The 72,089-nt window shown below is 39.9% G+C and overlaps 1 protein-coding gene across 1 annotated transcript; it reads left to right on the top strand.

The window, feature by feature from the left end:
- The first annotated feature begins 26,830 nt into the window (after window positions 1–26,830).
- SYBU (syntabulin) lies at window positions 26,831–68,155 on the top strand. Its single transcript, XM_027656951.1, has 7 exons — window positions 26,831–26,975; window positions 27,173–27,359; window positions 41,279–41,476; window positions 61,041–61,143; window positions 63,598–63,801; window positions 64,770–64,919; window positions 66,068–68,155. The coding sequence occupies exons 1-7, from the start codon at window positions 26,949–26,951 to the stop codon at window positions 67,167–67,169; spliced, it is 1,971 nt and encodes a 656-aa protein (XP_027512752.1). The 5' UTR covers window positions 26,831–26,948; the 3' UTR covers window positions 67,170–68,155.
- The last annotated feature ends 3,934 nt before the right edge of the window (window positions 68,156–72,089 follow it).

Below are 72,089 nucleotides of genomic sequence, written 5' to 3'. Positions count from 1 at the left end.
AGAGACTTATTAAGAAGATAAATGGGACATGGGAAGCTGTTCCCTGGCTGGCAAGTGGCCAGAAAGGAAGGACATGAATAAGAAGTACATAAACAAAGGTAGTAAAGCAGTCATGCACATAAGCACTGTAGAAAAGCACTCCTGAGACAAAGAAAACATGATGGAAATCCCCAAAAAAGGGGGCTGCAGGCATGGAAAATCCCCAGGGAACTGGGATAAAATAAGAATGTCTCTAGTGAGTACGATTAACGCCATTGCTATCCTATGATTTGATCAACTGTTACTTTTTATACCTTTTTTTTTCCTTACTTAGGAGTTCGTGAATATTTACTAAAGAGTAAAAAATGATGAATGTTCATGTAACCAACCTTCTTTCAACTTACAGTATTCAAAGCATGTGAGTACATTCTTTAAAAATATAGATTTTTTTTTTTCTAGTACTAGCTGTGACACTTGATATGGGACAGATGGCACTGCCCAGACCAGAATCCACTGTTTCATGCCACAGGAACTAATTACTCAAACACTATCATGGACTTCATTAAAAAAAAAAAATGTTCCTAATTTTACACTGTATTTTCCTTTCTTCAGTTCATCTCTTTACTGCTGTTTATACATCTTTTTTCATTTTAAACAATACATGTCCTTCACTTCACCTTTCCAGAAAAGTACTGACATGTCTGATTCACACTGTCTTTGAGATAGGCTAACTGTAGTAGATAGGAGATTGTTAAGAAAGGGGAAGAATCAGTCAACAACCAAATCTTATTTTCATTGCTTGAATATGCTTGTAGAAGAATTTCTTGAAAGGGTAACAAACACTATGCAGTTTCATTTATTCATGCCTTTAACTGTTGCTGGTTTCTGCTCACATTCACTCTGAAAGGGTGCAGCACAGTGGGTCTGGTTTTATTAACTGGATGTTTGGCTGGAAGCTCTTTGTCAGATCAAATCATTGCTCTACAAAGTAGCAGGAGCAGTGTGAAGTAGCAGGTTTTCCATTAGCATTCTGCCTAGAACAAAGGTGCAGTTCTGCAAATAAGGACTCAGTGCATGTCTCTCTATTTTCTGTTTTGGAAGGAGCACAGCAGCCGCATGCTAAGTGTATTTAAACAGCTTTATTCTTTGGATTCAGATCAAAAAGGAAGATATCTTTTACCAGTGTGTCCAAGACAGGGTTCTCTAAGAAGAACACAGCTGTTTCTGTGTTATCTCATCTCTTCTTCTCAAAAGGCAAGTCTTTTCTTGTTTAAAGTGTGAAGGAAATTTATTGTTCCTATTGTACTGACACTGCTGGTCAAGCTCTACTTGCTTCCCTGAATCAAATCAACAGGACTTGTTCCAGGGAAGCAGTAGTAAAAAGATTAAGACAATAACGCTGTGAGAGGCAAATAATTTTGGAAATTCTTCACATTTATAGCTCAAAATAATACAGCAATCAAGAAATCAGCATGTTTCATCTCAGACAGTAACAAAGAAATCTTAATCTCTGACTGTTATAATAATCCTTAAAATATTATTTTAGATACTTTTTGGCCTTTCAGAGAGCATTTTATATATATATATATACACATATATATATATATACACACACATATTCACATATATTAAAATAGCTGATTTTAATCGTCTTTATCAATGTAGGCAGCATTTTGACATGCTTGAAAACCAGCCCAGATCTGCTGTACAATCCAGCATAACTATTGTCTGACAGACAAGCAGTAGTTATCAATCTGATTGCAAATCCCTTATATATATATATACAGTTTTATATATATATATATGTATATATATAAAGGCTTATTACTTAGCCTTATATTATTTAGCCTTACAATTTTTCAGGAAGTGAAAACTGTATTGGAAAGGTCCTATATAGGAAAAAATTATTTTTAATTTTGCTGAGTTTGGAACTGTGTAAAGAAAACAGTTCTTTACCAAGACGGTATTCAGACAGTGGAACAGGTTTTTTAGAGAGGTTGTCATACCTTTCAGTGTTCAAGAGGCATTTGGACAATGCCTTTAATAACATGCTTTAACTTTTGGTCAGCTCTGAAGTGGTCAGGTAGTTGGATAGATGATTATCGTAGGTCCCCTTGAACTGAAAAAGTTTAGTCTGGTCTAATCTGGTCTAGTCTGCATAGATATTTGATTTGATGTAAATAATTTTTATCCTTTTCTTTTTATAAAATCTTGACATTTAACATCAAAGTACCTTAGAAGGTCAAAATGTGTAAACGTGAACATTAACTGTGCTCAACTCATTAGGATCAACATTGCCTAACTGACAAGGCAGCATGTTTTTCTCTAGAAATGTGGGCTCACAAGCAGTGGCATATCATTTTGCATTAAATTATGAGGTCTTCATGGTTCTTAGTGTGCAGTTCAGCAGAGCAGCATGTGGTATGTGCTGTTCTTTCTGACTTGATCTGTTGGAAGTATATATTGAAGCTCATTATTATTTTCTTCCTTGATGTTAAGTAGTAAATATATTACAGAGAGGAAAGGATAGCAGTGAATTTTTATGGGTAGAGCCTATGACTTTGAACAAAATGTAAGCAACACCATCACACACAGGTGCCCTAGTTTTTGCTGCCATAAGCTTGCACACAGAAATAGCTGGGTTTCCTTTTCTGTGCTATCTTCATAGGAAAATGAAAGCTGAAATTCTCATTTATATTTTAAGTTCCCCATGCCAAGGATGCCCACGGCCATGTGCACCACTGAGCCACGCTCAAATTCTGCTGCACTCCACAGTTAGCACTACTGAAGTCAGCATAAATAAAGTACATGACCTTGAATGCCAGCTTTTACTCCAATATAGATACACATAGTCTCATTTGACATTTACTGGAATTATCTGAATCATATAAGGAGTTCATATGGACTTTCTCTATGAATAATTTTTTGGTTCTGGGTGCTATAAAGGATGGATACCTTAATATATCTAGCATCTGGGAAATCAAATATCCTCTCAGTTCGTTATTGTTTTCAGTTTTGTCACAAAACCACATGTAATCTTTGCTGTTCAAAAGACCTAAGAAAAGGTTCTCTGTAGATTCCTTTTACTTACACTGAAATTATATAAAATGAGTTTATTGAATCCTTATTTGATGAAACTCATGATTCTCAGAATCAGTTCAGAATAAAATGCTTCTAGCAATAACCAGGCTAGGGCTTTAAGGAGGAAAAGATGCTCCATCTGCTCTGCCATGCTTATTTACTTTAAGGTCCCCTAATAATTTACAGTAATTTTCTCTTTCCCCATCAGTACTCCACAGGGAAGGCTGTGATACTGCTTAGCTCTACCGGGAACTGGAGTTTGAATGCACAGAATAAGGAACTACACAACATTTTTTCCACAGTAATTGTCTATGTGCCATCTTATCCCCTTAAAATTATGAGGTAATTTAAGAAATCTTACCCTTTATAGATTGAAAGGCTACTCCCCATTCATTTTAGAGAAGCAAACAATTCCAAAGCCAGTTGCTGAAAAGCTATTATGTGCAGTAGCACGTTGATGTATTGGTTCAGCTTAGAACCATCTTGTGCATGGGGAGACTTATGATTAGCAGTATAATCTGGGATATTCTGAATCACTGGTCATACTTATCAAATTTTATATATTTCAGAATTTTTATATCCTCAAGATCATGATTAGATTTTAAATCTCTACAGGTAGGAAATAAATAAAGCAGTGTGCGTAAGTGTATAAGCACAAATTAGTCTTCAGAAAGGTTAAATTTAATACAGAGATTCTAAAGTATCTTAATTTATTCAAGTAAAATACAAACAAAATATTGTATACAAAAGGGCAACTGAAACAAGTGTTCAAATTTTTCAGCTGAATTAGAGGTTGAACTTTCCTGGTCTGGTAGAAGGGTGATGTAATTAAAGACATTTTAGGCTGCATTGAAAAATAGCTGAATTAACTCAAGTGACTTTGCATCTCTAATAAAAATAAGCATGAAGCTCATCACTGTAGCTCAATTAATGCAACATAATTTGCTACATTATAGAAGCTTTGTGCCTGACTTCTTTCTTTTATTAGGATCATTTAAAGACCAATTTTAGTATATGGATAATTTGCTTCATCACTTGTGAGGAAGGAATATGACAGTAATTTTGTACAGCTCTCAGCTGTGCACACACACAGGTTTGACAGTAAGAAGACTCTATTCCCTGCTTCGCAGCCCGTGCTGACTATGGAAAAGAACAAGATGTCAGGCTGTGAAATTGTAACTTTCCATTGCACCTGGCACAACCTTAGAAATGTGCCTAGAACAGAACCATGGTGACTTCACTGGAGTCAGTTTTTTGTGCTTTTACAAGTTAAGATAGCATTGGGTTTGAGGTTTATGGAGTTTTACAGAAATTCACTAATTTCTGATCCGTCCATACCAAAGACATTAACTGTAATAAAAACAAATTATAGGAGTTGCAGAACAACTGTGAGAGACATATTTTATTTACTTTGTTAAAATTTATATGTTACAAAAATGAATTAATTGCATTTGTCACATAAAATGTGTAAGGGAACAGAAGAGGAATTTATTATGAACTCAATTAAATTGCTTTGTACAATGACAAGGAAGATCACTGGCAACATAATATATCCTCTTGGACAAAAGGTGGTTAAAGAGATAATTCACCTGACGATAATGAGCTTTGAGATTATAGATATTGGTTATTTGCTTCGGAGCTGCTATTTCTCGTAGAATTACCATACTAAAGTTATCAGTTTTGTGAAAGAATTAATTATAATTTCCTTTCTCTAGGATGTGCTGAATACATGTAAATCTGAGCAATTAATAAATACCATGTGTCATTTGTATGCCATGGATTTTGAAAATGGCAAAAGAAATTTTTTCCTTTCCTTTCTATGTTTGAAGACTTTGAGTATTCACAATGAATGCAGCAAAATTACATCAATAAACATTAGCATAGAAGAGGTAAATTGACTCAGATTGCACTAACTGCCCATCAGGAGACCCTAAGTGCCTCTGAAAAATTGTTAGGTAGTGTGGCAAATTTTTTCAGTTCTCTCCTCACAGAAAGAATTTGACACTTAGTTTTTAATGTTCTTCAAGAAAATAACTTGGAAAATAATTTTGGAAATTAATGTTGAGTTGTTTAGACAGGCATCTTTTTTTCTGGCTTCCATGAGTATTTTGCAACTGATTAAACGGCTATAGCAAATGGGCTGGGAGATTATCAAAGCCCTCAGGTGTTGTCCTTTCCTTGGCAATGAGATAACTCCTAAGCTAAGGTAAAGGAAGTACTACAAGATCCAAGACAATGTACTCAATCATTTGAGCCATCAGCTATATGTGTGGGGACATGTGGAGGATGTATTTCAGTAAACTTGTCCTCAGAGCCAGTGACCCAGACTATGGGCTGCAAAACAGTCCTAGACGTTGATTACCTGTGCACTGTGAAATCTCAGGTGGTTGTGCATCTGCCAGTCAAGAGAAGTGAAGAATCCATGAATGCTTTCTTACTAAATATTTCAGAATATTGGGAGAGAGAGCTGATAGTTGAGGGTCTGAGGAGTTAGATTTTGGTCATGTCACATTAAATGGGGCAGAAAAGAAGAATTTTCTGTCCAACCTGTTGTAGTGGGTTGACCCTGGCCAGATGCCAGGTATCCACTAAAGCCACTCTCTCACTCTCCCTCTGCAACTGGACAGAGGAGAGAGGAAAAAAAAAACAGCTAAGGATTCATGAGCTGAGATAAGAGCTGGGAGAGGTCAGTTACTGATTGCCTTCAGGGGCAAAACAGACTCAAAGTGGGGATATTAATTAAATTTATTACTAACAGGATAAGAGTCAAAGAGTGAGAAATAAAGCAGTCCTAAAAAACACCTTCCCCCCACTCCTCCTTCCTTCCATATTCTCCCTCCTCCCCCCCAGCGGTGCAGAGGGACAGGAATGGAGGTTGCAGTCAGTTGTTGTTTCTACCACTGCTCAGAGAGAGGAGTCCTTCCCCTGCTCCTGTGGGGTCCCTCCCACTGGAGACAGTCCTTGATGGACCTCTCCGGTGTGAATCCATCCCTCAGGCAGCAGTTCTTCCCAAACTGCTGTCCCGTGGGTCTCTGCATCCTGATGGTCCTCCATGGGCTGCAGGGGCACAGCTGCCCCATCATGGTCTGCACCACGGGCAGCAGGGGCCTCAGCTCTGGCATCTGGAGCACTCCTGCCCCTCCTTCTGCACTGACCTTGGTGTCTACCTTATTGTTCCCATGTTCTCACTCCATTCCTCCCTGCCTGGAGTTCTTCCTGTGCAACAACCTTCTGTTCTTAAATATGTTATCACAGAGGCATTACTATCACTCCTGATTGGCTTGGCCTTGGCCAGCAGTAGAAAGTCCGTCCTGGAGCCAACTGGCATTGGCTGCACGGGACAGTGGAAGCTTCTAGCACCTTCTAGCAGAAGCCACTCCTCCTGCTACCAAAACCCAGCCACAGAAAACCACTACACCTGTATTAATTTATTTTTTGTCTATCAGTGTCTCCCCCAGGAGATCAAAGCCTTTTAATGTCCAAAACAGTCTGTTAGCGTCTCATTAAGAGGAGACCCCTTGCTTAACAGACTCACTGAGATGGACAGGACATTTGACAGCTTTATACAGGGACTGTACTTAATAGAGATAAGGAAACCCCTCAGCAAGTTTCTCCTGTGAGTTATTTTGCCGTCAATGAAACTGCCAGCACCTGAAAACAGACTCACTCTAACAGTTCATGAAATAACATGTTTATTAATACAAATTTGTGACAATTTATGGGGTTTGTTGTGTCTGGAATAGGATCTAACTGCAAAAATTACACTTAGGTATGTAGTAATAATAATAAAGCAAGATCTAAGCACACATTCTAAAGCAATGCACTAAAACCACTATGAAGAAACATAAGGAAAAACTTTAAATACAGTAACTTACTAAGAATGCTATGAAGAAAAAGTAAGCTCTAGTGATTTAGAAGCAAGTAATTAGCATGCGTTAGATACATCTCACCTTCCAAGCATCCCCAGAAGTGGAAGGGGAAAAGGCAGCCCCCTCAGTTCCCTCCACAGTTGATGTAATTTCTCCCCATTTTTGCTTAGGTCCAATCTCTTTTGATACCTTTTCTCCTTAGGCAGTTTGAGTGGCTATAGTCAATAAACTAATTTTGTGGTGATAGACAGGTGACAGAGGCTCAAGGGTCGTTTTCCTGTGTTCCAATCTCGCAGGATGTTTTTAAAAAAAGTCCATGTTATCTCCTTATCACTTCTTTCTTCATTTAATCCTCTTATTAGTTTCTGGGAATGTCCACCCAGGTGCTAGGGTCCTCTAGGAAACCATCAGGAGTTTTTTTCTCCTTTCGTGTAGCCTTACAGGTCATCTCCCCAAATAGGCAATCAATTATCCAAGGTGCTCTTCACAACACTGTAAGTAATACAGTTGTGTGAGAGAATCTAAATCTGAAGCATAGACAAAGAAGCAAGAGGCATCCCATTTTTGTATTCATGTGTCACTTTCCATACTTCCACTGTCCCTTCTCCCATTCATGCAGACAAGTCTTAAGGCCAGCCGGTGTCTTACATTAGATACTGAAGAAGCATTCATTCAGATACATGGATATGAAATGCTACTTCTTTTATGAGATTCTTTCTTCCTAAGCCAAAAGTTTAAAGCGTTTTGGATCAGGATCTCCCTTGGATTTTTAAATAAATACTCCTTGATTAGTAATTGCAAATGATGCCCATATCTAACCCACTATCTAATTGTTAGCAGAGCACCACTCCTAGTACATAGTCACCAAAAACTGCATGTTATTCTTTCCTCAGAAAACAGTAAATTCCTTTATATGCATTTCAAAGGTTGCATGGCTTGTGTCGCCTTCTTCTTTGCCTAAAGGAAGAGTGGCTGAATAGTAAACTAGTTGTAAATCCTTTAAAATTATTTATAAAGTTAAAAGAATTTAGCATGCTGATAAGGCATAAAAATCAATTGAGTTTTTACTACAGATTTGTTAAATACTAAGATTTGGAAGATAATCTATCATTAAATCTCAATAAGAATAGAATTGAAAATTATTCATTAGATTTCTATGAGCCTAAATAATAAGTTAATTCAAGTTGCATGAGCTACAGTGGTGCTGTGGTGACTGGGTCACTCAAATAGTGCTAATTCAGTGAATTGATATAAAAATTGATAGTCTGAAAACTTCTGTACTACCATTAAATTCTGTAAAACTGAAAGTAGCACTGTATTTTTTCCTGACCTACTTTTCTGCAGTATTTCTGAAAGGTGATAGTGCAAGTGGTTTAAATGCAGATGAGGGATTTAAAAGGGAAGTGTAACAGATCTGATTATTATTTTTTTAAAAAACTTAAAATCTGATATCTATATTTATATTAATTCAATTATATTACTTCAATTTTTATTTAAATGTCAGGTGGGAGGAAAGTAGTTACCCTCCCTCTCAGTACTGAAGGCTTTGTAAAATGAATGTTAACTACTGCAGGAATTTTTGCAGCACCCTAAATTATCAAGTTAATTGGAATTATCTATACTTTATTCTTCGTGTAGGTGTAATTATTACATTTATTTTGATCAGCAGAAATTTCTAGCACAATTCATAAGAAATTTCAGAGTCTATTAAGAGAATGAAAAGTGCTTTTGCCCAACAAAAATCATCAGTTCAGATAGGTCAGGATCTGTGATGAAGCCCATGAAGGCAGATACGTTGGGCAGCTCTGGTCAGAGCAAGATTCTTTCTGTTCTCTGAGCTTTCCAGTTTAAAAGCCTCTGTCACACTTATGCAGAAGTTTGTTACTACCAGTTTAGTCCTGTGAGACTGCTCTGTGATTAAAAGGTTTGACAGTTGCATTTGTTCCCCCAACATCTAAGTAAATCTTCAAGGGATTTTCTCTTCTCCTGCACAATTAACAAAAATGTGATTTGTCTAAAACCGTAAAAATAGCTGGCAAAGGAAAAGAATATTGATTAATGAGTTCCAACTGATTTTTGTTCTTATTCAGATAGTAATAGCTCTCTAACAGTAGAAATAGATGTGCATTAGAAAAAAACCCTCTTCTTTCCCATTGTTCATACAGCACAAGGGGTGTGATTTTGTGTCAAATTCATGTCTATGGAGACATTGGTGTGTGACTACCATTACTCTGAGTGAAAGACTGATTTAATGATTATGAAAATGTTGTTGGAATGAGGTGAGTGTCAGTCTCTTTTCCCCAGTAACAAGATGAAAGGAAATGGCCTCAAATTGCACCAGGAGAGGTTTAGATTAGATATCAGGAAAAATTTCTTCGTGAAAAGGGTTGCCAGGCATTGAAACAGGCTGCCCAGCGAAGTGATGGAGTCACCATCTCTGGAAACATTCACAAAAAGTGGACATGTTTCACTTGAGGACATGGTTTAATGTTGAAAATGATGGTAGTGCAAGGCTGATGAACGGACTTGGTGATCTTAGAGGTCTTTTACCAAGCTTAGGGATTCCATGACTCTATGATTCTAACATCCTGACTGGTAACTGGCACACCAATCCTATAGCCTGCAAATTCTCACTGCAGTGTCATTGTGGTTACCCTCGTGTGCTACTTTTGGCCTTTGGCTTTGATTGTGAATTAAAATGTGGCTAAGTTAGTTATCAGCGTAAAGTTGTTTTTGTGTACCTTTGTGACATACCTGTGGACCAAAGATAGCAAATCTCTGCTGAACTACGGCCTTGCGTTTAGCTTATTCATGCTGGTATGAGAAAATGGCTGTCAAAAGCCCTGAAAATCACTCACATCTTCAAAGTAATTTAAACACATATTTTCTTTGTTTTAGGTGCAAAGTTTTCTATATGTATTTATTTACATATATATGATTCATTGACTCATGTATTTCATACACCTTAAGTATAAACATCCTTACAAAATCTCTCAAAGTCACGAAAAACATATAATTTTCATTTATCTGATACATTTTTACAATATAGAATTTGTCAACATTTTCATAAAGCAGCCTGATCTTAAGAGTCCTGCTTTTCATTTCATGACATGAATGCATTCATATGCACCAAGTGAAATTAAAGACTAATGCAATTACTGCATTTTACGACTATATCTACAACTAAGTGGTTTCCCGATTAGAAAGTGTTCTTTCTGTTGTGCACACTTTGTTGAAATTATTCATGTTAGGCAGGAAAACAAATTTTGCAGTACATGGATTTTGTTTTATTGCTCTCCTCCTTACAGAACTACAGCTAAAAGCCCTCTACTGTGATCCCTGAGGTACATTGTGGTTAATGACTAAAAGCCACAGCTGCACTGCTGGGGAAGGCAGAAGGGAAGTGGACATCGTTGGGTTTAATTCTCTGTAGTGCCAGCTCTGTGCCTTTTCTGGGTCTGTTTCTGAGCATGCGAAGATGCAATCGTATGATTTCATTTCCTTCACAACCTTATCAAGTGACTATGAATAATAATTTATGACAAATGTAACCCCTCTTCAATCCTGTAGATAGGCTCATGGTACCTACAGGAAAGAGGAAAATAATTTTGTTTCTCTCATCCACTTCATTTCCACTTTGAATTTCCATTAAAAATGTAGGTCCCGTCTGCCATCCTCTCCTTCCCCGAAAGGCCTGACACTTTCCAAGCTGTAGTGCCACTCGAGCCAGCCAGGAGAGGGTGCAGGAGAACACAGTCTGCCAAACAGTTCCCTGGGTAATTCCACTCCTAAAAACGCAAACAGAAGTCCATTCCAGTTATTATGCTTTTCTGTTATCTCATCTCTAATTTTTTGCCTTGCTAATTCAAGCTTCTTTCTACCTACTGTATCCTTTTTAAACAGCGTATTACAAGTGCAGAGAAATAATATACCCAGATGACTTAGGATCTGGAATTTTTGTTGAGATGGATTCGCCTGCTTTTTCAAAAAGATTTAACATCTTTAGTGTTAAATACAAACACATGTCTCACCCATGTACCTGTTTAAAGGTCAAATATAAAATCATAGAACAATCTAGCACTCCTTCCATGGGCAGGGACGTTGTTCCCCAGACCAGGTTGCTCAAAGCTGCATCCAGCCTGGCCTTGAACACTTCCAGGAATGAGTCATCCACAGCTTCTCTGTGCAACCTGTTCCAGGACCTCACCACCCTCACAGTGAACAATTTCTTCCTTATACCAGTCTAAACCTACTCTCTTGTAATTCAAAACTGCGGTCATCCAGCAAATTCCCTGTCCATCAAATAGTCTGTCCAAGTTCCAAAAAGCAAATTTATTAATTTTATTACTTTATTCATTTTCTTAGCCTGTAGCCTAGAATTAGGAAATAGAAGTCTTCTGGAATGGGAAGTATTTAGATAAAGTACATTATCTCACCTTTTAAATTAGAAAGTTTCTGATATTTTTAGATACATGTAAACTAGTACAGTGTTCCTACTTTTATAAATGTTACTATGATCCCTTAACCTCCTAAAGTGATAAACATCAGTAACAATTAAAGAACAAACCCAAGAAAGATGGCTTTGCATTCAGGCAGACAAAAGATCCAGGCTAATAACTATTTATGACAAACACAGAGTGTTTATGAGCTCCCTTCTCCCATACTGTAATTATTTGCAGAAGCTACCACATTTACAGTCACCTGTAAATGTCTCCCATCTTAATAGCAGAAACACCTTTGTGTGATCCATCAAAGCAAATAAGAGAGCTCTTTGACATATTGTTAAAATTAACTGCATAATGACTTTTTGTGGAACAAATAATTTATCACATATGGAAAACTTTTTTCCAAAGTTCACCTGATTTTTTTGTTTGTTTTGTCTTGTTTTGCTTTTGAAATTATCATTAATTATTTTTAAATGTGTGTGAGTTTTCAAACAGAGGAACTCAGCTCACCTGGTCTGTGTCACATTGGCAGAGCAAACTTCTAACTGGAGGCAACGCATATAAATCATCACTTGAATCATCTGAGGACAGAACAAGAGACAGCAAAGTCACCTTTTTGGTATATGGCTCTGGGAATGGAATAACAGCTAAAACCTTCCCAAGGTAACTTTTCCACCAGTCAGGCCTGAGTCTATAAGACATGCAATCCATCCCCCAGAACTGCCTTGGCTGGCAGTACTGCAACTTGTTTCCAGGGAGCATTCAGGGAATGTCTCAGCAACAACCAGAGGTTGTGCCAATGCATGTCCCATCTTTTCTGTGCTGGAGATATTGGGAGAAGCAGTAGGTAAGGGAAGGGAGAGATTAAGGATGGGAGAAAATTCTCTTCCATCCTAGACCAGCTTGTTCAATTGAGGAATGAGCAACTGGTCATAGGGAAAAGCAGTGACCAGAGAGGAAATACAAGCAAAAAACGGTATTGTGACCCCACATCTAACTAAGCTACAGAATGCTGCTCTGCAGAAGGTAGTGGACTTTAAAACTGTAGAGATTGCTACAGGACAACTGGGTGAATTAATGGATTAAAATCCAGCTAGACCTATAAAATACAGAAATTTCATCTCTGCTGTGGAAAGCCTTTGACCTATAAATTGCCCCAGGCTGAGAAAATATTTTGAAAGCATAGCACTGTATGCATAACCCCGTCCTTCTCTCCTGTTGCATGCATGCAGTGCTGGTCAGTGGCAGGAGGACAGTCCCACAGCCTTTAGCCTGAGCTCCTATGGCCTTTCTTTGGTTTTTATTTGCTTAAGTGTTTGCAACATAATAAATGTGAATTTAAAAACCAAGAGGAAAATTTTGATTTATCCTCAAAATTTTTCAAGTAAATTTTGACAGTACAGTGTCTCTTTTATGACTGTTTAATTCTGAAAGCTTCCTTTCAGTATCATATTTTAGCATATAGCTTTTACCCTTATATTCAAGACATATATTCAACTTTACCATTATTATTGCATTTCTCACGAATACCTACCAGAAGGCATCCCTTCTAAAGGCAGATTTTTTTTTTCTGGTTTTGATATGGAGGAAGGATTTCTATTCATTTAATAAAAATTTTGTTTAGCTGGAGTAATATTAGCAGACGTATTTTATAATACTCTGTAGGGAGATGATAATTTCATTACTTTGGCTTTTTAAATATTTCTATATTTACTACCTAACACAAAAATCAATTTTATTTCTTTTAAGGAGTAAAATAAGTATATAATTAAATAGCTTCATTAAATTGAACTTGATGAATTTATTTTTTAAACTTTATTCTTTGATAAATTATTTATTATATATACATAATAAATATAAATATATTTAGTTTTATATTATATGTTCTCATCTTTGAGATGTTCACTTTCTGAAAAAAATATATCATACATTATGCTTTAAAATGTAGTTACATGAATATACTTATTAAGCTGTCACATGTTGTATTGAAAATAAGCACTTTGGCCAGCACTTCAATGGAAATTCACTCTAAAAGGACTATCAAATAACAGATTTTAATTGCAAGACAAAACTATTGCTCTGATACAAGTGAAAAAGAAAAGTGATGCAACAGACATTTGGAGGACTTTAATCATAAGAGAAAAACCTGAACTGTTAGTCTAGCATGCAGTGGGTATGAACGAATCATGCTGCCAAGTTTCATTTCACTGAAAACATCACTTGCCAATCAAGTGAGAACATTGGTGAGAACTGTGAAAGATCTCAGCTTTGAAAAGGGATGCAAGAGGTTAAGAAGACTGAAGCTGCATCCCAAGGAGTCAAACAAATGCACCAGGAACCAGTCCCTGGCACAAGGTCTGACTGGCACAAACACAGCCCTGTTACTGACCTCCCAGGCAGCAAGGATTCCTGCTGCAGTCTGAAGGGCAACTGGGGTGAAGAACCTAGAGAGGTAGAATTTATTCTGGTAATATATACCAACATTCAGTTGGCAGCTACCCATAGTGCTGGGCTCATCTCAGTTCCCTCCCCCAGTCCTAACCAAAATGATCATTTTTGTACAAACTGTAAGCATCCAGAGGAAAAGGAGGTGACTAAGAGTCAATGTGGATTAGTTAATAATAAATCATGTCAAGCCAATATAAATTCCTTTGTGAGAGGGTCACAGGCCCGTGGGTAAGAGAGGAAGAGCTGTATATTTTGATTTTAGTACTTCTTGTGACACTGCATTGACAGTGCATTCTCAAAGCAAACTATGGGCACATGACAGAGGTGAAAATATCATTGACTGGGTGTGAAACCAGTTACAAAATCATACTGGGAGGACTGTTATCAATGGTTCATTGTAAAAGTGGTAGCTCATATTTCACTGGGGTCCTCACGGATTTGTCCTGGTCTGGCAAACAGTTCCATTAATAGCCTGCATGACGAAATAAGGAGTATATTATTAATGTGCAGACAACTCCAAGCTGAACAGGACTGTCAGTGCTTTGAAGAATGGCTAGAATTTAAAATAATCCTAACAAGTTATATCATCTTACTATAATAGGATGATTGTTTTAAACAGAATAAATGAAAATTAATGAAGGAATCAAAAGCTGAACAGAATGAGGAAGAACTGAGATAAGCAGGAGGAAATATTCATGTGCATAAAACATTGCTACAACGAAAGAGTGCACTCTGTTCTTCATAGCTGTAGAGGACAGAACAAGAAGTAATGACTTTAACACTTTAGCACAGAAAGGTCAAATACCAAGTAAAGATAATTAAGAGTGGAAGAATAATGTAGTTGGGGACATAATGGAAACCATTGCTGGAGACTTCTAAGAGGAAGCTAGACGTGTCTACCATAATTGACATAGGTATAGTTGAAACTCTTACTCCTTGAATAATTTTTATTACCATTTACAGAGAACATATTTATTATTTGATATATTGAGGAAGGAGAAAACCAAGTCACACACATACTGATGACTTGGGAAGGAACATGATTTGTTACATGCAGCAACAAAAAATCTGAGTGTCTCCAGATAAGCACATGCCTGTGCCTCTACACAGCCCTGGGGGATGCAAATGCACATCACTGTGACTGCAGAATCAAGGCTTCTCTCATGCTTTTCCAACACCCTTGTAGTAAGCAACAGAACAAGATGCCATCTTGCTACTTAGAACATTTCAAATTCATTTATGATTATAACAAAAACAATAATATTTACCAAGATCCAGAACCTGCAGGAGTATGATAAAAAGTCCTGGTTTTAGAAACATGAAATCAACTCCCATGCAAACTTCCTAATTACTCTGCAGATTAAAGTGCCATTTAACTTCTTTACGCCATAGAACAGAGTGAATTCAGGTTTATTTAATATTGCCATTATTTTAAATATCAAATGAGGTCACATTCTTTAATCTAAAAGCATTTTCTAAGTGGGAAGAATTCCAACTATGATTTCATACTGTTCATATTTTTCTCTAGTCCTATTTGGAACTGAATAGTGGCTTCTGACAAGAAGCTGGAGAAAGTTTATAATGTCCTCAATAAAAGGAAAATTAAGTGACCATTAAGAAAAATTAGAGAAGGCATCATATCATCAAAGAACTGTGAAAAAGCCAGGGAGGATGAACAGCATTTGTGACACATTACAATACAAATCCAGTAACAGATGTAATTACTTTCTCTATATCTACAGAACATGAGATTCTAACTGGAGAAGAAAGAAGTAACACCACCTCTACTGATGCTATTAGTTGCCTGTTATTGAAAGTGGACCTTGTCAGTACATGTTTCTACCTTACAAAACACAAAAAACCTACTTGCTTCTAAAACCCCCAAATGATCTTATCTTAGATTAAAACAAATTTCAGATTCCTGAACTAATATTTCTTACAGACTGAAGTAGACAGAAGATGGAATGTGAAATTGTACATACTTAGGCGAAGATGAATTGGGGAACCCTGAAAATATACTGAATGATTTGCTAAATGGTACAAAAAAATGGCCAAATTCAGTAACTTTTGATGAGATTAGACTATGGGATTAGTGACATGTAGATAATTTTGGCTCATGATGAACTGTGAAAAACTAATTTAGTGAGGTACAAGGGAAAGATGCATTCCAGCACATATTTGGGGCAACAAACAAATCAATATACAAAATTTTGAAAAATACAGATATAAACCCCTTGAAATATATTGTGTTCCTGTTGAAGCATTGCTAAACCTATTTGTGAAGATTCCTAGTTGGTAAAAACAAAGGGTTCCTTGAAAAAAAAAATTTGAACTCATCTCTGACATCAAAACTGTTGCCAGTGTGTTCTGACAAACTCTAAAGATAAAATGCCCCCTTGTTATCAAGCCCTGTATTGTCCAGTCACATCCAGTTTCATCTGCTGCAGTGGAGAAGGGAGTTTCTCTGGAGGTTGAGGTCAGGTCACAGATACAGACTGTTTGCAAAAGCACTGGAGCATCTGATGAGAATTTGTATCATGTCCCTGAGCCAGGAGCATGAGATCCCAGATCAGGTGACTGCCTGTTTTTCTTATACAAGCAGATAAAACCTAGTATTTTTGGGCAAGAGTGCATCAGAAGTTGTTGGTTTTTACACATGTATTCCACAGCTCCTGTTTTAAGTAGATATAACCTCACCACTTCAGTGGGGTCCGCCAAAATTCATTTTTAAAGTTACAAGTGTTACAATATACTAGGCATGAACTAAACACTAATCCCATATTTCCTGCTTTGTTGAAAAGAGCAGATGCATTACACCATAACATTTCTAAATGAAAAGTATCAAAATAGTCTGGATGTATATAGGATCAGAGGAGCCAACCAGTATTTAAACTGTAATTAAAATTAAATTCTGAAATAACAAAAGTGTTTCTAATATTACTAAATGGTATTAGAAAGCAGTTCTAATATTTGGATCCATTTTTCCTTATTAAAAAACCAAGTCTTTAAAACTCCTATCTGTATTGGATATTTGTATAAACAGATCATGGTTTATTGACTTTTTTGCCAGATGACTGCTAGCCTTGTTCATGGGTATACCATTTAAAAACAATGGTGACAGGAATATGCAAGTCCTTTCTATTTGGTTTTACTTTTAATGTGAAAGTAACATAATTGTTTGGCACAGCTTGTGGTATTTGCTTACAGTAGGTTTCAGCAGGCTATATTTCATTTTGTCACAAGTCTCTTGAGTTCAGGCTCAAAGCATGTTTCTTTTAACTCTATTGATACCATAAAAAATAACACCGGGTGTTATTTAATTATTGTTTATGTAGATTTTAAGTTATCTTCCAGCAGTGATACAATTTTAATACTGATCTGAGGTCAGATCCTGCAGACTTACCAGTTCATAACTGCTGATGAACAAAATGACAGTCCTTCTTGCATTAAGTTCATGCATTTTTGGAATCATACTGATGTGGGTTAAATCTACATTCCATGAAAATTCAAGACTAATATTTTCAGTGGGTTGAGTGGGTGCACTTGACTGCTTAAAATCAATTCAAGCCCACAGTAAACAGTAATAATACTCTCATAATGACTTACAAAATATCTATATTAAATAGAAAATGTCCATGAAAATGACAAAAAAAAATAAAACATGTATGGAATAATAAAGGGAATATACCATTTAATATACTTAAACACATTTGATACAATTTCCCAAAGGAAAAATGAACAATTTTGAAACTGAGACTGAACCTGCATTTGTTACCCCAAAGTCAGTTGCAAGGCCCACTGATCTCTTGACATCTAGATTAAGAGAACAAAGTACAAGGAAATCAGGAAAACAAATCCATAAAATAGGTAATTTTTAATAACAGATTTTTTACTAACAAGGATTTTGAATCTTCTGAAATTTGCACCATCAGTGTGTGCACAATAATTGTATTCATTTAAGTCACTCAGTATCTGGAGGAATTTCTCAGTAAACGATTTTCAAAGCTTAGCCTTTATTTTAGGTAGGAACTGCAGGGCAGGACACAGCCTTTCAGATATGCTGGTAATTATGGATATACAAGGACTGTGGGATTGAATCATATTTCAGAAATATTTGAGCCCAATCCTACAGTCTTTGCTGTACTAAAGCTTGCCCAGAACTGGTTTGTGCTGCAGGAGGGAATGCTGAAATCCATTGGTGCCAGGTGGCACTGTACCCAGGGTGCCTCCCACGGGGAATGGGATATGAAATCAGCTCTGACAGGATTCTTTCCTGTCCCTGCACTTACACAGATCCCTCTGCGTTCAAATTCTAGGAGGCATTTGTTGCAATTAGCAGTTAAACTGAGTCAAGGGACTGGGTGTCAGACATGTGCAGCTGGGGATTGCTGGCTGGGCGCCTTCAGCCACTTTGGAACAACAGAGCATGAGCCAACACATATCTCAGCAGGAGTTTTGCCATCGTGCCTGGCTACAGCCAAAGGCCTTGTCCAGAGAGAAGGGCAATGCCTGCAAAACACAGCTGAGTCCCAATAAATAGGTAAGGGAGGCTGATGCAGCCTTTCACTGTTGCCCATAATTCATGGTTCAGACTGCAACCATTTCTTTCAGCTAAATAAACAGACTATAAATCAACAACATACTTGACATGATGGACAATTCAGGATCAGTAGGAAATATTTTCTTGTTTATCTTGTCTTCTTTCAGAGAAAAATGAAATAAAATTACAAACTTACATTGTAAATAAAATTGTCAAATCGGATGCAAAATTAAGATTAAAAAAAATCATTTCCTCTTCTCGACATTTATAAACATTAAAATTTTTCAGCAACCCTACAAACACACATCTTTTCTTGAAAGTGGAGCACTCTAATTTCTGTATTATATATATACAGTGTTCTCAGAAACTTCACAAGCCTTTGTATCAAAGCAGTGTTACTGTTATTCACTGACAGTTGTGGAAAATGTGATACTGCCATTGTCTAAAGTAGATACCTACATTAAAAAAAAAAAAAATTAAAAAAAAAAATGTGGCATTTGCCCTAGATAGCATAATTACCTTGTTGAAAGGGAACAAGACGATGGTAATAATATAACTCATTCACGTGGGGGATGTTATCAAGCAGAAATGTACCTGTCAAGAATCATATACACAAACTACACAAGATCCTTATGCCAGTGATTTAGAAACCATCCAGGATTACACAATCTGCTTGATTACTGGAAGAATTTGTAGCCCAACTGGCATCCCAACCATATTTTTAATGTTGAAGGCATTAAGCTGCATTATTAATCCTATTAATATTACCATCTATTGTTTAAATGAAGTAGCGTTTCAGGGCCCTTTTCAAGACCATGTTGCAATAGATACTGAAAAAATAGATCAAAAGACCTTGTCCTTGTTCATAATCAATCCTCTAAACCTTCCCAGAGATTGTCTATGGGAAGGACAGTTCTGAGTAAGTGTCTAGGCAAGAACATCAGTTAAAGCAGAAAGGAACAAGAGTAGGAAGATGAAAGTAACTGTGATATGCTCCTTGGCTTATATATATTGATACTATGAAGTTGATAGAAGCAAGGCCAGGCTCAAAGAATAAGAACAAAATATAACTAATATAACACAAGTTGAATAAATAAAAAACATGTTTCTGGTTGCTCTTCGGAGCCATTCAAGTCTTCATTAACTACTTTATATATGAATAACCATCAATATACACAGAACCTCTGTACTGAAAACATGCATATCCCACATTTTATTAATAACGCAGCCTCAGAAGAACTAATACAGCACTTAATAATAAGATGATTAGGATAAAAATGTTTGCAAGATTCTTAGCCTTTAAAGTCTACTTAGTGTGTGTGTGGGAGAAGTATTGTTCTTATTTTTACCATTCAGGAGGACTGAGGTAAAATGCCTCAGCTTTGACAATTCATCATTGATATTTTTTGTGAAATATGGTTAAATTTAATTCAGTTATCCTGAGCTCAAATTACGATGTTGTGTTAGTACAGTTTCCGCTCCTCCCTTAAGTTGAGCAGCTATTGACACTGGCAATTATGTACTGTTTATGCTGGTTGTCTTATTTCAGCTGCAGTTTAGATGGATTCGTGCTTTATATATGGAGCATGGGAAGTCATACTATTTTGATCAGCAGTGCCTTGGTCTGCGTCCTTGATATCCTTTTCCCATTACCCCCAGGGACATAGAAGTGATTGTCACCTCCTATGTCACATCTCACTTGGCTACAGCACATGCAGCGCTTTCTGGTTCGTACAGTGGAGCCTGTGGGGACATTCTAGATGTCACCTTCTTCTACACCATGAGAGTCTCTCATTTTGCCTTCTGCTCCTGTGTGCGTGTTCCCATAAACTGATGACATTTGTACTGGTTCCAATTGTTGCATTTTGCCAGAGGCATGTGGGCATTGGCAAGGCATTACTTTGATTCAAAGGGGAGAGCTCCTAAGAACCATGTTAGATTCCAGGTCAGTGAGAGCTCATACTCTTAACTATATTAAATGTCTTCAACAACTTTCGAGCTCACCTACAGACCTCTTGAAGGGTGTCCCAATTCTTGGGAAACTTTCTGACATACATTTCACTGCATCCCTTGTCTTTCCCACACTAAAAAACTTTTGAAATCAGACTTTCTCTAACTGTGTACTAAGAACACAATAAATGTAGCTCAGAAATAAATCTTTTACTCATCAGAACAGAAAAATCCCATTCGGTCTGTAAATTAAACAGGTAGATACTATTCAGACACCCATTTTGAGGCCATAAAACTCCTTTCACAAATTACATTTGTTTCCAGATAGAACTAAACACATCAACTATGCCTCTCCAAGTGGTACTGCAGTCCAGATTCTCAAAGAAATGCTTTTTCTATCCACTCTGTAATGCAAGTGCTATATACTATATAAACATATGGAAGGTACTGAGGAAAAAAAAAAAGCAAGATACTTGAATTATTTCCTTGATAACCCTAGGAGATGCAGCATTCAGAAATAATTAACTGCTGAGTACCACCAGTACTTACTTTCTCACTCATTCTGACTTAATATGAAAAATGTATCCATCAGATCCACCATACCAGTTTAAATAAATCTTGGCTCACACCCACTGAGCCAAATTAAAAGTAAACACTTGCTTCAAAGCAAAAAAGCTTTCAAAACTAGGTAGAGTCATTATGTACATGTCCATCTCTGAACAAGCCATCTCTCTTGAGTATTTATGTTTCAGCAATATTGTATCAAAACCTAAACCAATTGAGGTTATAGATTACACCAGGGATCACTAGCAGAAATAGCTGCACAACATCATCTTTTTCAGGACCTCACCATAGCCACATCCCATGCTCTAATGCAAATCTGTACAGAATTCACATTATATAAAAAAGCTATATGATGCAGTAAGATACCATTATTGAGCTCAGATGGTTGGATTTCAGGAATCATAACAAGGCCTCTCCTAAACTTTGAGACTGAATCAAGCAGTAATCTCAGAGATTGTCAAAATACATGTCCTGCTACATACAACCATTTCATGAGTTAGATAAATTGAACCTATATAGAAATATCAGATTTTGTTCTGTTAGAGCTCTGGCACAGCTGAAGTCTAAAACACACAGAATATTTCTGTGTCACTTAGACTGCGCATCTACAAACTAACAGACTTTGATGGGAGTGCTTATCACAGCAAGGCAGTTTAGTAATTGTTTCTAGAGAGATTTTTTTAAGTGTTTACATTATTTTAAAAGCAGAACCAAACTGCACTTTAACCTAAATTTCACATGTTTCCCACATTGTTTGGATGCAGAGCCGAGTCATGAGTTTTGGCAGAGCTCTGGGACCCCTGGGGAGAGAAGCTTAAATCCAGGCAGTTGCTAGCCACAGATCCTTCCTTGCACCTCCATCTTCAGTGCAGGCACAGGCATGGAATGAGGCTGCTTGTCATGACTCTGCCTCCATAGATCTCATAATTTCACGCAGTAACTTCAGATGCCTGAAGTCAGACAAGTCAGCTCAAATCCCTTCTACATATATAGGCTGCTACACAAACATGTGAGAGTGTGCAGTGCTTTAGCTTGCTTCCTGGATTACGTTTCATTGAGTAGTACTGACAGAGATCTGTTTAGTACAAACAGATCACACAACTCTTATCAGAAGTCAGATTAAATAAATGTCTTGCACAAAATAGGATCTGCCTTGAACTCTTTCCCACTAGCACTGAACACACTGTTCCAGCAGACATCTTATATTGTGCACACAGGCAAGATCACTCCCCTATTTCAGCTCAATATTCCATTTCTTCAGCATTAGTTCTCTTAACCACAGTCATGGTCTAAGAACACATATCGAGACATTCGCTACTATGGGTATTTAGTTTCCAAAACAGTTTCCCATCCTGATGGCAGAGCTTTATTATTTGTCCCAGATGTTGTTCTTTGAATTTGACTGTATGTTTTAAAATGTTACTATTTGCTCCAATTTTTAGAGGATATGCTTCCTATGAAGATATCCTGATAGCTATTAGTTATATTTTCAACCTCTGATTTGTGTTGCCATGGTCCCAAATTAATTATATTATTATTTTGCCCAAGACCAGCATGAAGCAATGCTTCCCTTTTTCTTTTTTCTATATATTATAATGATATTCATAGTCTTCTCATCTTTCCCTCATTTTCCAGTATTTCTGAAAGATGATGAGAGAATTTTTCAGGTAATTCTCTAAAGACCTCTAATGCAAACCGTTGCAGTGAAAATGGTTAGCTCCAGCTGATCTTCTTTCTAGCATTTGTGTAACATTGAGTCAGATCTGCTGATATTATACAACCCATCTGAATAGAAAAAAAGGATCAACACATTTGATAAGCAAACTTGCCTCAGCTGGCAAAGTACAGATGCTCTTTAAGTCAGACAGGAACATTATCAGCTATGTGCCTGTGTTAATGAAATCACGTAGTATTGGGATTACAGGGCCCAGCTCTGTCTCTGCCTCATTCAGCATTCCTTTGACCTCGGAGGGTGATGTGATTCAAAACCAAAACATGGCCTGCAGTCCTGAATCAGTATAATGTATTGTCTGCACTTTATTGACCTGCAAAAGCCCAGTGCCAAACCAATAAGAAAAATTCAGCCACTTGAAACTGAATTTAGAGAGATTTAGGCACCAAAACTCTCCAAATCAAAATAACTTTGCAAGAAAGCCATCTAACCCTAATGAACATAGGATTACAAAATATCTCTTTGATTTTCATCCCAAATGTCCATGAGTGCTTTCAGTAATACAAAAACTTGTAAGTCCTGACCTGAGCAATGAGCCAGACTGGTTTTGGACCAGCATCCTCCAGGTGAAAATCAGGGTGCAGAAGCATGCCACTTCCCCACAAAGTCAAATTTTGCAAGTATATGTAATACTACCAAATGATGACAACATAAAAATAGCAAAGGTGCATGAGATGACTGTCAAGTAAGAATTCACATAGTGCAAGAATCCTTGTTCAGCCTTTTAATTATCACACACACACACAGAAAAAAAAAAAACAACAACAAAAAAACCCCAAAAAAACCCAAAACAAAAACAAAAGCAAACAAAAAACCAAACAAACAAACAAAAAAAAAAAAACCACACCAAGAAGTAGATGTTCCACTCCTTTGGTCACCTGGGATGACTACAGCCTCTGACCTTCTACAAGTCCTGCTTACTTCCACTCTGTAACGGGACTGGTCAAAAGAAAAGTGAGGAGTGAAATCCTTCTTGCTGAAGCTCAACTACTGCACAGAAGAGAAGGAAAATTCATGGAATCAGAAAGTCATATGCAAGGCTGTACCACCGAGAAGGTCAAAATTGAGACTTGGTCCCTGCTGGCAGCATGAATAAACCACTTGTGTGGAATGGTGCGAAGGAACCCTTGTACCTACTGCTGTGCCTCTAGGCAATTCTGTCCTGAGTACGTTATGGTTTTTGCTTGTTCTTCTGAAGTGCCCAATTATGAACAGAGGTATTTGGATACTTAATTAGGATGTTGGGACCTTTACTGTACTGCTCTCCTGCTGTTACTCTGACAGCTCAAGAGCAAAACTACTATACTGCAAGAAAGCAAACTGGAAAGCAGCATTTGCAGATGTCTAGAAACAGTGTGCCATTAGATACAGCAAATAAACTTAGAAAACTAAATTTCACAGAAAGCTTTGCAAAAACATTAGGTAAAGCTTTTCTCTTAGCAGTTCAGATGTGGAAGTGGCAATGCACTGAGTTCCTTCTGACTGTGCTGATGGACACAGCTAACTGCTGGCCAAAATCAGCAAAACTCTGCTGCATCAGAATCCCACTCCCCCTCCAGCTGAGAAGATTCAGAGGCAGCAGCAAAACAGGAGCAGAGATGACAGCAAAACATACTCTGTGATCCTCTAAAATTCACCCCATCCTCTCTCCCTTGCAACTTTTTCCGGAAGAGCACTCCGGCAGAGTGAAGATCTTGGTAGCAAAGCCTGGAACAAAAACTGCTTCATATACCTTGCTCCCCTTTCAGGAAAGCATAAGGTCTAACCCCAGGGCCTGGCACAGTGCCCAGCTTCCCCTGGTAGCTCCTGGAGTCCAGGCACTCCTGCTGAATCTGCAGCCCTCTGCGGCTTCCTGGAGAGCTGTTATTTTTCAGAAGGGAGTAAAGCAAGAAAAAGGCAAAGAATACACTGTGTTCTGTAGGTTTTTTGAGGTCTTCATAAATGTATAACATTTTTTCTTTACACAGCAAATACAGATTAGTTCAGAATTATACATTGGTTATGAAAATTAGTTTTATAGGTATTACAGAGATGCTGCTGGTTCGTAAAAGACATAAGAGAGGAATAAGAGTGGTATCACATGCTCATGTCAAGTATGTGTTCCTCCCAGTACTGATGATTAACTAGTAAAAATATTTTAATAAGCTGAAAAGTGACTTAATGTTTCAATATTTATTAGATATACATGACTGTAAGGGGGAGTAAAAGTTTGCTTGAAAGTTAATGATTGTTTTATGATTTATGATAAGGCTATAAATCTCTATGCCAAGAGAAGAAGAGATCAAAGGGAATCACATCCCATTATGAACCCTGAGGCAGCCTGAAGACTTCATTTCTTATATCTTGTTTCTTAGCAAGGGAAAAACTTGAGCTTGAAATGGAAAAAGATAAAACAGGCTCTGACAATTGAATCATCATCAGCAGCTCCGGAGCTGAGTTACTATGGCAATGGCAGTGCTGCTGCACAGCTTCTTCTTACTCTTACTACTGGTACAAGAGCTTTGCAAATGTACATGGGAAATTTCCACCCCACATGTGCCATGGGTGGCTCGCAGGAGAAGCCCATGGTCTCAGGTGCCCTGGTGCCTACTGAACGGAAGAGTAAATTCGTGTGATTAAAATATGTGATTTGCAATTTTCCATGGAAACAGTCTTGGAGCAGTAGGGAAAGGTTCAGGATTCTTCCTGCGTTTTTGTGCCTTGGGAAGAGAGATTCCAGTGCTTAGAATATATTTTTTAAGCACATAGATATTTTAATACAGGAATTTTAAGCATTTTTTTTCAGATGTAACTATCTCACTTCTCTGAATTATAGATGCCTTGACACTGCCAGGGGAGGATGGTATCATCTTTTTGGCAGAGCATAGCTTGGAGCTCTACATAAGTAATGGATCTAATTCTGATGCCAGGTTAATAAATTAGTAATTATAACTCTTTGGATATGCAACAATCAGTGTGTCAGTACTCACCAGTGTCCTCTTTCCTCTTTGAGGTCTAGATGAACGCATCACCTTTCCTGTTACTGCCGGTATGTTCCCTGCACTACACATTAAAGGCACATTTGCTCTTAATTATTTTTGAGACAATATTTAATATTTATGCTCTAATAGCAAACAGAAGTTCCCACCAGGAATTGGGGCCCTTTATAGGTGCCATGGGGAAATTAACTCTATCTTAGATGAAACTAGGACAGTAGGAAGCATACAAAGGGAATCTTTGCCCAAAAATACGATTGCTGAAAGTATAACCTCTGCAAGCTCGCTAAGTCCTGTAAGTACACATCTATGTGGAACCTCAAATGAACTTCACATCAAGAATTTCATCATTCTTTTTGTGGAAAAGCAGTCCTTTTCAACCACTGTGTGCATATGCATACAGACCAGATTGCAGCCCTGCTAATGCATGCTCTGGGGAGCAGATGAACAAGGTTACATGTGCATTAATCAATAGGAGGGTCATGACAACTACTTCAATGGAAGGTGAGAGAGAAAATACTATCATTAAATATACTGTGCCATGTATTATCTGAGAATCAAGTACATTTTTATGTTTGAGAAGCAAGTAAGTTTTTCTCTTTCTACATGTTCCTATTGAATAACAATAGGAAGAAATTCTTAACTTTAGGAAGTAATTCTTTACTGTGAGGGTGGTGAGACACTGGAACAGGTTGTCTAGGGAGGTTGTGGATGCCCCAACCCTGGCAGTGTTCAAGGCCAGGTTGGATAAGGACCTGAACAACCTGGTCTAGTGGCGGGGCATTGGCACTAGATGAGCTTTAAGGTTCCTTCCAACCCTTTAACATTCTGTGATTCTACAAATAAGGAGCAGGGAAAATCTGACGACGCATTTTGCTACTTATATAACATCCATCGTATTTGTACTGGTAACATCTGCCCTCTGTTACGCATCTGCTTTGGTACCTTAACGCGGCACACACAGACCGCACTCGGCCTGCCCTCATTTCTGTATGTTTACGTTCCGTTCTGCCTTTCGCGGCCCGGCCCGGCAGCAGGGGCTGGCGGAGGGCAGGCGGCGGGCGGGCAGCGGGGTCCCCTCCGGAGCATCCCACCGACAGCGGTGCCGAGGGGATGCGGCTGCCGCCCGAGGTGGGGGGACGCGCCCCATCCCGCACCTGCCCGGCGCCCTTGGGGCGGCGGAGCGGCGGCGGCCGCGGGCGCTGCGGCGGCGGCACCACGTGTCGGGGCGGGGAGCGGCGGGGCCGGGCGGGCGCCGCCACCCCCAGCGCCGCAGCGGCAGCAAAGCAAAGCAGAGCCCGGCTCAGCGCATCCCTCTCGTCCATGCCAGGTGCCTGTTCCCGGCCGCGCCGTGACTGAGGAGCGATGGGGCCCCTGCGGGAGAGCGGCAAGGTGAGGAGCCGCGGAGGGACGGGGCTCCTCTCGCGGAGGGGAGCGAGGAGAGGCAGGGGCAGGCAGATTTCGTCTTGCCCCCGCCCTGGGGGGGGGGGGAGGGGGGGGGCCGGGATTTGCCTGCCCCTGCCTCGATGATGGAAAGAGGAGGGCACATCCGAGAGGTCCCTGACGCCGGGGTGTCCCTTCCCGAGCAGGAGCAGAAGACGCAGCTGGAAAGGGAGGTGTCCCGCAGCCGCATCCCCCGCCTGGTCCTCCGGCCTCAGCAGAAGGTATCCCCAGCTTCCGAATCGCCCTTTTCGGAAGAGGAAAGCCGGGAATTCAACCCGCCCAGTTCCTCCGGGCGCTCCGGCAGGACCATCAGCAGCAACAGCTTCTGCTCAGGTACCGCAGAGAGACGCCCCTGACGCGGTGTCCCCGGGGGACACGGTGTGCCCACCGCGCCGACCCCCGAGGGTTCGCTGTCATACCCAGACGCAGGATCTGTGTGTCGGGCTCGTATCGAGCCGTGATGAGCAACCCGCTTTGCAGATGAAGAAGAGCAACCATTGATTTTTCCAGGGAAATCTAGTATCTGTTCTTTTAATATGTGTCCATAAGCGACACCAGATGTTTCCATTTCGAGTTCTGCTATCTGCTGCTAAAAAAGTTGACGGTTTTATTGCGGCAATAGAGTTGCTTTAAAAAGAGAGATGTGCCTTAAAAACTGGAGCATGGGTTTGAGGCATTTTGAAAAGCCCTTAAGTCAAGAGTCTGTAAAACAGAGGAGTTGCTTTTAAGGGTGTCAGAGTGCAATTCCTTTTGGCTTTGTGACGATGACCTCCATGAATCAGAACAGGATATGCTGAAGTTTTTGCTGCCGTATTGAATTGAGTTTTGTTTATTTTAGAATTTAGGCTTCTCCTGGTGAGTGTGTTGCCAGACAAGAGTTGGGCATGATGGATTCTCCACAGAGAGGGCAATGGCTGGGTGATAGATCAGAAGTAAATTATTACTCTCCAACTCTAGACCACCAAAGTGTCATGTGGTCTTCAAAATAAGTACATCCTGTTAAGTGAGAGACAAAACTAGATTTTTTTTTTATGTTAAATATTTGCCCTTTGTGGAGTTTAACACAATTTAAGTGCCTCGACTAGCAGTAAAAGACTCAGATGCCTACTAGTGGTGAGTCATTTTTTAATTCAGTGAAACTCTTCACCATGTACAACATTATGCACATGGACAACAAAATTGAGAGTCACATCATGAACACCTCGGACTGTATATACATATGGTAATTTTAAAGGTATTTGAGTCTCAAAAATTTGTTTTCAATAGTTGTATTTCAGAGATCATAATATTTTCAGTGGTGGACTTGGAAGTGCTTGGTTAATGATTGGACTCGATGACCTTAGAAAATCACAGAATCATATAAAGATTTAGGTTGTAAAGACCTCTAAGTAAAAATCTGAATAATAAAAAGTATTTTTGTAATAGTTAATATCAGAGCATGTTCCTTTTTTTTTTATTCATAAAGTATTTAATTTACAAGAGATTTTCCTGGGAACAGACCAAAATACTCATATTTATCTTGGTCTTCACTATAGTGGATCAGATTATTATAATTTTTTAAATTCCTTTAGCGAAAAACAGCGTATTGAACAGAGCGTACAAGTTTTCCTAGATGAGAAACACAATATCCATGTTTGAGTCTAGCTTTGCCAGATTTTGCAATTCAGTCTCAGTGGAATGATCTATTTGGTTATTGTTTAATGAACAATGCAGTGTGTTAAACAAATATCATAGAATTGTAAGAATGCTGAAGTCTTTTTCCCATGCTTTTTTAATCCCTTCACCTTACCTACTTGAAAAGCCCTTTTTGCCTGTTCCAAAGAAATAAAATCTTTTGAAGCTTTCTAGAAATACATTATTTTTTATGATCTCTCCCAAATGGCTGCTTTTCATCCATTTTTTTCCCCTGTGTGTTGACAAGCCTTTCATCTTGATTATTGACATTTTTTTCATCTTTTGGATTTGTACCATGTTCTTCAGATCTACTCAACGTGTAGCTGCCAGAGTCATATACCCTTGCTGTCCCACTGCACTATATAGGCTGTCTTGAGTCCCAGTAGCATGTTGTATTAGTCTGGGTGTGTCTGATCTCATGGCTTGACAGTTTTAGGGCACCTTTCATAGAAGTATTGGAGAGTACAGTGCTGGTCTCTTTACCTGCATCTCAAGCACAACTGCTCATCTCTTTTATTTCTTTTATTCAATTTTTATTATTCCATGAATGTTGCATTGATTTATTTTGATTTTTTTCCCCATGCTAATAGCTTTGTGCTTCTAAAGCCGCTTACCCAGTTTGACAGTGCTGTGAGTCTTCAGACCTTCTGCAGCCAAGGATCAGCCAAGGCACTGCTTTCCATATCAGAACCTGTCAGTTGTTGTTAGGTTTGATGGAATTTTCACTGTAATGCAGGTATGACAACAGTCACTAACTTGATTTCCTCATTTTCTGACATCTCTTCCCTATCTTCCACTTATGATCCTTCTTTATCATAGTATGTCTAATTTAGATTGAAATTCACCAGCAGCAGCAGGTGGCTGCTGGTTCCTGTTTCTGGGGAGGGGATGGCAAAGAGCTGTACAGAGAGGTGAGTGAAGGGGCCTCAGCTTCTACCCTGCCTCTCCTAGTGCTTCATCTTAATTGAGAAGTGGCATGTGCAGAAACAGTATTTAAAATTAGCGAGTAATACAGTCAAAGAGAGGAGCAGATGTATCATATGAGCAATAATGTAGCAGTATGAAAAAGTTCATGAGCATTTGGATAAATGTCTGTATTGTAGTTTCTTTGGAGCTTTAAACTCCAAAATGTTCTTGATAAGCAGCAGATAGTATGAATTGATCCCCGGAATAATTCCTTTCCTCTTTACCCTTCTCTTTTCAAGTTGTTCTCTACCTTTCTTCCATTATTATTGACACCAAGTAGTTATGATCAGTAGATTTCTTTTTGCCGCAGTAGAAATGATATTTTTTCTCTTCATCCATTAAATATATTTTTTCTGCTTGATTCCCTAGAGCTTCTGGTGTTGTCCATTTTCCCTGTGTGCTTACATTGGTCCCAATTCATAAGTGAAGGCTTAGAGTTCTTTCTTTCTAAATGAGAGTAGGAGGATCCTCTAGGTATTATTAATGTTATTTTAGGAACCATGGCAATGCTGCAAGCATGGTGGCAACAGCAAAAAATACCTCTTGGCAACAGAAAAGAGACAGTTTTCATAATGCTTAGTTCCTTTTGAAGAAGTTGTTAGTTCTGGCTGTGATAGGTTTTAAATTTGCATGATCAGCTCCCTCTTTGTCTTGTTTAACCGGATCAGAGACTCACTTGACCATGTTGGTCAATTATTTGTAGTTGACTTTATGTCAGCTTTGCTTTGTAAGTCCATATGAAGCATGGTGAGACTGTTAGTCTTCTCTGTGATATTCCTGAAATATGTTTTTAATATTCTTTGTTTCTGCCAAGTGAACATGGATGCTGTCTGGATGTTGTGTAGGCAAGCTAAGCCTTTGTATCAGTATTCACCGTGCACAATCCTTCCTTAAAATCTTAGAGCATCTGGGGTCCTGGCTGTCATTTGATATGGGAGCACTTCTCTTCTATGGCTTGGATGTCAGCCACAGGACTCATATGATGTCAGACGATGAAAAAGCACTCTCCCAGCAGCTTTGTCTGGCTCAAATGCTACTGAGCATTTGCCCGTGTCACGTGTGTTTTTCTCATAAGTTGCACTTGGCTTCAAAGTGGCTGTGTGCTCTTACCTTGTCAGTTGAGCAGAGAACACAATTTAAAGCACCCCAAACAAGCCATCTGCTGATAGATCCATGGCAGAGCAGCTGCTGGGCCTTTGGTCATTCCAGTTACAGTGTTTGCTTTGTAAGAAATGTGAAACTTTGGGCGAGGCATTATCCTTGATTTTGGTGTACGTGTCCATTTGATACCAAACCAGTTGCTTATTGAATCAAAGTCAGCCTGAACATGCTAAGCTAAGTAAGTGTGTTTGGCTTTTCTTTTAAAAAGGAATTATTTTGTATAATATATAGGATATATTTTGTTTCTGCTTTCAATTTCTGAATAGCTCAGCTTTTAAATTCCTCTTTATGAAGAAGACTTGTTATGTGCTACCTTTGTAACAATGCCCAAGCACTCCTTCAGCCTTTTCTCAGAAGCCAGTCACCTGAATTTCTGCAGTGAAGCTTTGGTGACTGAGATGGAGCTTTTCAGGAAGCACTTATGCATTTTCAGCATAAGAATTCGTTCAGCAAAAGAATTTTTGAGCCAGAGGACTTGTTTTATGCCCATAGCAAACAGTTCCTCTTTTCTCGGGCTTACCTGTTGTGCTGGTTTAAAAGTTAACCAGCAGGGGAAACCAACCCAACTCAAAAGAGAGATTACAAATCAGAATAACAATTTAATAAAATAATACAATAAGTACGACCACACGGACAAGCAACCAGCCCTAACCCACAAAGCCCAAATGTACAACCCAGCACCCCAGGGCACAAACAAAACAGTGCTCCCTGGGCCCCCCCTGAGTCCAAAGCAAAGGGAGAGGGGAAAAACCTGCTGGTGGGAGAGCTGCTGCAGTCCGGCCAAAGTGGTGATTGCAGTTCAGTTGAGGGTGGTGGTCTCAGTCCGGCTGAGAGCGGTGAGCTGCAGTCTGGCTGAGAGCGGTGAGCTGCAGCCCTCCTCTGGATCCCACAAGAGGTGGAAAGGTTCTGAAACTCCAGGTTTATATATTCTCCAGCTCAGGCAGCAATGCTTAGTCCCTCCCTCAGAGTGGGGAATTCCATAAAAGGATGTGAGGGTGCTCAGTCAGGGAATTCCACAAAAGGGCATGAGGACAGGAGCATGGGGGGGGCCACCTTGCAGACCTCTACTGACAACAGTTTCTGGGAAATGGCATGGAGGGCTATAGAATACACAGTTTTGGGCTACACCCATCCTATGATGAATTGGTCCCAGCTGTTCTAACTAGGACACCTGTACATCATCTTTTTACCTAGACCGAATAGCCCTACAGGCTATTGAAAACCAGTAGCATCTCTGTACTTCAATGTTTGTGACTCTCTCCAACACAGTCTTCAAAAATAAGAGTTGAAGCTTCTTTTTTGCTTTTTCTTTAAAATTTCAAGATTTAGTTCAATGCTTATTCATGTTCAATCCTTATTTCATAACTCATTCTTTCCTGGTGTAACCATTTTTTTTAAATCTTGTTCTTTGCATGTGTGACACAATAAATGTGCATCTGTACAGCAGTGGCTGCACTGTAAGCCTGGGGGTGTGGGTGCTGCAGCAGGAATCATAGTGTTGCCATTTCCTGCTCACTTGCTCCTGTGCACACTCCCCTCAAACTCAGAGATAATTTGCCAATTGGCTCTGCTATTGATCCATACTGGGGTTGAGTTCACAGAGTGTCAAAAAGAGCACGTAGGCTTTAGACAGGCTTATTGAAGTCCATTTGTATGTGCAACCCATATTGATAGCCACGGACAAGAAGAATAGGGTTTCAACAGGTGTTGCTGAAGAAAAAGTTGTACTTTCTTGCACTCCAGTAAATCATTTCTTTGTTAGAGCATTGAAGGAGGTTGCATTGTAAACCAGCTAGCCTTGGAGGCTACACTATTAAAGTGTATGTACTTAAATATGTATTCCTGAATAGAAGTAGATACAGGAAAACAAATTTTTAGTATTTAGTCAACATTTTGAGGCCAGGGAGTTAGTATAAATGACTGAAAATAATTTCGTCTATTATTTGTGTGTATGTGTGTATGTATTATTATGGAAATAGTGAGTTCACCCATTTTCCATGTTTCTGGTTATCAGAGGAAGTTGCCTAAATAATTCCTTTGATTTTTAGTCTGAGTTATTGATTCAAAGAGACGTGCTTAAAAGTTCTCAAGTATGTGATAATGCAAGTTAACTTCTCTTTCCTGCAGTCCTTTATGCTGTGCTTTTCCACAGTCCATTTGCTTTTTTTTCAGACTTCTGAAGTGGAGGTCTTCTCCATCATGCTTGTTTGCTGCACTCTGTAAGGCAGTTCAGTGACTACTGTGATATTAATTTACAAAAATGTTGAAACCAAGTCTGCTTTCAAAAATACACATATGGACATTTAGCATGAGGGTGACACTGGTGACATGCTTCCTTTTCTCACTGCTGCTTTCCTAGAGAATTTCCTGCTGGGTCGGCTTACACGCAATAATTTATTATTGCTTTACATTTTGAGCTACAAGTTCTGTTTCCATGGCACAGAGATCTGTTCCAAACGTGTAAATGAGAAAAGTGTCTAGGTACTAAAGAGCAAAGCCTACTCGTTCCTCAGTTTTTGGCATTTCCCTGCTTCTTTTTCAACATCACTGTTTATTCTCTTACTAAGTAACAATCCTTTTGTCCCTCTTGCCACACAACAACATCTGGAAGCCAAAATATTTGACCTTTTGAATGTTTGTTATCACCTTTTAATGCATCTGTCAGTACTGTGAACCTTTAAAACCTGAGCCAGAGCCTTCCAAGGTCAGTAGAACAGTTCCTGTTCACTCTGGCACATTTTGGATGGTGTCCTGAGAATAGTCACCCTTTCTACTACACCTCACCCTTTCTACTACCCTGTTTGTCATAGCTTGCTGTGTACTACAGGCTGAATTCTAAATAATATTGTGTATTTTCTTCACCACAAATATGTAATCTAATACCTTTTTTGCAGTGCTTTTCATACAACTTTCTATTGAGTTGAATGATGTCACATATACTGAAGAAAATCACAACTTGTGGGAGGAGTGAAACTTTAATCAGAAGTCTTTGATTTGTTTTGTGCTAAAAGAGAATCTTGATGTTTTAAGAGAATTCAACCTGACATTTTTTAACCCTGCATTTATAGGGTTAATATATATCCTTGAAATTTTTGAAAAGTGTTTTGAGACTTATGAATCACCAATTATAGTCAGTGGGTTCTATGGTGATACTGAGTGGCAATCTTGGCTTGAGGACAGTTTAAGAAAAAATATGTGTAATCCAACAATGGATAGAATATAGGCAGTTTCCTTCCATTAGAAGGTGAACAGTGCAACCTTATGAGATGATATTGAAGCTGTGAGGGTCACAGTCATATGCTGTTGTCAGCCATGGATGCAGAGCTGTATGGGAACAAAGGAGTATAAAGTGTTGCAACATTTGAGGACCAAGTACAAATTTCTATGTGGTCTGTTGAAAATTTTTATTTTCAAAAATGGTGCCTTCAAAATTGGAAAGAATATTTATAATTTCTTCCTTTGCTGCATAATGGAATAAAACACATTAAAACACACACACAGAAACCCATCTATATATATGTATATATTTCACATATTGTTAATACTAAATGGGTAGTATTTCTTATACTGGATGTAGTCAATGCTTTCCCACTAAAGGTAGGAGCAGTGGTTCCGCTTCCGGCTCCTGTCCTCAGGAAGGGTTAGTAAGGTCTACTGAAGTGCTTAAAAAACTCCATACCAAATAGAAAAGACTCTTCTTTTTCTCTTTTTTAGACTCTTTCCTGACCTTACCTTTAGTTAAAACTTTTCTATAAAAATTTTAAAAAGATTTTTCGTCCTTTTTCATCGTAAACCCCTTGTCCAAATGTTATCTGTGACAAGGAGCTGTTCTATTCCCGACCACAGTGCTCTCCTAGTAACAGTACTATTTTTATTGATATTTTTACTGGTAAGCCCTTATGCTTCTGTTCCATAATGCTAATACCATTAGTGGGGCTATAAATGTAATGACAGGGCCAGAAAGCCACAATTATAGAGTCCTTTTTTTCACGTGGTTTCACAGAAGTCACATCAGCCCTGCCTGTTAGGGAAATGTTCAAATAGAAGGAATATTAGTAGATTTACTGCTGAAGTCAAAATTTGCTACTTCAGTATGACTTAGCTTTTGTACAGTTAGATGTCAGAGCAGATACCTTTAAGGACATGTTTATGGGAAATCCTGCATTGTAAAAGATGTCCAAGCTGTAGGGGCAGGTCAGTCTGTTCTTTTTTCACCTTCTTCTCCCCTCTTCCACATTATCTTAGCCTGTCAGGATTCCTGCCATGCTGTGACTGAGCAGAGAGGACCACTTACCAAATTCAGTGAGCAGCTCTCATGCTAAATTTTCAGCAATGACCATTAGTGGTCAGCCTGTGGGTGTGACAGAAGCAAGGTCAAAAGGGCTGGTGAGTAACAGATGTGAAAGTTGCCTGTATGTTAGTGATGGGAACCTCAGCAACCACCAGAAGAAATCAAAGATGTTTAGTCTTGATTTTACTTACTTGACTACTGGGTTAGATTTTATGGCTAGAACATTAAAATCAATAGTTCCAGCTTGAAAGACGAATGAGGAATAACAGGGTGGAATATCTTACAAATGTAAAGAAAAAACATGTAGGTTGTAGGGATCTCTGGAGACGATTTCATCCAGCCTCCCTTTTGAAGCCGACCTGTTTCCAGCACTAAGTCACAGCAGCCAAGGCTTTGTCCATCTAAGACTAGAAACCCTTCAAGGACAAGAGTTTGCACAGCCTCTGTAGGTGACCTCAGGGAGTGGTGGAGCTGCTAGACTGCCTTTGTTCACAAGCAAAATGGAGCATAGTTAATTCCAGTTTTGCCTGCAGAGACACTGAGATTAAACGTGGAATTAATTTGCTTAGCAGCATTTTGTATAAGTAGGCCGCCTTTCTTTTCCTGACAGGGCTATAGTTTTGGTTGCCCTTCTGCCCTTCTTTGGTGTGTTTGACTTCTGGTAAGACACTTGCCTCAGAAGAACATGATATTCTAAGACATTTTCTTAAATACCAAGCCAAACAGGTTTTAAAAATAAGTTTCTTAACTATGAAATGAGTTTAGAACTGATCAGAATGACCAAATCTAGTAGCATTTTTAGGACCCTACTTTTAGTGAAGTTATTGAATATTTTTTACAACAGTCTGTGTCATTTTGCAGGTGACAAATTGTTAGTAACAAATTATTAACCTTATAGAGTACATGAAATCACCTATTGGAATTGCTTCAGTAAAATTGAAGTTTTAGTACAATCAGGAGCTGAGGAGAATATTCACAGTTCTTACCTTAAGCTGTGCTGGTTGCTGGGCACATGAGGGTGCCTCCAGAGGGCCATTCTGTGTTGTGGTGAGGTTAGATTTATGCCTGTTGAGACCCTCATGGTGTGGAAGTTAATATGCTTCTACCTCTGTCTTTCTTTGTGTACTACTAATTTTATACTGTTATGTTTCATCTGCTACTTTTACTGCATTTCCCAGTTATTCCAGAAGGATGCTGTGAGTCTTCCATTAGCACTGTTTTCTGCCTGGGCAGTGAGCCCTCACTGGTTCAGCTGCCCAAGTCAGAGCAGTGGTTGGGCTAGTCCATGGAGAGAGGAGAGATTCTCCAGGAAGTGACTCAGAATTAGTCTGTCCTTATAACTCACTCTCCCAGGGAGCCTCTTTCTTTCTGTTTAATACAGAAAGAGCCTTACAGGTGGAAGCTTTGGTGTCTATCTATTGTTGCATAAAACACCTCTGTGCTACAAGACCAAGCTTGCAGTGCACCATCATGGCAGAGCTGTGGTTACCCGGACTAACAGATCCTGGGATGAATGGAAAGGGAACCGCCAGGAAATTTGTTTTGTCTTGGTACGCTGAATATTTAAAATTTCATTACAGTCATGTGTTTAATTCTGGAATCCACATTTCTTGGTGGAAATTCAGAGTATGTACAGCCTGAACATTGGTCAAGAGAACCCTAGAAGGAAATGAAAGTTGGGCAGTGGAATAGGGATCAGGTAGAAACAGGAAAGTTCAGTCTCCCAGGAGTGCCTAACTAGATCTGGCAGCTAAGAGTGAAAGCAGAAAGAAGTCAGCGCTTCCTCAGCGAGAGCATCATTAATTATTTGGATGTGTTATATAAGGAGGTTGTATATTCAGTGTTTCTTGAAGCCTTTAGGAAAAGGCAGTAATTTTCTAAAGAATGTTCTAAGGATTTTCCAGTGAACCTTCTAAAGTCTCTGTGCCCAGAAAATCAGAGAAAATCATCACGTCAAAACATATAGCCTAAAAGTCTATAAGAACAATATATTTGTCAGCTGTTAATAGTATTATTATCTTTCACTCTGTTGTTTATATTTTGACTTTACTATTTAAAAGTTAGTCAGTACATGCAAATGTCAGAGTGTTCTGAGCAACTTTCCTGATTGTTTGTGTGAAAAGACACTATCCCATGCTTGGCTTTGAAACTTGGCAGGCGTGTCTGATCTGGGAGAGGGCTTGGACACAGAATTTCAGTGATGAAATCCAGCTGATGTTCAAAGGAAAAGCGTACTCCCAGAACGCTCTTAGGAGGCCAGTGGGGAAAAAAGACACCATGAAAGAAAGCAATGAAAGTTGTGCGTTATAAATTCATGTCATTTTCCTTCTTGTGCAAGTAAATAATTCAGGCAAGATCAGAAGTACAGGCTTTCACAGCACTATTTGCCAGCTTTCTCTCTTTTGTCTTCCTGATGCTCATGTGCCTGAGAAGGAAAATCAGGTTTACCTGTATTCCTGAGAAGTCTGGACCTGAAATCCTTACTGGGGCAAAACTCCTGCCAAGTTACAGGACTAAATCCTTAGCTGACCTTGCTGAAAATTACAAATATATCTTCAGCACAAAGTGAATGCCATTGTGGGCTCATCTGCTCCTGTTACCCTATTTTTGGAGAGAGATTCCTTATCTCGTCCCTTTTCTGGACAGGTGGAGGTCTTCACCTCCTTCCATTAGAGTTGTCAGCAGGGTTTTAGAGGAACCTACAGGTCTGCTGGAAATACTGAGCCCACAGTGCCGCAGTTGCATCTTTCTGTGTACAGATGAGGAGCAGAGGTGCTCACTGCAGCAGTGAGCAGGGCAGATGTCAGGCTGGCTGTGAGATGGAGGGGAATCAGCTTGATGTGCTGTCAAGGTCTACAGGGAAGTCTGCTGCTCTCCTCTGGGGGAGAGTTCACCTACAGCATTAAATACAAATAAATACTTGTTAAGGCTTTGATAGGAGGACAGAGGAAGGAAGCAGGGAAGGACAGAGGTATGTGCAGGTATGTGAACAGCTGGAGAGCACCTCACTGTTCACCAAGACTTTTCCTTGTGCCAGGATAGTGAGTTGTGGGTCAGGTGGGAGGTGGATCCCCCCAGTGTTCAGCAGAGCTTTGCTTGCCTTTGTTGGTGAGCACCAGCATTTCGTAGGCAGCTCTTCCTTTCTGTTGTAGTAAACATTTGGATTATTCAAAAGGCTGAGATACAAAAATGTTTCCCTGCAGCTTGCCCTAGTTTCGGAAAATTTATAATTTTGTTCATGTTTCTGGCTAATGCAAAGTAGAAGAAGATGTACATTACATAAAAAATAACAAGTGATCAGAGGAGAGGGAGTACAACAAAACCATTCATTTACTGCAGCTGGAGTGGGAGTGCTCACCTGGTTCTTGGTGTATCTAAAGGTCACGAGGGATACAAATAAAGAAGAGCTGTTCTTCTTTGTGCCAGGCTCATTTGTTCCTTTAAAAAGTGCCCCATTGAAATGAAAGCTGAAGTTCTTGAGGGTAAAACAAGGATATATAGATACAACATAATCTGATGGCACAGTGTCAGCAGTATGATATCAGAGGCAATGTCAGCAGGTGGAAAATAAAATATTTTTATGCTATTTTTGTATTCATTCTTTAGCTATCTTATTTCATTATTTCAGTTAGTTTTACACATTTGGTTTTTTTAACGTCTCAATTCTTAACACTGTTGTTTCTTTCATTGTTTAAAGATTTATCAGCCCCTGTGATTCTTCCAGGTAGCATCTCTATAGCTTTGGAAGTTACTTGTATATAAAATCTCCCATATAAAACGTATCTGTGAGGTCTGCAGAACATGTGCAGGTATCACAGTAAATTTATTTGTGGAGAGATGAAGTAGAGAGTTTCTTGCAGGGTTTTTTTTGCTGTTGTTTTTGTTTTAACACAAGTTTAGGAAAATACCGCCTCATACAGAAATATCTGAATGGAAAAGTCAAAATTAAAAATAAACTGCACAAACTGTCACTTGTTTCTGAGTATATTTGATTATGAATATTTGTGTGCTTTTAAAGAGAGGATGCTTTGGACATAGCTAAAGAAGCTGCTTAAATGCTTCTAAAGTGAGGATGCTTTGGACATAGCTAAAGAAGCTGTTAAATGCAATTCAGAAGCTCACTCAACAATGCTGATCAACTGCCCTGTAGGTAGCATTCGCTCTGCCTGCAGAAGAGATTCTAAACCTTGAAGAAAAGGAAATGGGTGCCTATCTGTGAGGAAATTGTCACCTTCTCTTTTCTCTGTATTGAGTTATACTGTGATGTTTATGTGACTGGAAAGGATAAAAAGTAAACTAAAATCATTTGGGCGGCAATCCAGTCAGGACGAATGTGAGGGTGGTCTGAAAACTTCATTAGCAATCTTTTATTTCCTGTTATTTTGCTAGGGACATATTCTGAGTTGCAGAAGGCAGCAGCAAGATGGCGAAAGAAAATGCTTGTTGGCTTAATTGTGATGATTTGAAAGAATTAAATATGATTAAGCCATATTAGGTACTTTGCATTCTTACTGTCCTTGGTGCCTTGGGAAATGATTCTGGTAGTAGGCTTGGTTACCCCATGGCTTGGCATCATGCCTGACACTTGGCAGAGACCTGGGATGCAGCACCTCAGGGTGCTGGCTGCTCCTACAGGCTCTGCTTTGGAGGGTCAGCACCCATGTGTGCCTTGCTCAGGACTGGAGGCAGGACATAGAAAAATGGGAAGCAGAACATTGAAACAGATAGGTAGGGGTAGAATAACTGGCCAGTCATGAAGGAAAACTGGATCATATGAAAGGATAAGGTTTTTCTACTGTGTTGAGGGAGCAGTAGTTAACAGTAGCAAAAGCTGCTCTTTCCTGCAGAGGGGAGGTGGGCAGGGAGGTATTAGATAGATATGGGACTGCCTCATAAATGCGCAGTCATGCATTGAATTTTAAATCAATCTGCCCATGCAAAACTCAGTGCAAGATGAGGCTTGACCTAAATTATGAAAAGGGTGGAAGTGATAAGTGCAATATGGTCATGCAAATTACTTGGCTCAGTTGCAGGTACTTTGGGTTTCATGTTAGGTAAAGATAATGCACCAGGAGAAGATTGCAATTGCATAATTTAGATGACAGCTTTCATTTTGTCCTGGGAAAGAGCAAGCAATTACATTTTTCCAGGAGAGTCAGAGTAGTATGTTTGATTTTGTTGTGTATCACTTAGCCACCATGACTTTTAGAGGAACCGCGATTACTCCAGATTACAGGGGATGTGATTAGATGAAGCAGGGTTTTGATTTGTGGATTTCATTTAGAATCAGGCTTTTTACTTTGCATTCAATTGTTAAGAGCTGGAGTGTTTGTTTCCGTGGAGGTCAGGAACTCGGATCTGTTCCCTAGGTAGCTGCTGATGCCCTGGAGCATTGTTGTGCCCTCAGAGGAATTCAGCTTTAGACAAAAGCAGCCTGTGTATAACCCACTCTCATCAGAACTAGGTACCACACAGACACTTGGTCAAGAATGGAAGAGTTCTGTGTTCATAGTTGAATCATAGAATCATAAAATCATAGAATCAGCTGGGTTGGAAGGGACCTCCAAGATCATCAAGTCCAACCCTTGATCCACTAACGCTGTGGTTACTAGGCCATGGCACTAAGTGCCACATCCAGTCTCTTTTTAAAAATTGCTTTTAAAGGAAAGACAATTTTGAGAAACCCTTATTAATTCCATTTAAATGAAATTCCTGACTTCTTGCATATGGGCTGTAGGTTGTTCTTTTGTGTCTGTTGTTCAGATAGGGGAACACTTCTTGAAGGAGAGCGTGTGGCCCATGCTTGCCTTGCATCCAGCATGCACTACCCAGTGCATTTTTGTGTCTCATGTATTTTCATGCTATAATGTTCCCTAACCTAGCTAAAGGAATTAATCTTAGATATGAATTTTCATTAGGTAGCCCCTGATTTTGTATTTTGTCAGACTTAGCAAAACAAATACTTGCCCTGTTAGTCTGCCATAAGTTATTCGTGTTCTTCACAAAATAGGTGAAACAAGTAGCTTCTCACCAGGTTTCAGAGGCAAGGTTGTGTGTATCACTTACTGTAAAGAGTTGTAGTTCAAACACTCCCTTTTATTCTGCTAACTTTAATGTACTTATTAGTTAAAAATGTTGATGTTTTCCCTTTTCTCTTCAGATGACACTGGCTGTCCTAGTAGCCAGTCAGTATCTCCAGTTAAGACTCCTCCTGATGCTGGAAAAAGTCCAATCAGTTTTTGCACTGGTAGCGATGGAGATTTCTCCAGGAAGAAATTCAGTCCAGGGTCAATGAGTGAAGGGAACATACAGCTGGCTCGATATAAGAAGGACACAAAGACAAGCCTTGTAAAGCCCGGTGAGTATAATTCCTTTCATTTCCTTAATTACACTTTCTCATTGACTGGTACATTTACAGATGTCTACATACATGGTGTTGTGCTGCCTGTGATACCACTAATGCTGATAGCAAATAAAAAAAATAGTCGGGTTCTTGCTATGGAGCCACCTGCAAGATGTGAAAACACTACTGGTATTGTCTTTTTCATGGAAATATAATTAATTGACATCTTCACTTTCTTTTATGAGACTCAATGGTGATGTCAAATAACTGAAATGGATTTTACCATGTTTCGTAGTAATTGCACACATATTTCACTTCCCAAAGATAAATGACTCTTAATATGAAAGCGAAGTCTCGTGACATTCTTAGATTTATTGTTGGATCCTGCCTAAAGTTTAGGTTGCCAGGCTGTGATAGCTCTGGAGATACAACATGTCAGCCCAAGGCAAAAGGAGACGCACTCATGATTCAGTCAGTGCAGTATTGAGGCCAAAAACGCCTGAATCCCACATATGGACTGCCTGTCCTCTTGCCTTGGTCTAATGGGCCACCTCAGACCACCAGCTAAATCAGCACCTGCTTGTCGCACATCCAAGGCTAAATACCCTGCTGTGCCATTGGTTGCTGTAATTTTAATGAGTAGATATAAAATATTTTTGTGATTCATGTGCAGGCAGCTCTTGATTACAAATGGTCAGGATATTTGTGCTGGTATTTAATTAATCATGGAGACAGAACTGGCCCTGTACAGAGCCAGCTGCAGAACTGACATGGTTTATCAGCTCAGGTACCTCCTGGTTATATTGTTTCCAGAGTCATTTTACCTCTGGAAGCAATTTATATACTTTCGTGAAAAGCCAGCTCAGATTTGCCAGTACCATGTTTAATCCAGAAACGGTAGAGAATCTATTGCAAAATCTCTTCACTGGATTGGTCATTCTGATTTACCTCTGCAAGTTCTTCAGCTCATTTCATAGCACCATGTTACTTGAGTGTTCCCAGTCTCCTATTGATAACCATAATGAATGATAGATAATATTTTTTTCAAGGTTTGTTTTCTGTTCCATTAAAGTCAAGGAATCTAATGCAGGCAGAATGCAGTGAATGTGTTGTAAGACAGTCAAATCTGCAGCCGTGGCTACCACAACAGTTTTGTTTGTGAATATGAACGTGGCTTAGCAAAATGTGGATAATGAATCGCAAAAGTTTGTTTCTACTGGAGAATCCTATACACAAGGAAAAGAGTTATGCAACTTTTTCAATAAATTATTTGTTTTCAATTTTGCACTTAAATTGCCTTATCAAATTATTAGCCTTTTGCAGTAATAGTCAGAAGTCATATTATTGAATGCATTATTTCAAATCTTTGAACAGACTTAATTTAGGTATTTACCTATTCTTGTAAGTGGGCCACTATATACCCATCAGAACCTCTGTATTGATCTCTAAGATTGCAAAACTTGTCTCTAGATTTCAAGTGTGTCGATCCTGAGATCTATTAAAACTCTCAGAGCAGCAACTGGGTCCGATTTACAGGGTACTTCTAAGTTCCTCCTGCCAAATATCTCACACTTTTTTTTGTGGAAAGTTTTTCAAAATCATGTCATAGTCAGTGTGAGAGCTGACACAGAAATGGAAAGCATGACAGCGAACAGCCAGGGTTCATTTTCCTCAGTGACGGCCACAGAGGTTAATGTGATTCTCTTCCATTGCTATCTTTTGGCTTCAGGTGAATCCAGTCTTTTCCCCATGACCTTCTCTGGCATGAATTTCTAGTGACTCAGTTGGAAAGATCTAGCCCTTGTGAAAGAGGAGACATCACCCTGTAGCAAAACGAACAAGGAGTAACAGCGAACTAGTAGAAGGGAGATGGGATACAGGAGGAGAATAACAACAACGCGTTATACACGTTGTCATACATAAAGGGAATTGTGCATAATTTTCTCTTTAGCAAAATCCTCTCTTGATTTATGGAGATTATTTCATACTTATCTGAAATGTCTTGTGATAAGGACCACATAGCATGAGTCACACATGAGAGACAAAAATCCAGCCTTCCACTATCTTTTGCCATGTCCTAGGCTACAGTTTTGTAGACAAGTACATCAATCAGTGTGCACTTTCAAAATGCCTGTCATTTTGCTGAAAATCTATCCATTTCCAGGAGTGTTTTCTTGGAACGTACTGAATGTCAGAAGAAATACATACATAAATATTTAGATAACTCAGGAAATGTTAGAATGGGGATAGCACTGAGAATGAACCCTGGGATGTTTTTAGGCTGTTCCCAAGCTCTGATATTTTTCTGCTGTTCTAGTTTCATCACTTCATCTTTCTTTTCTGACTTCAAAATACACAAGGTCTTTTCTTTTTCTCTATCAACCTAAGGTCTTTTTATATGGATCTAAGTCATCTTACCTCTTGAAGTATTAACAAGCTAGATTGGGATATCATTCATAATTTATGTTGTTTGCATAGAGAACCATGCATAATCCTGGAATGCATCTTGCTAAACCTCTAAAATATTTATAATCATGGAGAAATTATAGATTTGAGAGAGCTGATAATTGTTTTTGTTGCGCACTAAATCCAAATCACAGCACTGCAGAAGTGAATTTGGCTTAAAACGGTGCCTACTTTCCTAGGGAAGGAGGGACAGGGCAGGAACATTAAGGATGATATATAACATCCACTCCAGGAGAAAGTTACAAGCCTTTAAATTTCTGGATTTTAAAAGTTGTTGTTTCTTTTGCATGTGATTCATCTATACAATATTAAAAGAAATGCAAAATGTGCTGCAGAAAATGCCCTTGCAAGAAGGCACAAAAATACTTATTTAACATTAGTCTTAGTTTTATATCAAAATGCTGTGCCGAATCCTACAGTTTTTGTAATTGTATAAACAGGATCATGAACACTTCTACATATTCACATTCTTGGTGTAATCCTCCTGCAAGGATCCATCTTGAATTCCTTCAGCTCATGTCCATATCCTGTTGAGAACAGCAAGAACTGTTTTTCGTCCTTTAACAGTCTTTCTCATCTTCTTTTTTGACTTCCATTACAATACTTAATGAAAGGAATCAAAGTCTGGATCTGCAAGCTGCAAGGTACTGATTTCAAAGACATGGATAAAGAAGAGAATCTGTAGTTGTAGTTGTGTCAATACCTTTTAAAAGCCTTGCATGTTTAAACTAACACAGGGTTGTGTTTAAATCTCTATGAGCATGAGAATTTGAGAAGGGCACCTGATCAGCTGCCTGTGTTCAGCATTTCTGACAAAGGTCTGGTCTTTCTTGCTTTTGATGTTATAGCCACACTTGGGACAGTTTATTGAATGCGCTGAGATTACTGTTGGAGCTGTTTCTTAGAGCCCATGGAATTTCTGAAATTTCACATGAAATTATTAAGACTTAAGAAAAAGCATTAAGGCTGTTCCAGACCCTAAAGCCCCTTCAGGACCCTGCAGAGTAGAGGTGTAAGCACCACTGCACGACAGGAGACCTGGCTGAACCACAGTTAAGGTCAGCTCCCAAACCTTGTAAGGACTGGATGTCAGTCATTCACAGCTTGGTTCAGTAATAACCATTCCAGGTAGCAGCAGATTATGCAAAAAAGTTTTTTTTTTCACTGCTAATAAAACATCTGACCATCTATTACTGCATCTGGCTAAAATAGCAACATTTTGGATTACAGTGCCGTTGAACAGCTATGTATTACTTTTCATGAAGGGTGATCATCATTGAGAGTTTAGGTATTAAAACTTTGTTCTGTTCCAACTAGTGGGAAAATCTCAGAGGCTTTCACCACATAGAGCATCTACATTTTTTGGACAATAAGCAATGAGCAGAGATTAAAAAACGTGAAATCACATCTGAACACAAGAAAACAGTTTTTGTACTGTGACAGTGATCACACACTGGCACAGATTACCTAAAGAAGTTGTGGAGTCTCTAACTCAACTGGATATGGTTCTGGGTAACCTGTTTCATCTAATCTTCCTTGAGCAGGGTGTTGGACTAGGTGGTCTCAAAAGGTTCCTTTCACCTCCCAACAATTCTGTAATCCTGTGTTGCTAGACTTTTTTCCTTTAAATAGTGAATCACCCAGATCTGCAAGGCACAATTTGTGCTTTTCCTGCCCTTTCTTGTCTGTGTAAGTTCATAAAAATGAAAGTATATTTAAAAAGTAACTTTTAAGAATCACTATTTAATTTAAAATGCCATTTTACTTCAAGGCAAAGTAAGTAGCGTTGTACTCAACATGTGTTGTCAGAATGATCTTTCCTACTTTTTCCTAGTGAATATATTAAGTCATGAATGAATGAGCCTTGGGGCAGGATGTCCCAGTCTGAACGGAATAATCTTTGAAAGCTTTAGGGCTATTAGGATTTTTAGAAGAGATGGGTGAAGCAGAATGTATTGGCTTTATTTGGTTGTTAGTATTTAGTAGGTGCAGGTGCTTTTTTATTCAGTGTTGGAGCTGATAGTGATCAAAAAGGAGGCAAGGGAAATTACCGTAGATGATTGGGAATATTAAGCTTAGATCTTAAATAAGCCAAACAAATCAGAGAGAAAGTGCAGGTGTTAGCTGCAGATTATCTGTTATAAACGTCTAGCTGTTAAAATGCAATGCTCTTCTTGATTTTTTTAATTTTGTTTAATGTCTGGTGTGTGAGAATTAGACTCCCAGGACACTAAATGTCCAGGAACTTATTTCTGGAGGTCCTCTGTTAAAGCAAAGAGTAGTGACTACTTAATGTGTAGTATAAAATTAGAAGATAAGTTTATCCATATTGCCACTCTATTTCTACATGTGTCTGTATTCTAAAGGCAGTCACTTCAGTTATTTTAAAAACTTAACAAAAAGACTCTGATTTAGGTTATATTCCTGACATCTGACTGTATTATTTTACAACTCTTTTGTTAACTCACTCCCTCATTTCAGTATGATAGTGTGGGAAGGAATAACAGTGTCTGTCTCTGATATATATGTATGTATGTGCTTCACTTGAAAAACAGATGAGTTTGTGTGTAAGTTCTGCAAGAGGATTGTCTTAGAGGTAATTCTGGAAATAAACTTCACTCTCAAGAACTTCTTTCTGATTGCAAAAGGATACAAAAGTAGGACTTTATCTTGGTAAGTCTGATAAAATATTAAAAAGACGTGTTTTACTGGTGCATTTATCCAAGAATATTGTATCTGGTATTTTCATTACTTTTGTTCATTCTCTGCACCAAATTTCTGCAAGCAGCCAGAAAATAATAGAACTGTTGTCCCTGTTGTTCAGCAACAACAGTACAGAATACAAAAATCACATTACAGAATGTGCTAACTTGAACAGTTCCTATGGCATGCAAAGAAATTTATGGTTCTTTATAGCTACTAGCAAGTACGTATTGTGTTGAAACTGTCACACTGTTTGATTGTTTAAAAAAAAACAAAACTAAACAAAAAGCAGAAAATGGAAAACCCATATTTGGAGATAGTGAACTGGCTTGACTGATCCCTAAAATATATTGGCATTCTTCATTTTAAAAGCAGAATCTCACAAAGGTAAGACTGATGAGAAGACTGGTGTCTCTCTTTCTGCTGTGACTTATATAGCAGTACTTCATAACCCACATTCCAAGACTGTCCCTTTTCTGGGGGAGGGATAATTAAGAACAAGTGTATGTCATGGAACATTTAATCCGGTTACAAGTGCAGTATTTAATCAGTGTACCCCATGTTCCCATGCTGCAACCAGTCATAACCTTACTTGCCTAGTGAAGATGGGAAATTCCATTTCTAGGAATATTTCTAGGAATATTCAATTACTTAAATATGTGATTGGTGTCACATGCATAAGAATGCTGAAATTAGGAAATGAGACACACCAGGTTCAGTGTACACTAAATAAATGGTCATGGAACAAAAAAATGTTCTGAAGATGGACCAAATGAAGTGAGTTGATAGAAAATGATGGAACATCTTGCCTGTGACCAATTAGAGGTTCTCCCCTTAAAGTATTTGAATTAATAATAACGAATCTCTTTATCTGAACATGTTTATTGTAAAGCATAGATTCTCTGAGGGGTGCAGAGGAGCTTGCAAGTGAAAAGAGGAAGAGCAAAAGCCCAGGTTCCTTGAGTAATTTAAACCAGATGAGGAGAGCTTTATATTTGAGCATTAGATATTAGATGAGCATTTAAGCAGCTTGGTATTTGGCAAAGAGCAGATACACAATGGTCAATTACTTGTGCTTCTGGAAGGCTTTTGATCTGTTTTTTAAAACAGCACCTTACCAATAAAAAGAGAGGAAGTACTTGAGAATGTGTCATCTTTCTCAGATGTAGGCACATGCTTCAAACTCTTCACTTGTCCCACACCTGATAGCAGCCACTGTAACCATTCTGACACTCAAATCCAACAAATGCAACATTTATTTCCTGTACAGTTTTAATCACACTCTCCCTTTCTTATATGTGCATTTCATAATTTTATTTGTGATACTAAAGTTTCTGAGATCTTTTCTAATACAGAGTCTAACAAATACAATTCTTGCAGTTTTCAATCCTATTCCTTTTCTTCAGTTACTTTTACTTGTCTTCCTTCTCTTCACCTTTCATTTTGGGCCCACAAAAAATAGCTACTGCTGATTTTTCTAAACAAAAATGTTTCTGTATGCGCTGAGCCCTCCTGCATGTTTTACTGGTGGCAGCTGCTTTAATTTCACGTCTGTTGCTATGGAGCTGTGCAGATTTGCTTACCTGACCTGCCAGCACAGGGAGTTATTAAGACCTTGGTTCCACAGGTCCCAGAGGACCAGGCTGTGCTCTGAGGGGAGGCACATGCATATCTCATCCTCCAGAGCAACTGTGTCTCAGTTCAAGCCCATGCCATCCTCATAGCTTTTGTCCTGGAGTTGAGCCCAGAGGGGTGTCACCCTGTGGAGATTTGGTGACTGTAGCAGTCAGTGCTGTGAGGTCTGGAAGGTGACCAGCCTATGAGGTCTGGGGGATGGCGGTGGGCGAGGTGCTGCTGGGGTTCTGCTATATGCAAAGCCCAGCCTCCCAACAGACTTAAGAATGTCTGGGTCCTCATGGCAGTTTTGAATATTTCCTTCTAGTTGTGTCAACAGACACGGTGCAGCCAGTAGTTCCCGCTGGAGCTTCTCTGGCATAAATCTCTTGGCTTTTGTGATTCAGAAGAGGTGAAATTCGAATGTACATATCTCTTTAGACAACCTTCAGGAGCTGTGGGCTGTTGATGGGGGCTGACTCTCTGGTCCAAGTGACTGGTCCCATTGCTCAAATGACATGGAACAGCTTTAAGAGTTGAATCTGCCATCTCCCTTCTGGCGGTTACAGGAACTGTTTTGGAGGTGAGGAAGATGTGAATTCACAGTCTTTAGCCAAGCTGAATAGAGCAGAGATGACCTGTAATTTATCTGACCTCAATTCCCAATCTCTAATGTAGTGATAATTATCTCTTCCTGCATGAGTGCGCTAAGGTCCTATTGTGTTTTAAAGGAGGTAGAACAAATGAAACCAGTGAACCTGGTGCATGGTCTTTCTGGCCAAATATTTAAGCATTTACTTCAGGATTCACTGGTTATGGTGACTAATTTTCTGTTGACTAAAAATAGGACCAAGGTTGGCTTGGACATGAGTGCTGTTAGCCTTTATTGAAGGCAGGCACAGTCTCTGTGGCTTTTAGTTCTCCTTGGTTCTTTCTTTCTTTTTGTTTTTTGTCTTTTTTTTAATGGAAAGGAAAGTCATTCTTAGATATTCAGTTGTGGGAGAAAGTTTGTGCTTGAAGATCGTGCATGGATCTTCAAATAGGTCTAATTAGATGCCCTTTCCTCTTCTGTTCATCCCTGATAACCTTAGGCACTCTCTGTTTGTTCTCTTTCTGAGGACTGCTGCCCAAGCTGCCTAGCACTGCACAGGGAGATTCTGTATCTCATTTTGCACTGTGGATTCGTAGGAATAAAGTATTTTTAGGGCATAAGCTAACTAAATGGCACTGAAGTGAAACAAGTGCTCAGTAACTTCTGAAAGATAATACTGGAATATAACAAGAATACAAATATTTTCAGCAAAAGATGCTTAGAAAGGTAGGTTAAAATTATTAGCATAGTACTATTTTTTTAGTTTGTATTCATATATATTGTCAATTTAAACTTTGAATTTGAACAAATTTGCTTGAGTTGATGTGGAAAACATGTTCAAATAGCCAAATATTTATTTCAAACATGAATAAGCAAAATAACAGCTACAAGTAATGATTTGACTTTGAAGCATTTTATAATATTTAACTGCCATTAATCTGCCCTTTCCTGTTAAAGTGGCATGGAAAAACAATATTTTAATTCTGTGTCACAAATTTTATAATCCACCCCCTTCTGAAAAATTATTTTGGATGGTGCTTAGTAGAGACATAGGCAATTAGTGGTTGGGCTGTGGCCTCTCTAGGCATATCTCTCTTTTTGTTCAGAAGACTCGTAGGCTGCAGCAAGTGCCCAGATGTCTCAGCAAAACCAGAGGATCCGAAAAGGAAGCCAGCATGTTGCAGAGGAGGAATTGGCAAGTAAAAGGTGGAAGCCTGAGTCCTGCCTGTCCTACATAGCGACCTGCCCAGATGTGGGCTGGTGGCACAGGCCACCTGCAATTCAGAGTCTTGGACACAAATATTCTGCAGTTACATATTAACTCCTTTGTTACAAAATAAAAATAAATGAATAAATTAGAGAAGGTCCTTGTTACTTAGTTCAGTAAAGGAAAAAGAAACTTATATTTAGACTTGTGTGTTTTTTTGGGGGATGGGCTTTAGCACAAAGAAGAGGAGTGCCCTAATACAGGACTGCTGGGCAGGCTAAGGGGATGTAGGGTGTCTGCTCCCAGGGAAGCTGCTCCATTTTAATTTAGTTACTTTTTTACTGGTGGTTTGAAGCCGAGTTCCCAGCAGGCACATCGTAACTCCTTTGTCTCTCCCTCCCTGGCCCATTAATCGTCCTGATACTGCTCCAGACATACAGAAAGTGGGACAGCCACTGTTAAAGGGAGATTCTTGCCTGAGGATGCCTGCAGCCTCGAGTTTAGCCTGGCACTTGGTCCAGGAGAGAGCCACGGCTCTAACTGCAAATCAGAGTGAGTAGGGGATGTGGATATGGGACTTCTGCAGGGAATGCCTGGGATGCTGCACAGGATGAGATCCCTGCCAGACAATACATGTTTTAGATCCAAATGCCTTTTGATGGAGATTAAGGTCTCATGGGGCTTGTGGGGACGTGCTCCTGCATCAGGAGGAGGCGGCTGAGGGCCTGGCATAAGAAGAACCCAGGGGTTTAGAGGTCAGGCTTGAAGGAGGTATGGAAGATGGCAATAACTGTGATCTTTAGTATTAGAAAAAAACCCTTTTTGTATGGTCAAGTAGGTTTGGTTTTTCATTGTTTTTTTTCCTCTTCTGCTAATCCAGAGTAGAATATGAGCCAAAATGGAGAAACCAATCCTATACACACTCTTAAGTATTTATTTTAAAACGTGTTTAAGGTCAAGCTAGAACATGCTTTGCAATTTCTATATTTACTGTAGTGAATTTTCTGCTCCTTCTGGCTGTTTTCTGTGGGTTTCAACCCACTTCACCTCCACAGAAAGAAATACTGTGCATACAAAAGAGACCATTATGTATCTTCCCTTAGGAGAGGTTTTTTGTGCTCTGCTTTTAAATTACAATTTGTATTATTTATACCAATGTTTAAAATAGCTTCCTGATTCTGCAGTTAAAGTATTCTGAACCTACTCCAAATACATTTTACTATGCACAACTCCCACTCACCATCACTTTTTATTTCAAGTAATTTTTCACGAAATAACATATATTGCAGCCAGAAGCCTGTGTTGCTGTTACATAGTTTTTGTTACAGTTTTCTTGCTGCGTTCCTCCTTCCATGATATACCATGTTGCCAGTGTTCATTTTTATCTTAAAATGCACAAATTGCATTCTCTTAATCTCTCTTCACAAACAGTGCCCTGTAATCCTGTTATCATTATTGTTGACCTTTTTTGGAATTCCTCCATGTTATTAATGCCTTTTTAATGAGAATCCTGGGATTTAAACTGTTTTCTGAGCAATGTTTACTCAAGAATTGATAGATTATTTCCTTTTCTATTTCCCCTTACATTCCCTATTGCTTTTTTGTCTGATATCTTACTATGTTCAAAGAGGAGCCATGTAAATAACTGATTTGAGAGTTACTGCCAAATCAAAACATTAAAGAAAATCTGCATTTCAGATTGAACAAAGACCATATTCAATCTAAAATATTTTGAATTTTTGGGGAGGTTTTTTATGTTTTTATTGCCTTTTTAAAAGAATAAAGAAATTTCTTAGTTTTATAATTAAAGCATTATTTCAAACAGAAAGTAGTGTTTTTTCCATTTTCTGTGCATGTTCGACTTCAAATAGATTCAGTATTCTCAGATCTTTGTTTTGTTGTGACGAAATTGCTACCTAAAATATTTGTTTCCCTCAGAGTCATTACTTTTAATACTCTTTGAGCAATATTGAGAGAATTAGCCTATATATTCCTTGTGTTTATATATCTGTATTTATACATAGGCATGGAAAGCTAAGGGAATGTCTTTAGTCATGCAAATCTCACTTATATGATTTCACTGTGCTATAAAGAGATCGTGTGAGTAGGTGGTGATTGGGCTCTGAAGTGATAGGTCAGTCATAAACAACTTGCTAGGTCTTTGCAGATATTCATAATTTTGAACTCTTGGCTGGTTTAAGCAGTGGTATTTCTCTTGCTTTTATGTACCTAGATAATCTAAATCCTGATGAAGCCATGGTTTAGATATCTTCACTCTCTTTTGGTTCTCACTTGAAGTTAATGATTCTGAGCTTGGGAGGAACCTAGGAGAAAGGAAAAATGCATGTCCAGGCCCTGTTCCAGTAAAGAAACCACAATTACTAATCATAAATAAAACCCAGCAGCCAGAAGAAGAACCAGATAGAGATTGTCCAACTTATCCCAAAACTTTAGATGGCACAGCTTAGTTTTCTCAGATGTGTTGTGTGCAGGGGTTGAGTGGGGCTCTCCTGATGGAGGTGGGAGCTGTGAGAAATTCAGACCTATTTGGATATCACCCATGTAGGAGGCGTTAATGAAGACATGCATTCCAAACTGAGTGGTTTTACTGAGGAGCTGGAGAAGAAGGGCATGATAAGCTGAAACAACTAGAACTGCATCTCTTTATCAAGTTCTTATTGCTGGATGCAGTTCCTGGGGGTGTGATGGGGAGATGACATGCAGCCTCCTCCTTTATTTCAAAGCTAAACCTGTCTCTAAGAATCCCAGGTGGATCCTTTCTTTCCCCAGCAAAGCAGACAGCATAAAAGAGCTTTCCTTGAACTTGTTTTGTGTGGAACCTGATTTATGTGGTGTAGTGTGAAACACCCACCCTGGTCTTTAGAAAGAGGCACCAAACTGTTCAGCACTTTTAAAGCTGACCTATTTCTAGGCATGCCCAGAAACAAGAGTTTAGCAGAGCTGAGAAGCTTTGTTGATTGAGACTGGTGGGTTGTTTTTCTGAGTTGAGATGGCAGTTAGGGAGAGTGCCACTTCCACAATTCCCCTTGGAGCTGGAGACCTGGCCTCCTTTCATACATCCAGTCTCTAGCCACTGCAAGGTGAACATCACTTCCACAAGGAGCATTTAATGTGACATAACTAAATAGTAAACGTACTTTCTAACAGTGTATCTTAGATATACCGTTACATAAAATGTATTTAAAAGAAAAGAAAATTCTGGCAAACTTGTTTCATATTTTATTAATATTACAAGCCTTGTCTTGCTTCCATGCTGAAGCACTTCATTACAGGTCTGTGTTCTACCCTTCTGAAATTCTGTAAATAATAGGAAGCTGTTGACTTTTGAAATCTGGGCAGGCTGTGACTGTTTGCTAGAGCTAGTGGAATACAGTTTGACCACAAACCCACAAGGATTAATAAGCTGAAAAAGCACAGGCTTCTTGTCTGTCATTTGTGCTTCTTAACAGTAAGAGTGCTGTTGGGGGGGAAAAAGCAGCAAATAACAGCAGTCATATCTTGAAATGCATTGCCTTCAGCCCAGCCTTGGCTTTGTTACTGTAAAAAATATAATTTAGGCAACCAATCAATATACTGGGTTAGGTTTTACTGTTCTTTTCTATAGATGACACTTTAATAATTTTTTATAATCAGTAAATATTTGATTAGCTTATGACAAATTTTGCTTTTCATTCTGGGACTGCAGGGTTGTTTAGTCAGTTACCTCCCAGATATATTTATCCTTCCAGTGTTTTTTTCTTGCCTGTTGAAAACATGTCAAACTGATTTAAAATGTTTTATGCACATTATAATGAAAGCCATATGTCTTGTATTAAGGGTGACTGTGCAAAAGTTTTCAGATGAGTCGGGTTTAGCATGTGATTTCATGCATTTGCATATATGCTGTGCACGTGTGCCTGTGCAGCTCATTGCTGCGCCCCAGACAGCTTCTCTCCTCCTTATGCATGGGAACCAGATTTAGGATGTGTGTTGAAGGGGCCTCTGAAAGCCCTTTGCTAAACTTCTGCCACCCATGTGATGGGAGGGCTGGGATCTTTTCCCAGTCTGTGATGGACTTTTCTGCCTTTCTGTGTACTGCTAAGTCATCCCTGCCAGAGATGATATTTTCCAGTTTCTAAAAATACTTCTGACCAACCGATCCATTTCCCTTCAAACAGAACAAATAGTACTGCCAGGTACATAAAAAAATCTCCCAAGGTGACACTACATGCTTGCTTACAAAAAATGCTTGTCCTTAGGTGGATTTAGAAATATATTTTATAAAACTGTTGAATGCAAGTTGAGTGTCATGTTATACAACTGTTGCTATACTTTTTGAACCTCCAGTCTCAATGTTTGTATTGAGGTTGGTGTAGGAAAGCAGCATCCTTACACCTCTGATAACTAAGAACCTTTTTGTTTGAACATGATGATAAGTTCTCCAGATTGTTCCCTTCTGTTCCATGAGCATATGTTTCCCCTAACAAAGGTCACTTCAGGCTGAGAAGAGTAAATTTATGGGAGCCATTTTTAAGGTGGTGTTGGAATGGGTCAAACTGCATATAGAAGCATGAAAAAAATAATTAGGTGAGGTTGATTTCTATATGAAGAATCTCCTTTAGATACATAAAGCATCAAAAACTCCAACTTGTAATGCTCTTTTCCTGTTACAACATCCGCTTGTGTCTGCTCTACAAATCCATGAATTAAAAACAATTAGGAAAAACACAAGCCCAGATCATAGTGATATGCAGAATATGCATGATGGCTCTCAGCCAATATCAGTAATTAGTTTGTAGTGACTGTGTTTTGAGAGGAGCTTGATTGATTGTGGTTTCACAGCATACTAAATCACATTCTGTATTCATGTTGAGAGCTGCAGTGCTTATAATTTGCATTAGTGTGGTTCAGATTACTACCAAAACTAAAGTACTTAGATGAGATCAAAAAACTGCTTAATGGGATAAATTTTAATTATTTGATAACAATCCTTCCAAAGTAAGAAGCATAAGCAAGAAAGATGAGCAAAGATCAAGATAAATAATTATTTTTAAAAGCATATTTAGATTCAAACACGGGGAAGCAGTCCTTCCCTAAAGTCTTCTGTCTGCTCTTGGATCTCCTCACCCAGAAGGTTTGAACAATTTATAGAGAGCCAACCATGAGTTATGCCTCACATCCCATCTGGCTGCCTCTTTTCCAGCTGTGTTGTACCAGAGCTGAGCAGTTAGAGCTTCAGGAAAAGATCTGTGTTCAGTGCCCTCCAATGTGACCTACTGGGCATCCTCAACTTCTTCCCCTGACTCTGGACCTCATTATAGTGGAAAATACATAGAGGCAGAGGCAGAGTGTGGGGGAGCAGCTTCTGTCACCCAAAGATTAGAGCAGTCCACATGGAGGAGAGCTGTGTCCTGTTCCTTGCTCCCAAGGTTACATCCACTTTTACCCAGTTACTGTTTGGTGTGAAATATAATAGTTAAATCCAAGATAAGAGTCTCATATATAGAAGTAAAATAAGTACTAAGTCAAAGGCCAGGGACTGGAACCCATCTATGGTCCTTTCTGGATCTCTTTTTCCCCCATGGCGTGGGGTGGCCCAGTTCTAGTTCCATTTCCATCTGAGGAACCATTTCCAATGGCTTAATGTGGATGGGGGGGGACTCCAGGCCAGGGGTTTTTTCAGGTCCTGAGCCTGGAGGGGAGAAGTGCTCTCCCTTCTCCCCACCCACATGGTCCCATGGTAGCCACAGAGACAGCACACCAGCGTGGAGAGGAGGCAAGAGAGAGTTTATTGTTGGAGGGGTTACATTTAGAGGCTTAGGAGGATTCACAGGGTAACCAATTACAGGTCGCAGGAAGGGGTTAACAACCAATAGGAAGGGGTTAAAGGGGGCCAATGAGAACACCTCAGGATATCTTCTCAGGACATTCCTGCATGGGATAACACTTGTCGTGGGGGGTCTTGGGAAGAAGAAAGCATGAGTTAGCAAAGAGACTACAAAAAGCCATTTTGAAACATGTTTAAACAACAGTTTTCTCATATACTGCAGATTTACTGCTACAGGTCTTGACAGTGTGAATTCAGTGCATTTCCCACTAGGAGACCTTGCCTTTGAAATGGATCATTTTTAAGGGTTTCATCTGAAGAAAAGCCTGAAATGCTAAAGCAAGACTTCATCACTTCTTTGCAGCTTCTTTCCTATATTGGCTTTCTTTCCTATATTGGCTTTCTTTCCTATATTGTTTGTGGTGTGCAAAATCAGTCTTGCAGGAACAACTCCATATTAAATAGAAAAATAAAAGCAGTGTTAATGTTTCCTGGATATATACTGCTTATGCTGTAAAATATTGGAGCTAGAGATGTAGCTGCAAGTTAAATATCTCAAGATAAATTAAACCAAATCTCTTACAAATACAGGTCTTTTCAGTAGCAGATATTACAACTGAATTCTCTCTACTTTTTCAGCTGCTTCTAATGATTTTTTTGGGTATTTTTTATGCAATCAGGCCCAAATTCTGTCCCTGGGGTCTCTAAATAAAGCTCTCTAGAGAGACAGCATGCCACCTATTCCTCTAGTAGCTGCACCAAAGTGGTGAAAATGTTTGCTTATTCTGGTCTCTTTGCTGTATAACAAGGTGCTTATGAAGGCAGAAAAGTTCAGCAAATTTAAGTGCTTTACATTTTGAGGACAAGCTGTCTCTGTCAGCACTGTTTTATTTACATCTCTGTTTCACTGACTATACGCAAAACCTGCTTCAAGACGGATATACCTATAAAGAGGTCATGTTTTTGGAGTCAGAAATAGGTAAGCTTTGTGGTTTATATACTTTGGCAGCTATGAAGCAATGGTGAAGTTGCAAATAGGAAAGACATACACAAAACCCAAAATTTTAATAAGACCATATGCATTCTGAGTTTGGGGAGTCCAGTTCTGCTGATGAGTTGTTAGTGTTCCTGTCACAGATATTGCTTGATTTTTTCCTTTTTATCTTATTTTAATCTAGTATTTTGATGGCAAATGGGCAATAAAAGGCACACAAGAAAGTCTGAGCTTTATTCTTACAGAAGGAAAAACATTAAACGCTGAAGTGCAAGCAAAATTTTAAGATTTTGTGGCCAGAAGACCATAAAACAAAGTCTCCAAGCATCTGTAATGGCTAGAAATAGAAGACTGGGATACCATTCTCCAGGAGTTTGTGTGGAGTTATTGTGTGATCTTGTGTAAGAAAGCTATATATTGTGTCTATATACATATATACATTTTTGACATGGCATTTTTGTGCTAGCATACTGTCCTGGTAAGCCTGATGTACCTAATCTGTTCTACCTGTAAAAGCTGTGAATGCAGTGTGTGATACAGTCACTGTACTGTGTCATTGTCCTTGCATTATGGCTGAGGCAGTGCAGAGGGTAGAGTTAAAGGTGAGGCTTTTCTACACCCAAAACGTAGGCGTGGTGGCTGCCCTGCACCAGTGGGATAAACACGCAGTAGTGCCAGCTGGAGGCGTACTGGCCCTTGCACAAGCAGCTTTCTCCGTCTCTTCCATCCCACCCCGAAATCTGTAATTGCATCACATGCAAGGGGGGAAATTTGCCCCGGAGGCATTCGTAGGAGGTTTCCCGGTGGATTCCTATGCTGCGGCAGGACAGCGTTACCTCCCTGAGCTGTGGTCGTAGATGAGCCCAGGCGGCTGCAGGACCATCATCGCCCTCCCTGCCTCTGCCTGGGCTGTGTCGGCCCGCGCTGCCCGCCCGCCTCGTCACAGCTCCCTTCTTCTCCCTCCGTGTCAGCTGAGCTCGGTGACTGTCGCGATTCCGTCAGGGCAGAAGGAGACGAAAAGGCAGCACAAGGCGTGATGCTGCCTGAAGCGCACTCTTAGCTCTGGACTACTGCCCATGGGGCAATAAAGTGCAGGGACAGCACTAGACACTACAGGATTTCACTCCTGCTTCTCAGATACTCATTCCTGGCAAGCAGCAATCCTGGAAAATGTGACGGTACTTTGTTGGCCATCCTTGTGTTGTCCCTCCCATTGCACAGCGCAGTACACAGCTCCGCTGCCGTGGCGTGGGCGTGCTGCTGCTCGGAACCCGCTGCCAGGCGGGGGAGGCCGGAGCGAGGGGCTTCCCAGCATCGCATCCCGGGCTGGCTCGACTGCCGGCAGGCTCTGTGCGCTGCGACACTGGTGGCTGCAGCACGGAAGAATATGTATGAATGAATTCCAAAGGAGACACCGTCGAAGCTGGTGACTCAACCTGTAGCATCTTTTGCAGGAAGGTCTCCGATCAGAGTTAAACAAGTGTTCTGGCCAGTTAGGAAAAAGCAGTGTGGTTTTGAGAAATGTCAGTCTCTTTCATGGCTAATGCTGAACTAGTGGGCTGTTCTGGGGCTTTTGCAATCACATTGTCAGTAACAAATATAGTCAATAGGCATCCTTAGGGAGCTCTCAGCCTGGAGAATGGCCTTAGGAGAATGAGAGGTCATGTTCAGCTCCTGCTCACATTGCTGTTAGACAAGGAGTTTCACCTTTTTGTTAAAATATTTGTTAGACAGAAGTTACCCAGGAGAATATGTTGCAATTGACATTTTATGGATAGATGCCATGTTGTTTTGCTTAGAGATGTCTACCAAATGGGAGAAAATGTTTTTTAAAGACTCCTAATAGCATTGCTGTCAAGCACTGCTACACACAAAATTGGCTTGAACATCACTTACACACTTGGAATCATTACTAGCAGTGACCCCTTTAACTTATAAAATGTTCTCAAAGATCCTATAAATAGCCACATGTCTAATTTTAAACATAAGTAGTCTCTTATGCTAAGTGTTAAGCTTGTGTGTAGCTGTTATTAGAACTGGGGCCAGAAAGGTTAGTTTGTGCTTTGCAGACACAATTCTTGGTCTCAGATGCAGCTCAGTCTTTTTGAAGGCTCTGCTGTTGGTGTGGTTGTGTTTTCAGGCTCTGGTGGCTCTTATCAGCTGTGCCAACTTCTGCAGCTCTTGGTGCTCCAAGCCAGGCAGGTCAGGGAGAGGCAACTGTTAAGCCTTGCTACCTTGAAATGCTTTCGATAGCAAGATCTGATTATGATGTGATCTACTTACCCAGAGATGAGCCTTGACTGGGGCTCCTGCTCTCTGTGCTGCAGCCAGGACTTGCCTTGGGAAAGCTGCTGGTGTCTTGCAAGCACAGGAATGTTTTGGGGACCTAAACTCCAGAGGTATGACATCCATGTGACATGTTTACCTGCTCAGGCCTTGTTTGGAAAAGTAGTTTGGGGTGTAGTGTTGTACTGAGATATTATTTGAAGTGTACTTTAGTCTTGTAGATGGGAATGTTTTGTTTATCAGGAAAACTCTGTTGCAGCTTTGGACATCATGATCATTTTGCTTCCCCAAGGAGAGGGTCACTGACATCTACATCTGTAGACATGATATAAATACCCTGTGAAACCAAGTGGCTTTGCTGCTCTCCCTCCTCTTGCAAATTTGTATGCAGCTCTGATCTGGTTACAACTGTGATGATTTGGGTCTGATTATCGGGGGTGTTGTACTGGACACAGAGCTGATTAGAGGTGGTAGAGCTGGGTCCCCAGGATCCCCTTTTGAAGAGATAAGCTTTGCATCTGAGCACTTTGAAATTCGGCTGAGGAATATTCTGGGCTGGGCTGATGAAAAGGCACAGAGAAGTGGGGGGCTGGTCTTGGACCTGATGAGGTAGGGAAAGTATTGGGTTAAATCCAAACATGCCTGATCCCAGGGCCAGTTGCTAAGTGTCACCAGATGGTAAGCATGGTTGCTGGCTGTCTCAGCCTCTTTAAGGCTGTGAAGCCAGGCTCTGAAGGCCTTTTCCCAGTCCCAGGTATTCTGGGGTGCAAGATGCCCCCATCACCATCAGCTCTGCGAAGAATTTAAGAGAGATTGAGCACTTGAAGGTCCATCTGCCACAGTGGGGATGGTGGTAGCTGCAGCTATATCTCCCCTGTATGGAAAAGATAGCAAAAATGGTAAGTTTTCAGCTGCTGTCTGGGGATATTTGTGCATGGGACAGCACCCAGAAATTCGCAGGTGAGAGATGCTCCTCCCGATTAGCTGCTTAAAGGATGTTGGAAAGTTTTTTCCATCCCCTCAACTGAAGTCACCATTCACTATTGTGGCTCTACAGCAAGAGACTGGGGTATGGATTAGAACATTTGCCATTTGATTGACAGACTGGAAAAAAATTCTAACTTTGAGGTGTTGGGTTTTTTCTGCAGAGAGTAAGACTTTCTTAGTATATCTGCCTACTACTCACCTTAGCAAAATGAGAGCAGTTTTCCTTGTATATGCCAGAGCTTGGGAAATAAAAACCGTGATGCATAGAAAATCAGTCATCAGAAAGATGACTTAGTAACTGAGAAGGACTTGAGAGCTACATGTGATTTTGGATTATTTTGAAGTTATTAGAACTGCCTCACTATGCTTCTGCACTACATGAAACCTGCACGTGTGTATACATACATATATGAATACCCTGTTAGCCTATGCTCATCTATACTTATATACATGTATGTGTGTTTCAGAAACCAAAATAGAAGCAGGAAGCAGTGTTTCTGTATGGTTTAAAGCATGAGAAATATCCAGTTACAATTGTGTGTTTCTAATCACTGTGTTCCTTAAGGAGCCATGTGAACAGCCTCATTCTTCTATTGATGGCTGTGAGAAAACAAACAGGTTGTCACAACAAGTGTTCCTATCCAAGTCCTAAAATGGCTTCTGTAGCGTGAGGGTTTTGTGTCCAAATGTTTCTTCTGTTCTTGTTGAAGTGTCAGTTCTGAAGAAATACTGAAAATCTGGAACAAATCCAGTGCTTGTCCTCAGGGATGTTTGAAAATCCATGCAACTTCTGAAATTCACCCAGAACAGACAAAGGAAGGATGCTTGTGATTCACTGTTATTTTGAAAACAATCTGAGTTATAATTTCCATCATGTTTTTACTCTTCCCTTTTCCTTTCCAGGCAGCGAAGCTGATTTTAGCTCTTCAAGCAGCACGGGCAGTATTTCAGCACCTGAAGTCCATATGTCTGCTGCTGGAAGTAAAAGATCTTCTTTTTCTCGCAAGTAAGCAAAGCAATTTTTACTGAATATTACCAGTATGAAGATAGACTACTGTGTAAGGTCTTGCATTTTAAAACAATCAGGGTAGGACTAGGCTCTTGGGTAGTACACTGATGAGAACTGTGAAATAAGAAAGAAAAGAGAATTCTGTATTTGGTGCACAAAAATTGTCCATATGCCAGATCATCCAACTGCTGGGGTTTTTTTGTGTATTCATAACAAGTATAGGAGATACAACTAGGTAATGAAGAAAAGGCATTGGCTCCAGTGGAGGAGAGAGCAACTGGGTTTATGTTAGTTAACAGCAGTACTTGTAGCCAGTTAACCTAAACCTTTTGGTCTTATCACTTTGTTTTATCTCTGTCATAAATTATCAGCTTGGCATACACCCTTCAGATCATGATCTCATTTTTTTTTTAGGAAGAAGTAGACAATATTGCTTTTGATGGGTTTTTGTTGGGTTGTTGGTTTTTTTTTCTGAAATACCCTTGCCCAACCTTTAGATAACCACAACTATATGCAATTTTTTTTAAAAAATCATGTTTCTAAATGAACCTTTCATGAAAGATTTCTGTAAGATTTCTCCCTGTCATGTGTGAATGGCAAATTCAGACAGCTTGTGAATACAGGGGCATTGGGATGGAGCAGCACACATTGTGTTCTGCCCACGCAATCCCTGCTGGTTATATTTTGTGGAGTAGGAGGAAAGAGTTCAAATTGACAGGACTAGTTTCCTGCCCTTTGTGAAAGAGCTGGCAGGCAGCCTGGGACCAGCAGCGGGATACCCGTATGCTTGAGTCCCACAGACGTCTTCAAGGTTGCAATGTGCCCCAGCATACAGAGATTGTCAGAATGATGCTTAATGAGTGGTTTCCTATCTGTATCATGAGACTGCTAGAAAAATAAACATTACTTACACTCTCTCTAGATTACATCTAACAAGTAAAGTTACTGGCTGTGGGAAAAAAATGGTACTAAGTATAATCTGAAGCCCTAAAATCACCTTACTCTCAGTAAGATTAATCACCTTACTTTCAGTAAGATTATGTATCATTTCATATACTACTTTGCATTTTAATATAACTTTAAATTAGAGCATACTGACCTACTTCATTGGACAGAAGTCCTCTGTAATAAGGTTCCTTCAAACACATTGCTGTGTTAAGCAGCCTGTGCGAGTTCTGCTGCACACCAGAGATGATGATACACTGTAGAAAGTAGAAAGAGATATCTTCTTTGCAATATGTTCTTTTTTAACTGTTTGACTTAACTCACTATGAAACATTTCAGTGTTGTCACAAACCACAGTTCTGCATTTCATAGTAAAATAAAAACCACAGCAGTGTGATGAGGGTTCACAGCAGCCACTCAACCATCTGTTCCTTATAAACTGTTCCATTTGCAGAGAAGGAAGGAAACCAAGTGAAACAATTTAAAGAAGAGATGTTGCTTCATAGTTCTGTGGTATTTAAATTTTTATGTTCAAGTCTTCTCTTTCGCTGAATGGATTTAACTTTTTCCGGGGGTTTTTTTGGATTTTGGGTTTTTTGTTGGTTGGTTTTTGGTTTTTTTTTTAGAGGTTTTGTTGGGTTTTTTTAACCTGCTCTTTGATTACCATTTAGAAGAACAACTTCTATGGAGAATGAAGGAAGCAGTGTAGTAGTGCAGGATGACAAATCAAGGAGGCAGGAGAGTAATGCATCCCAGGAAGCTGTCCTCAGAGTGCTCCAGCCCTTGGGCAGCTGTCAGGCAGTGAGGATACCAACTCATTTCAAGCAAACACAGTTGATAGATTATTTAATAAAGAGTGGGAAAAGGAAGGTAGATATGTATGAGAAAAACTGGGTGAAAGAAAGAAAAGGCTGTGTTTCCTATTGTCTATTGTAATACTATTTCAGCCTGCTCTCTGTGGAGTTCAAACTATATCTAAGCGAATGAATAGCTGACCATGACAGATGAAGCATCCACTATGCCAAAGGCAGAAAAGAACAGTGGCCCAAACAAAATCTGTTTTCACTGCATGCTGTGATCCCTCAGGCTGCTTGCCGAGGAGCATGAAAGCAGCCTTACAGCAATCCTCCACATGCAGGCACCACTCCACAGGCCTGGCCAGGGAAAGCTGAAGTGTGGTTCTTTTGGCATTAGTCCAGACCACAGGCCTCTCATTACTTAAAGGAGATTCAGGGAACATGGACGATCTGACAGAGTCACTGGGAACTGTGCTGTCCACAGAGAAATGTGAAAATGGCTGAGGTCTCCCTAGATCACGTCATTCAGACTGAGACCACTCCAGTCAGTGAAAGAACATGCACTGTCTGATAACATCAGGACTTTATTTCCTTCCGGCCACTCACTTATTTCTCTGGTTTAGCATTTAGAGAACTTTGTGTGTAAAATGAGACATATAATGGGTTGTGTGATGAGGATAATGCTTTCACCATTTCGGTTCTCTTCCAGTCGTGGACCTTATGGTCGGAATAACGGATCCTTATCCTACAAGTCTGGAGCCAGCCCACCTGCTTCCCATGGAAAGGACCCTTCATCAACACTGTGCAAAACCCATCTGAATCCTGCTAATATCCATCAGAGTTACAGGGCTTCTTCAGCCAGCAGCAGCAACTCAGGCTCATACAAAGGAAGTGACAGCAGCCCAGTGATGAGGTAAGTCTGTATTTCAGCCTCCCGGTGTTCATCGTGCTGACTTACCCTCTCTACACTGTAGTGTGGGATCAGCTGGAGGAGTTGTTGTGCAGGTGACCTTGTTCCTCAGCATAGGTGTGACTCTTCTTATTGCTGGCTTGAGAGTCAACAGGGCGCTCCATACCATGTAAAGCTTTATTGTTTCACCACTGTAAAGTTCAAGTTTACTGTAAGTCAAAGCCCTTTGCAGTTGGTTTTCACTACAAGGCAGGCTACTTCATGAGTTTTCATGTAATCAGTTCTCATGAGAATTTACTGGTTTTTTTGCTGTAGGGTTCTTTCACTTTGAAGAGAGTTGGGTGGGGTAGTACAGGAAGTATGATGCACTCGGGTGAAAATTCAGCCTGCCTCCCTAAGGAGTGCAGTTTCCTGTACAGGAAAGAGCAGAGATACCTGCCAGAGCACGTGACACATATTGTAGAGAAGAAATTGCCACCATGCTGCTGCTTTTTCCCTCAGTCTCTCTATCAGACAACTTAACAGCCAAGCATGTCAGACACACACCGAAAGCTAGATGGGATGAACGTAGGTTTCAGCGTGCTCAGCTTCTTAACTCCTGTACAGAGCTGTACTCCTTGCGCTGCCTCTCCTGGCCGTGTCTGCAGCTGGGTGCCCTTGCCAGGGGCCGAGCTGCTTGGTCTTGTACACATCATCCATTTCAGGTGAAGGGATGGCTAGGTATTTTAAAGTCTTTTTGATGTAATGACACTGAAGCCAAGTACATATGTAGTACATTTTGCACTAGAGCCTCAAATCTGCTGTTCATTCAAGTGATTTGATTTGCCAGAGGAGTCACTTGTATGGACACTGAGAAGCCCTAAATGAGTCAAGCTTTGCATTTATCAGTCAATGGGATGTTTTTCTTTCTGCGAAGACTTATGAACTGTAGGAGTGATGTTATGTGATGTTTTGTTTGGGTTTTTTTTCAGGCGATCAGGGAGATACAATTCTTGTGGTGACAATCACAGCATTAAACCACAAAATCCAGAGCAGTATTTGACTCCTCTGCAGCAGAAAGAAGTGGCAGTACGGCATTTGAAAACCAAGCTGAAAGAATCTGAGAGCAAACTTAAAGAAAGGTAAACTTCAGAAATCAGTGTCAGAAAGATTTATTTGGGAACATTTGGGGGTGGGAATCTTGAATGTTTTTACTCATTTCTTGATCACATAAAGTTTCCATTAAGAAATTTGAAATATGATCATCATGATTAGGTTGTTTTCAGGTGTTTCAAGTTTCATACCAAGCAGTTTAGTTATAAATATAGCTGTCTCTTCTCCCTTTTTGGAACTTTCATAATTGAATATTTTCAAAGGATAACTTTTTACAAGTCTGATTTAGCACTGAGACCTTTATACACAGAACAGTTTCTACCTGCCAGCATATATTACCTTAGTGTCCTGTTCTGCCTCTCTCAGTGAAATATGACTGTGAATGTTCCCCTTCCCCAATGAAAGAAAAGCTCACACCCAAACCAGTGTGCCCACTTGTATTTTTGTCGCTTATATACTGAATTTTTAACAATAACCTTTTGTGTGGATGTTGCCAAAGAAGTGACAACGTCCATTACACAGCAACAGATGTTGTCTCTTTCACAAAAACTGCACTCTGAGAACTAGCTCTCCAGCACAGACAATCCAAGGGGTTACAAAGGGCTGTTTGAATGGAGGCCCAAGACAGAGTCCCCAGGATCCCATGGTCCACCTCAGCATCTGCAAGGGCTGCAACTCAGATAGGGGCCCCCACGCCCCACTTGCTTGCAGCAGGCTCTGGCTTCATGCTGGGAAAAGCAAGCCAGATGCCTGCAGCCATGACCCACCTGGCTATCTGAGGCCAGCATTGGCTCTGGCTGTATCTGGAAAGCTGCTGGCAGGCATGGTGGATGAGTCCAGGCAGCTGTTTCCCATTTCCTCTAGGGCAAGGCAGTAGGTGAGATGTTATGCACTGCAGTGGTTAGACCTGACCTAGAGGTGACCACCTGTGCCTCAAAATGTCTGAGATGTGGTACAGTCCACAAGGCTGTTGGTTGTGTGGCGAGGCCAGTGACACCGATTAGCAATCAACCAGCATGTCTTGGCTCTCTCGGAGGTGGCTGCAAATAGCACCTGAAGGAATTTCCTTCCTTTTTGGAGCATCTCTGCAGCATAGCCATGCCTGTGTGATGAAGCCTTATGACGACTTCAACTGATCAGTCAGCAGAAGTGTTACAACATTTTTATTTTGCTACAGGGAAACAGAAATAGAAGAGCTTAAAGCTCAGCTGGGACGGATGAGGGAAGACTGGATTGAGGAAGAGTGCAGTCGTGTGGAGGCAGAGCTCGCCTTAAAGGAAGCAAGAAGTGAAATTAAACAACTCAAGCAGGTTATTGAAACCATGAAAAACAGCTTGGCTGAGAAAGACAAAAAAATTCAGAAATACTTCATAGACATAAACATTCAAAACAAGAAACTGGAATCTTTGCTGCAGAGCATGGAGATTGCTCAAAACCACTCTGTGAGGGATGAGCAGTGCCTGGAATACACGTGCGACTCAGAGGGGAAGCCGTTAGCATTGTGTGCCACTGTGCCAGACAGCCTCATCACAGAGGAAGAAGCTCTGGAGGAAGTGGCAGACAGTGAGCTGCTTCTCAGTGAGGACAGAGCTCATGGGACTGACTCATCTGGAGAGAGTTTGACCACCACAACCTCTGAGTTGAGTGATCCAGCTCCCTTCAGTGCTTCTGTAACTAAAGAAATGCTTGAAATCGTTCTGGACGGAAAACTAACTTACTGCCAGGAGGCAGAGAAAAGCAACAACACGATGGTGGAGCAGGCCATCCAGACTGACGTGGTGCCATATAGCCTAGATGTGGAGCAGCTCATTCAAAACATCTTCAGGGCTCAAGATACCTGCCCTCTAAGCCCACCTTCTTCACTGAAAGAATTGGGTGAATTTTCTCTTGAAAGCTTCAGTGATTCTGGTATCATAGTGGACTTAACTCCAAGTGATCCCAATTCTGCCATCCTTTTGTCTCCCATGGAGTCTCCATGCAGAAAGGTGGAGCACGGAGTTAATGAAAATCGTTTCATGAAAGAACTTGATTTTACAGAACCTCATGATGATGAAGGCTTTGAGTATGTCAATACAGGAATAAAGAGGAGATACTGGAGCAGCAGTCTCCTTGGAGATCTTCTGGCTGTAGCAGCCCCTGTTGTACCAACTATTGTGTGGGCTTTGAGTACTCAGAGAGGAGGAACAGATCCTATTTACAATATTGGAGCATTGCTTCGTGGTTGCTGCCTGGTGGCCCTGCACTCTTTACGCCGAACACCCTTCAATATCAAAACCTAAAGTCTACTCTGTCCCTGGGCACTAACTGGCTATGGCAGAGAGAAAGAGGGATGAAATAGATTATAAAAAGTTACTGTATATTCTGGCAGAGTCCATCATTTTGCTTTTGACTATTTGATTTGCACTATAAATCACTTCAAAAACATGTTCCTTGTTTCAAAATAAAAAAGAAGATGTTTTTAACAGATGTTTTTAACAGTACTGCTGCTTACAGAAATACTCCTCCTGCTCCCAGGCACAGATCCCTCCCCTGTGCTGGTGTCTTTCTTGTGCCAGTGCATCTGCACAGTGAACATGACCAGGGAAATCAGGAGCTATAGCTAGTGCTCCTTATGTCTGATTGCTGAGTTAGCATTAAGCTCAGTCACTTTCTCTGGATGGTTCACTCAGCGAATGTACAAGCACTTTGCACTGGCTCAAGGATGGCGTAAGATGTGCACGGGGACAAATGGCCAGAGAAGGGTGGGGTATTTCTCTAGACTGCACTAACCTGAAACATCTGTGAAACTACAGTGTTAAGTAAGTGACATGGAGACTCACTCCCCGTAGGGTATCACACCTGTGCTCCTGAAAGCATGCTAGCGCTTTCCATTTGTTGTCCCAAGTGTCAATTCCACTTAGAGGTAAAACCCGTATTCCCCAGGCAGCTTCCAGCACATCGTTTGTGCCTGTCTCGTGTAGTGCTCTTCTCAATTGTGCAATTGCTTGAGCATTTCACTGGTCTTGTGCGTATACAGGGACTGTAACCAAAAATGTACACTGTTGGGAGTCTTCACACTTGTTACAATGATAATTATAGGCGTGGATACACTTTGACTCTTAATGTTGTTTTAAAGTCTTAATGTATTGGAACCGGATAGTCTTTTGAGCCCTTTGAAATACTATGTATAAATGTATTGTGTTTTAACTTATTGTTTATTTAATTGCTTAACTGTAAATTATCTTTATAATCACAAAATTAAGTAAAGCATGATAGAAATGTCAAACGTGTGAGACTTTTACTGTAGCAAAGATATAAGAAAATAGCCCATTCCAGCTGAGCTGTCAGGTACAGCCTGAGCTGGAGGGAGTACTCTATCAGGTCCTGTAACAGCGTTAGACTGAGGAAACCTGAGTACAGCTCCAAGTGCAAGCACTCAGCCAGGCTCATTAAAGGCTCCAGTCGGTCTGTAGATGCACACACCACACCCTCTGCCACCCGAGGCTGCATTCACAGATGTGACCTAATCTTTAACCCAATGCGATCAGCCAGAAACCTGGAACTTCTCATTGCAGCAATCCCAGGACAATATCAGCCTTTCTGGCATTTAACAGAGGTCCAGGAGGCCTCATTTAACCCAGCTGACAGTCATGCAGTCTCAGTGTGCACAGTGTGACCATCAAACTATTCTCCATGTCCAAAACCTGAGATCTGTGGATAGATCAGAGGAGGGGAACACTACTCAACAGATGAAACAGTGCGGTTTCTCTTGCCCCAGCCAAGCTTTCACCACCACCTCTGGCTATTCAAACCTCACTGGCGTCCTGTTTTCCCCTTCAGCAAAACAAGGGTAGTATTTCCCTGTGCAACCCAGAGCAGAAGGGGTCCAGTGAAGCCTGACACTGCTGTACATTGCTCTGCAGTTTTTGGGAAGGGAATAATGAGTAATTCACAAAGGAGGAGTATAATTAATTGGCCAGTGTACAGGGAGCATTTGCAACACTCAAGAGGGTGATATGCACTGACACTTACACAGGCAACTTGGGCACCTTTCATGTCCCTGTGAAGCCTGGGTTGTGAATTATTATGTGTTTGCAACAGAGATTCCAGAGGCTTAATTAAGCATTACATTAATTAAGGAAGAGAAATCTAACAGATAATTTGATGTAAATAGTCAGTCCCCAAGAGTTCACAGAGATGGACATGAGACCATCGTGCTTGCTTTGCCGTAACTTCCTCTTCCGTGCTCTCCCATCTTGGGTGCCTGCAGCCAGCTGGCTTGCCCTGTGGCACTGCTGCAATGGATACTGCTCAAAGGTCACTTTCAAAAGCTTTTAAATTATATGGACTTAGAGTCAAAATTAATAGTTAGAGGGATTAATGTAAATTTTACACAACCATGGAATTTTTTAATTCCTAGATACCTCCTCTTGGGACTGAAACATATTACAGAAAATGCCTTATTATTCCTACTTCAAAGTATGTCTGTGCAAGGCCAAGAGAGCATTATTTTATATGTGATGTTACAATGCTGGATTTCTCTTTTACTGCCACTATTGTTTAAGTGATCTTCACTTTGAGGGATTGTGAAATGGAGCATAATTCAGAGGAAAAAGTAATCTTCAGTTCAAGGATATGCATTCACCTGCAACTATGTGGGTTTCTTTTGCAGCAAGAGGCAACAAAGCACCACAAACCTACACTTAAAAATGTCAATAGGCCAAACTAATTTCAAAGCATGTTTTGGGCAGGCTACATTTAGCAGTAATGTTTTTAAGTGTTTTTAAATGCGATGTTTAAGACATAAGACTAACACCAGCATAACATCAAAGCTTCTTCCCATCTTTAGATATCTTTCAGTCTGCTCAGCTCTCATAAGGCATTTAACTACACTCAGCAAGCAGTGACAGAATTCCCAACATTCCTGGTAAAAAGTCCTTGCTCTGATCTCTACCCAAAATTCAGCTCGCGTCCAAACCTCCACCTTTCCTCCTCCGGCTTCAAGGATGTAGACAGCTCAAGGAGCCCTTTGTAAGAAGAGGCCTAAAGTACCATAATAAATGCTCCAGTCCCAGACTTCAGGGAAAAACTGGGTTTTGTTCCACAATCCATAGAGGATATGCCAATTGTTAAAAACACACCATCCTAATTTTTTTCCCCTCTAATATTACACTTTAGTCTTAGTCATGTGTCACCTGGATCCCACTGGTGTTGTACAGAGTAGCTAGGAGAGGACATCAGCCTCCAAGCACTTCAATAAAAACTCCCATCCTTTTTTCTGAATTTAGAAGATGCTCATACCCACACCTGTTTGCACCAGAAGTCCTCTCAAAATATGCAGGTGGGGAGGACATACAGCGCACAGGTTAAGGGTAAAATAGCAGATGTGTTATTGAATTCAGACTTACAGCACAGGAACCAAGTCAGCTCCTTCCCAGGCTGAAAGGATGCCTATTTATAATCCCAATAAACATTTTCTTTCTAACCCAGGAACAAAAAAAGCCTTTCTTTAATATGCACCTCAGGAGGTACCCAACATGCCCCTAAGCTGCTGAAAGCTGAGACTCAGGCAGTAACCCCCTCGCCACCAGAGATTCACCTGTACCCTTCACAGAATCATAGAATGGGTAAGGTGGAAAGTGAGAGAAAAGGAAGAACCTATGGCAGCAGGAGAGAAAGAAAACAAGTGTACACAGTGAGTGTACAGGATCCCTCAAGGAAATCAAACCAATGGAAAAGACAGCACAGCACCCTCACAATAAGTTTACCAAAAGTATTCTCATGTATGTTGAGGATAAAAATCAAGATATAGGAAGAAGGAAAGAAGAGAGAGCACAGGAAAAAGATGAAACAGATAACAGATAAGCATAGGTTGTTTCCTCTGAGAGCAGTGTCCTCCCTCATGTCAGCACAGGGCAGAGATGGGAGGAATCTCTAGAGCAGCTACGCTTAAGTATGGGAAAGCAGACAGAAAAACAGCAAAGCAGTAACAGCAGAAGGGAAAAGCAATGCAGGAGGACTGACATGCAGAAAGGTGGCAGCACCCAAAGGTTTTTAAAACAGCTGAAGGCTCAAAAATCATATGTGTTTACATGATGTATTCAGGGGGTTTGTTTGCAACTTATTAACTAGCCCATCTGTTGTTATTTTTAATAAATAGTATTGATTTGCATCTACTTTACATTGTCTCAAAAATAGCGCTATTTTTTAAAAAATGAGATGCAGCTTCCAACATATTTCACCTTAAACAGGCAGCAGATAAATCAGTTTTCTCACCCTGCATCAGCAATAGTGAAAGAATTATGACTGGTACCTCCTTGCTTCTTCAGTGGTCTTAAAAGGACAAACACAGATTGTTACTGAAGTTTATTCATAAACTTCCTCATCTCCTATCCACTGTCAAATACTTTGGAGGTGTGTAGTGGGAGCAGATTTACTTGCCATACTGCTGTTTAGTCTGCATTGAAGTAACTCATTCTATTCCAGCCAGAACACTTGTGCAGAAAATACACACAGCAGTGCTGCCTTCTAAATATATTCTAAAATTTAACATCTGAAAATTGCTGTCAAATCACTCAACTTGTGCAAGATTTAAAGCTACATGACAAGCATACGAAACATTTTTGAAAACTTTTCTCCATGACTGAGGTCATTAAAAGTAATTCTTACTATCTTGTTTTCTCAATAACTTATGTCTTAAGCAAAACTTGTGCCAGAACCCACTACAACTTAGTTAAAAATTCTATTTGTCTAGGCAGGCAAGATTTAGTCACATGGCCCCCTATCCCTTCCCATTCACTTAGAACTTCACTGTTCCCTGTAGGCACAGGAAAAAATTCTCAGGCACAGAATGTGCTAACTTCACTCCTCTATCACAAGGTAAGTAATCTACACAACCCATGAATTCAGGATAAATAGTATCTGCATAACAGTGGAAAAGGCATCCACCAAAGTACTGGGCTGGACACAAGCAGTATACAGACCCCCCCTCCTCCTACACACTTCTTTCCAGCAGACATTAAACTTCTTTTCTTCACTAAAGCACTGTTGCCTTCTGCTGCATATTTACCATGCATACTTTGCCCGGGAATTCCACTGTAAATACATACAGTAAGTGTACAAAAACATGGAATTTGAAGTGCTTGTAATTGAACTTTCACACTAGCATTTTTAACAGCAGGACATGATTTTTTTTCTCAACTACACTACCTATGCAATGA

The sequence above is a fragment of the Corapipo altera genome, unplaced genomic scaffold (genome assembly GCF_003945725.1).
Source record: "Corapipo altera isolate COAL_440 unplaced genomic scaffold, ASM394572v1 52b, whole genome shotgun sequence".
NCBI classification, from domain to species: Eukaryota; Metazoa; Chordata; class Aves; order Passeriformes; family Pipridae; genus Corapipo; species Corapipo altera.
The sequence above is the reverse complement of the archived record's forward strand: the minus strand, read 5'-3'. Positions and strand labels throughout refer to the sequence as shown.

Excerpts from the sequence above, each read along its gene's own strand:
- SYBU (XM_027656951.1), top strand. The coding sequence starts at position 26,949 with ATGGGGCCCCTGCGGGAGAGCGGCAAG. Across the intron at positions 26,976-27,172 it reads CCCTGCGGGAGAGCGGCAAG|GAGCAGAAGACGCAGCTGGA; the intron begins GTGAGGAGCCGC and ends CTTCCCGAGCAG. Across the intron at positions 41,477-61,040 it reads GACAAGCCTTGTAAAGCCCG|GCAGCGAAGCTGATTTTAGC; the intron begins GTGAGTATAATT and ends TTTCCTTTCCAG.